This window comes from Vicia villosa, linkage group LG4, assembly GCF_029867415.1.
Source record: "Vicia villosa cultivar HV-30 ecotype Madison, WI linkage group LG4, Vvil1.0, whole genome shotgun sequence".
In the NCBI taxonomy this organism is placed as follows: domain Eukaryota; kingdom Viridiplantae; phylum Streptophyta; class Magnoliopsida; order Fabales; family Fabaceae; genus Vicia; species Vicia villosa.
The window spans coordinates 161,313,794-161,385,882 of NC_081183.1; the positions used below are offsets into that span (position 1 = coordinate 161,313,794).

Here is a 72,089-nt window from a genome sequence, read left to right on the forward strand (position 1 = left end):
TTTGATCTCACCATGAATGTTCTCATAATACCGACACTAAACACTTAATTCAATCGTGTATTGCACAAGTTACACAAGGATACAACCAGCCTGCTATACAGAGTTGGATTAACATCTTATTCATCCTCATTCTTCGACAACAAAACTATTTGTCTTAAATATTGTAAAGTTTCATACAATAGTCATTCAACACTTCCATTTTATATTCAATTTCTTTTGTTTCTCTATAATTATTTTCTACAACAAATACACCAAAAGGGATTTCCATCTATAATAATGACAAAAGGAGTAAATTGCAAGAAAGTGGCTTCCATATGTAATGGGTGTAAATCTGAGGAAAGTGGTTTTCATCTGTTCTGGTGAACCATATTTCGGTGAATATGTAATGTTGTTCCGGTGAACCATACTCACCTTTTGCCTTCACTGTCATCATCACCACAATAACTGTAAGGAAAAACATGAGAATATGGTCCCGTTTAGTACCCATTTTTTAATCTTTATCCAACAAAAAAACACACATAGAAGAAGTTATAAGGAGAGAAAAAAAAGAATGAGAGGTTTGTTTTGTTATGGAGATTTATATTTGTCATAGTCGGAATTACGACTTTCGTCATAGTTGATGGTTGAGATAACACATAGTCATCATTTCATTTATTTGCTCGCTTTTTTATTTAGGGATTTGGGTCTTTAATAGGGTTGTTCATGGTAACTGAACAGAACCGAATCAAATCATAGTAAAAATTCACTCAAACTGAACTGCTTCAATTTACTAAGAATCGAACTGAAGCAAAATAATTGATTTGGTATGCCATTTCAAAATTCCGAACCGTACCGAATCATTAGAAGACAATTTTCCCCAAACCGAACCGTTTAATAAAGAACCGAACCGTTAAGCTATTTTTCAATTTTTTTTCTAAAAAAAATTAACTTGTTAAAAGAACTTTTCATTTTTAAGTTTTGGTTCGGTTCGTGTTGAGTTTCAATTCGGTTCGGTTTCAGTTACAGCTCGGTTCTAGAACTGTCTGTGCATAATGGTTTGGTTCACTAACCAAACATAAGGGTTCGATTATTTTAACGTCAATTCGGTTTGGTTCGATTGTTCGGTACAATTTTAGGATTTTTTTAACAACCCTAGTATTCAACTTATTTTTCATTTAATAAATTTTCTATCATTTGATTGATCTAATGGCTAAGATTTAGTGAAGGAGAGAAATAGAGAAGATTTCTAAAGGAGACGATCCGTGTCCAACACTTTACACTCATTTAATTTGATCAAGAATGAGTTATTTTGAATCTTTGTGACTTTGATAACTTCTCTCTATTTAAATATAAATTAATCAAGCGAAATGCTCTTTTCACCCTCATATGAGTATATCACATCCTTAAAACTCTAAATTTATCTTTCATGATTTCGAAGATGCATCGTCAAACGCATCTAAAATTACATCAACAAAAACGTTGCAAGTAAGACACTCTTTATTTTGCCCGAAAAAAATATTCAAAGATGCGTCTTGTAAAGTGCCACCATATCTAATCTATGCTAGCGAGTATTTACAAATTTAAGGTTTTCATCTACCTCATTACCGGTCGGTGGCTCAATCACACCAAGAGCATTCATCTGCCGCTTCACTTCAATAAGAACCTCAATTTTTCGCATCAAACACATTGTAAAATAATCATCCATGCTACAACTGTATCCAAAACTTAGACATCACTTAAAAAAACTACCATCTCTAAATAATAAGACTGGTGTAGATTCAAGTAGGATATGAAAAAAAAAAATCTGACTAAAAGGAATTATGGTTAGAACATGCATAAGTTGAAAAAAACATCATCAAGTAAAGATTTTTACTCTTAAAATATAAAAAAAATCTATAAAATAGGCAAAATCGAAGTTCATAACAATTACCTCATTTAATAAATATTTTTTTTACCAAAAGCCATTTTAAGAATTACCAATAGCAAAACCCTCAATGAAAATTCCTTTGAAACAAACAAATCATCAACAAGGAAATTTCAAAAACTAGATCCATAAACAAAGTAAGCTCCATTTGAACTAAGAAATCAAAAACTCAATAATTAGATAGGAACAATTCAATGAGGTAGATGATGACCTTGAATTTGAATATACTATTGAGACTCATTAAAACACATCATCAGCAACTAATTCAATTTTTACTTCAATGGTTAAACTCTAAAGATCCATATTAAATCTCACAACTTTACTTTATATATTAATATTTTATTTTTATTTAAAATAAAAATTTAAATTATTTAAATTTAAATTAATATAAATAAGTAAAATTAAACATAAAATTTAAAACAATAATTAAATTAAATTAAATTTATTTAAATTTCATCCAAAACGCTCTCAAATATACTCAACTAGATCTCTTTGAAGTGTGAGAAAAAATTTGTGTGTAAAATTTTTGAGAATTTCTCAATGCACCCCATGATTCTCTCAGCCACCTGACAAATTTTCATTTATGCCCCCTACTTTCGTAGATGTACATCCGGAAGCATCTTTTTTTAAAAGAAATTTGATTTTTTCCGTAGATTCATCTACGGAAGCGTAAAAAATCATAGTAAACAGTGGAAAAATACAATGAATTTCAGTTCAGCAATTCTTCTGTAGGTACATCTACGGAACGTGTTCAAAAAGAGTATTCCGTAGTTGTACCTACGGAAGAATTACTGATATATTTTAAAAACTTTTTATAGAATCGTGTTCGTGGTGAAATTTCGCTTCTAATGGTGTATTCATTTGCTTGAAACAGTTAAGAATCATGATTTTTTTCATAGTATATCATAGTAGTGTAATGTAAATGTAATGGAATATATAGTACACGAAAAGAAAACATCTTTTAAATCTTACAAATAGTGTCAAATATAATAAAAATGAAATTACATCAATCTAATAAAAATACAGACGTCAAAAGTGTCTCAAACTAAGACCGATGAGACTAGTAGTTATAATCCATATTCAAACAAAATAAGGTCCCAAAAAAACCTAGCTAACATCAATAGTATAACATAACGTCGTTGACATTATCCAAGATAATTGAACTCTCCCGGAGCATAGTCGACCAACACATTATCATGTTTTGTATGATGAAAATAGATTCACTGCAGAACAGCTACAAAGTTTTATTTGTTTTAAATTACGTTTAGTATATGTTATTAGTAAAACTTTGTAGCTGATTTGCACTGGATCTAATTTCATCATACAATACATGGTAATGTTGGTCGACTATGCTTCGGGAGAGTTCAGTTATCTTGGATAACGTTAAAGAAGTTATGTTTTACTGTTGATGTTGGCTAGGCTTTTTTGGGGTCTTATTTTGTTTGAATATGGAACTTATGTTTTGCTTTTGATGTTGATGCATGCTCTGCAATCCTCCTGGTCGGCCATAATGTCTGCGAAATACAAATAAAGTCGAATTAGATACAATTAAATTAGAAAAACAAAAAAGAATAATTTTTCTATATTCCATTGATACGGCTACAGAATGACCTAATGTTCATCTCTTCCGTAGATGCACCTACGGAAGTTTATAAAACCTCCAAAACCCAATAATGGCGTCGGTTCACTGTTGCAAAGGGTTAAAAATCCCATTTTGGTGGCTTGAATGTCATGTTAACACATCAAACATCACATTCATTGTCTCTAAACTATATTTTTAAAACAAATCGAATTCTAACTCTATTGCAAATACTCTTAAATAACTTGAAAAGTCAAAAACTTACCGATTAAATTGAGTTTTGAATTTGATAGAATGTGTTGATTGTTGATGTGAACGTTATCGGTCGAACGCGAGAGAAAGAAAACAAGCTTTTGGGAAGTTTGATTTTTGAGGCTGAGAGAGTATGAGAGTTGAAGAAGAGAAGAGTGAAGAATGGAGAGGAGAAGAGTGTGGTGTGAATTATAACATCAAATTCTTTCGTAGATGCATCTACGAAGGCATTCATATGTGAATCTACGGGACAAAACAATGTTAAATAAAAAACACTTCCGAAAATACATCTACAGAAGTACGAGGACAATTTTGTTAATTTACAGATGCGTGAGAGATCAATGGGGTCTAGTTAAAAAATTTCAAATTTTTCTAATAGATTTATTTATAATCTACTAAAGTGTTAAAAAATATATATAGCCCTTGTTAAACAGCTCAATTAATTTAAAACAATAAAAAGGGAATTGGTATCATGCAATGGTGGGTGATATTATTATTTTATTTCAAAGGGCAGTTGCACTGCATTGCAACGGTTGGCCACGCTGGCCAACTCCAACGGATGAAAAATGAAACATCATACGGGTGAAAAAAACACCCATTGAAGACACTTTAAGTGGCATGCATCAGATATGGGTGACATTAGGGATGGCAAACGGGCATGCCCGCCCCGTTTAGACTCGTCCCACAAAAGTCCGCAAAAAATGGGACGAGACGGACATAGTTAAGGGTGCGGGCCTAAAACCTTATCCCGCCCCACAAAAAAGTGAGGGGGGCGGACTATGCCCGCGGGCACTACACCTTTTAAGTCTAATTATGTTAATTTACATGCCCGCAAAAGCCCGCATAAAAAACAGGGCGGGACAATTATATTAAAGGGTGAGGGCCTAAAACATTGACCAGCTGCGCACTAAAGTGCGGGCAAAACGGACATGCCCAATGGGCCGAACCCGTTTTGCCAGCCCTATGTGACACTTTATGAAAATACATTTCTAGAATCTTTTGAAAATGAGACCTAGACATTTTTTCGTGCCAAATAAATGGTGTCTCACTTACAATATATTTATTGTTGTAATTTTAGATGTATTCGGAGATTTTTAAAAACATTTGAGACTTTTCACAATGGTATAGGATAACATATAAAGGTGAAAATAACATTTCCCATTAATCAAAAACCATAAAATCAGATGAATAGTTAAGAGTTGAGCTTGCCCATCCAACTTTTTTTTTAAGACATATCATTTTTCAGATAAATATTTTAAATAGTATAGATTACTTAGTAAAAAAAATTAAAACTCCTACAAAACTCTTTCGAAATAATCCTTTTTGATAATTCATTTTTTCATGTTCTAAACTTTTTAGAAGAGTCCCTCTCAAAAAAAAAAAAAATTATATATATATATATATATATATATATATATATATATATATATATATATATATATATATATATATATATATATATATATATATATATATATATATATATATATATATATATATATATATATATATATATATATATATATAGAAGAGTCATTCTGAAAACTTTAGATTATAAAGAATAAACTACCCAAAAATTTCTTCGGATTCAAAATTTTAGAACTGCTCTAGTTAAAATGATATATTGTACCCAAAAAAAAATGCAAAATACTGTATTGATTTTCTGTAACCCGAGTGAACTTCAAAATTCAATTCATCCGATCTTTTAATTTTTTTTATAAATAATCAATGCAAAACTGTAAATTTGGCTATTACATAACAGTTACTGAAATAATCAATTCAATCCATTTTTTTTTGGTATTGGTTTTGAAAAATCTTAGGCTGATTCAATACCCATTTCTAAGATTCGACTATTTTTCGAGCTTACCACATCGGACACCTAATCATCATTCTAGTTTACCTATCAGACATCAGCCCAACTTTGTTCTCCATCAATGATAATAATACCAATCAATCATGGTTCAGTACAAAATTTTATTATTTGCAGCAAAGAGCAAACAAAATACGAATACATAACCTAGCCATTTATAACTAGTCTCGGCGTGAAACCTTAGTTTTACATGTTTCTTAACTAGTTCGCATGATGCACAAGAATCTGTGGCACAAACATATCTTATAACCATAAATCAAACCATGAAATTGAATAAGTAAAGATCATGCAACTGCAGCAATCGAGTCTTGACGGCTAGATTTGTTTTTTCGGCCCCAAACAGGAGTGGTCTCAATAAGCTGGTGTGGCACAAGTCGACTCTCCCTCTTAGTGAGCTTCTTAAAGTTGTGGACCTTCAGCCTAGCAATATCTGCCTCTTCTTCAGGGGTTATCTCTCTAACTACAACAGTTAGCCTGGATTCTGGTCTGTGCATGACTCCAGATCTTCCTTTGCCATGGTAGGAAATTCTCCTCTTAAAATCTCCCTTTCCAACAAATGCTTCGGCTATAAGAAACATGAATGCCACATCATCAGTAAAGAGAAAAACAATGTGACAAAACAACTTCACCGCTAACAGTTTATAGCAAATAAAATTACCAACAATGAGGCGTTCTGGATCCAACCCATGATTGTGAGATGCGTTTGCTCGGGCTGAATGAATAACCTGCAATTTGTATTAAACTTGATTTCAATTTTTCTTTTTCCTATAAAGAGAAATAGAAGAACCTTTTTCAAAAGAAATTGAAATGACCTCGAATGAAATCTAACAATAAAATGTATATATTTCAATTCCTTCAAACTAAGTGTCAAGAGATAGCCCCAGCTCAAAATCAAAAAGAAAAGCGCTAAGAGTGGAAAAAGGATAAATAAAATCTGATGCATGCCCAATAGGAACTTAGAAACCAATTTTAATACATAGTTTTTACAGTCTTATCAAATTAAGTGACAGAACAACAATTAATGTTCACTACCTGATATACAGTTTTTGAAGCTCGCTTTACTGTCACTTGCAACTGCAGCAACGCATCTTTAACAAGCATACCACGTACCAAAGCAGCAACCAAATTGAGCTTCTTTGGACTCTAAAATACAGTTTTAAAAATGAACATAAATTAAACCTTGAATAATAAAACCATAAATTATGACAATTTCCAGAGCAACTGGGACCTATAGGGGAGGCATTTCAATGGCAAGAAAATTAGATGACAACTGCAAAAAAGTGTTGCAAACCGAACTAATTAAAGTAGCAGTTTCTAAACAAGTAGATGTGATTTTGATGCGTTCAAATGAGAAGAGAAGGGACGATGTAAAGCTTAGAGCAAAGAGGGCAGAGGGAACTGCCGATGAGGGATCCGCTATGATGGTATCAGGTTGAAATGGTTGGAGACAGATTTAAAGAACAGGACAAGTTTGCAATTTCCACAAAACATGGATTTAACCTCTCTAACAAGTCACAAGTGACGAATCACCGCCATCTATTAGACATATATTATATTTAATGGCACTGTGTTATGCTCCACAGATTACCATACTTGAAATGATGTTAAGCTCTGAACTAAAACAATTGCATCTTTACAACATTCACATCATTACAAAGATGAATAGATTACTGGTGAAGCTTCTGTGTCCACTTTAACAAGCATACTAGAGAAGTGATTAGCGCTTTATATTTTACCAGATAGCTAACCAGTGATAACACGAAAACGCATGACATTTTAAAACCTAGTGTAATGTTGAATACAAAATTACTAACATTTGCTTCCAAATCATGCAATATAAGAAACAAAATGCTCAACAATAAACAATATCAATTTTAAGCAGTTGCATCAAAATTGACCATAAAATAATCTATCCTGGAGTTAACAAAAAAATTGACATTTCAGAAATTCATAGAAGAAAGAATCACAGGCAATTACACCCGAATGGAATACGATCATTAAAACAGTGAAGTAAAGTACTTCAAAACAAGTCTATTTGATGATTTAAGGATGAATGCAAAATATTCATCATCATGTCACGTCCTAGAACAGTGACAGGGCTCTGCTTATAAATTAATATGCAGTATGTTTATCTACACTCTGATTTTCCAGTTTCTATCAGAATATTTATCACTAAAACTCAAAAATAAAATTGTTTGTAAAATAAGCTGAATAAATTCAGTACACAGGCTCAAAAGAATGAATAAAGCAGAAACTATTTCTCAATCAAATAATATTAAATGATGATAATTTCCTTACTTCCTTCATATCAATTCTGTGAAATTGTCTTCCTTTAATGCATATTTTAGCGCTTCAAGTTAAAATCTTTTCATGCAAAGTACATTCCATTTTAAATGTCCAGGACTAAAATATAAATATTAATTTTTTAAGATCTATCCAATAAGCCCATAGTGCAAAAGGGAAAATAAAACACTTATATCAACATCATGCATATAAGAAAACCAAAAGCAATCCATCAAGAGCATAAACAGATAAGGCATCTCAAACCTGCTTTATTTGCTTTAGTACTGCTTGAACTTTTTCTGCCTTAGTAATAGCTTTCTGATTCTGTTCTTCACCTTTTGAACTACCTAATGATGAAACTGGAACTAAAGGCGATGAAACAGGAGCATCATCAGATGAATTTTTGAGCAACTGGGTAGAACTAGAAATTCCCTGAAATTTAATTACACCAAAAATAAAATACAAAACATGAAATTAAGAAGAGCATGTCTTCGATAGCAAAACAAATCTTTAGAGATATAATACTATAACACAGGCTCAGTGTGCCCCAAAGAATGTGATTTGGTTAGTTGGAAGATAAATTTGAACAAACTTGTCTATCTAATTCTGAAAAAACAAGTATGATCATGAAGTCCATTAAAACTGGTCCAACACGGTTAAGAAAGCAGTGCGAACCTTAGAGTAATTTATATAATAAGATGATAAGGATGTAGACTAGAGATATACAAATGTTGGAGATTATGATATCCTTCGCAAAAAAAAACAAATGGAAGCGAAAAACACAAAGAATCAGAAAAACATAACTAAAAATAACAGTCTACAATGGAAATCAGATCTAAGCAAATTCAAAATGGCAACTCTCTTAGAAGTCAATATGCCATGCACTTAAGATAGACCAGCAACTTTAAGCTTTCAGGAACAAATTCTACAAACATCAAAACATTTTGAAAATCCATGCATCACTCTCCTAGACTCCAACCTGATGCAACACAAATAAAGAACAGTTCCAAATAATCTTAACCTATTTTTCTTGTTCAAACCAGACCCTTTAATCCCTATGCCAAGAAGTCTCTAGAGAGTAGAGACAAACCCTATACTCTCCACAGACATAAAACTACCTGTTCTACCAAAATTAGTAATAAGATATGTAATAAATGTATAACCACTTCAGTGTTCCTCATGCACACTACACAAATATCAACAAAAGTGACAGTTTAAGGTATCCGATTCTGCAACAAATAACTGATACTTATCCTATTCGGCTCCACAATCCAGGTAAAAAAAATTTCCATAGACAAATTTTAGGTTTCTTAGTAAAATTACCAAGAGAATGAGTTTAAAACAATCTGTTTACTAAAGAAACCACTCCGAGGAGTAAAATTCTCCAACCTGTACACGTGAAAGTTCAACATTTTCTAGGAGTGGTTGTAAGTCTTAGTTTTCTTATGCCACACCGACAGAGTACTCTTGTCTTGATATGGGAAAATATTACTATTTACTACTAAATTGCTTAACCATTGGCAAAGCACAAAATTCACAATTTAATAATAAAAATGAAATAGAAAAGGAAAACTCAATCAGTGGGTACGAACAAAGACACTTCCACTTTATGTAATAATATCCATGAAAATCTCACTAAGTTTATGACCACAGTTACTTTGAGAAAATGTTTTTCATTGTCAGTTTTCACTTTTAATAACAAAATACTATCACCTTGTTTTCAATTTGTATCCTGTTTTCAAAGATTTATACAGGAAACACTAACAGCAAACAGAATACAATTTCTTAAAGTAAACAGGCCTTGGTGAATAGTTAGTAAACACAGGTTAAAATTGATTGGAAAACTATTACCAGATAAAGCACAGATGGAATCAAACATGGTAACATCAAATCAATTTTGGACTTTTGGTATTGCCCTCCCTCACCCGCAACTAAACAAACCCCAAACTTCTGAACCAATCAGTGCTGCCAATTTTAGCTCAATATTCACTCCGCTAGAGTGTTATATTGCCGATATTTGACAACACTTTGTACTAAATCGTGTATCGCAAAAAAAAGAGGATTTGTTCAAATTCTGCTACTCTATAGGCGCTATTTGACAACACTAGAACCAAACCAATACAACAATGATGATGATGCAATCAAAACACAATTTTACCTGATATTGAAAACGTTGGTAAAAAGGCCTTGCGATACTTGGAAAACTTGTTGACGATTGCCTCTGTAACTGACCTACAATACCAAACAGATGTTTTTCCTAATAAACTCTCACAAACTTGAGTATCTCCTGACTAGAAAACTAAAAAAGATATTAAAATGGGAACAGAAGCTTTTTTAACCTTGTGTAAGTGAAGAGCCAAACCGATAAACTACAAGGTTTGTAGCCGAGTGATTGGCATGCTCCACTCCCTTATGAAAACGACGAAGAATTGGGAAAAGATGCCTCTGCCACTGCACCATAATTGTATTCTATCTTCTGTAAAAGAGAATAGGAATAGTTAGTTACACATTCAAATTACAGACCTAGAAAACACACTCGTTCAATACTAAGCACGTCATAAATCGCAAAAAACAAATTCAAATAACCCTAAGAAATTTTAGACATGCACGAGATCAGAGAGGTTTTAGTGTGTGATGCAACGGGCATTGTCACTTAGCTTACACAGGATTAAATGGGTGAGTTCAATGAAACATTTCATCGAACACGTAGTGTGTGTGTGAGTGGAGATACGTGAAATCAACTCAGAGGAAAAGAAAAAGAGAAATATAAAAATGATGAATCTAACCTAACCTCGCGTGGGTTTGGAGGTGTTTACGTGATCTCTGATTTAGAGGTACTCTGTTTACGAAGGATTTGCTTCTTCTTTTTTTCCACGGCTATTCAGAGCTATTCTCGCAGTCAAGAGGCAAAACCTCTACCCCTTCATTTTTTTTTTCATTTTTATAATAACATCTCCTTAATATAAATTTAAGGTTGTGATGACAACCTTAAAGACAATCCTAACCCTAATGTTGACATGTCACCTTATAGTAATTAAATGCTGACATGTCATCTTCATAGTTATTTTGGACAAAAACTCTAGTATGTTAATTATCAAGTTTAATTATAAATTAAAAACAAAATAAAATTAAAAATTAAAAATAAAACTCTTCATTTTTTTTATTTTAATTAAAAAAAACTCTAATATGTTAATATCAATTTCAATTATAAATTAAAAACAAAATAAAACTCATTCCTAATCCAATTCACTTATAAATTAAGGGAAAATAAAAAATAAAACTCTTCATTCTTTTTATTTTAATTCAAAAAATAAATATTATTTAATAAAATCCATTTTATAATCACTTTAATTATGACTAATATACTATAATTATGATAATATAAAAGTAAAAAACAAAAAAAATATATTAATAATTACTACCCAACCAAAATTTAAAGAAATCACGTAAGAATAAAACTATTTAAAACTTTATTCATATTTTTATATAAGTTGTTAATTAGTGACTACATCATATATATAAATTGTTAATTATTGACTACATCATATATTTAATTTTATATAACTCAAAATTAAATGATGAAATATAATTTTATAAAATTCATTTATATAAATTAGAACAATAAATTTTAAAATTTAAATTAACAAATTTATTTTTAATTTTAAAACTTTTTTTGAAAAATAATTTATCAAATGACTTTTTTTTAATATTTCTCTAATTTTAATAGTAATATTATATTTTGGTGTAAATTATTATAAAAATTGAATTTGTCTCAATTTTATTCTGGGGCTAAATCATATATTTAATTTTATATAATTCAAATTTTAATCATGGTATTCAATAAAATATATTTTTTATTTATATAAGTTAGTACGATAATTTTTAAAGCTCAAATTACTAATTTTTTAAAACTTTTAAACTGTTTTTGAAAATTAGTTTATCAAATAATTTTTTTTATATATCATAAGAAATATTAAAAAATATTAATAAATATCTTTTAATATTATTACTATTATCGTTATTATTATTTTTCTATTTATATCCCAATTCCAATTATAAATTGAAATATTAAGCCTTATAAAAATATTTACATTCATATTTCAATTATTAATGATATCTAATAAAATATAATAACAGTTATGAAGATATTATTATTTAAAACTCGGTTACATTTTACCATTGTTATAATAAAATTTAATTTTAATTGATGCATTCACTGTTTAATTTCAAAATATAAATTTATATTAAAAAAATTATTATTATATTTTATTCATATTCTTATATTTTAACTTTTTTTTTTAATATTCCTATATTCTAATAGTAATAATATATTTTGGTATAAATTATTATAAATATATATATATATATATATATATATATATATATATATATATATATATATATATCTTTTCTATTTCATAACCACCTACAACTTTTTAATTTTTAGTTTTTTTTCATCTCTTCAACTATTCATTAAAGGTGCCATAAATTACTATTTTAATGCAATATTTTATTTTTGTTTTTTTCAGTTACTATTTTTTATTAATGGGTAAAACATCCAACGTGATATTTCTTCTTCCAACTTCAACGATAATTTTTTATTTGGTGCATCCTTCTCCTTCTACAGCGGTTACAAAATAGTTTATCTTCCATATGCAAAAAAAACGGTTCTACAACCGTTACATACATATCCCATAAATAACTGTAAATCTAATAACTTCATTTGCAGATCTACATAGACTTTTTTCTTCTTTTCACTCCCACCTATATATTTAGATTCAAATCTGTGTGCTTATCAACTTCATCAGATCTCTTCAACTTCAACAAGAGAAAAAAAGTGCAAATAGGGTTTCCAAATCACTTTGCTAGGGTTTCCACCAAAACTCATATTCTCACCATCATCTTTCTTTTATTCTTCCGCTATCTTTTTCATGCTCTTTTCTTAACAAGTTTGGGTTATTTAGTGGTGCTGGAAACTAATGTACCTGAATTTTGTTACGGGTTGATCCCAAGTCTATATTATGTGAATTTTTTAAATTGGGTCAATGTGTTAAGGGCTTCAAATGCAAATTTTTACTCGGAAGATAGGAGAATATATAAATTATACAGTGATAAGTGATGATGATATATGGTTCATTGATGTTGTTTGTTTGTTATTGTTTTTGTTTTGATGAATTTTCATTTTCAAATGCAAATTTTTATCTGATTTGAATGCTCGGAAGATAGGAGAATATATAAATTATAAAGTGATAAGTGATGATGATATGTGGTTCATTGATGTTGTTTGTTTCATTTTCATTTTTTTTGGCGAGGAATGACAGCTGGAGCCACATTGGAGAGAGGGAGAGACTGGAGGAGTCGAACCAAGAATAATCAGAACAATTGCACACAATTGGGATTTGCAAGCATGTTGTGCAATTGATTTGTCCTATTATTTTCAATATAGTAAAGTTGATTGTCCTTTTATTTTCAATATAGTAAAGTTGATTGTCCTTTTATTTTCAATATAGTAAAATTTGCCTTTTATTATTCTAATTAATTGGTATTCGAAATGTGATAATAATGATAATAAATAAAATATTTATTTAATAAAAGTTATATGATCAAATTAATATAATAAAATTAAAAATAGTGCTAATAAATAAAATATTTATTTAATTATGATCTATTTAATAAAATAAAATCAATAATTGCATATTCAACCATTTGTGTATTATATAGATTTATTACATGTAAATGTTTTATATATAGAATAACGTGATTTACTAGAACGTATTTTCATAATTGTGCTTTTGAAATTTTAATAGCTACATATTTTTCACTACAGTAGTGAAAATTATTTTTTTCTCAAATTTGATATTTTTAGTATATTAACTATAAATATGTGATTGTTGTTGACATAAATACATTTATTTTAATTCTAATTTTTTTTATTTCTATGATATTACGATTATTACAATTATATTCATTTGTACTAAAATTAATATAAATTATAAATTAAATGTTAAACTTATTATAGTTCAAGTAGTAATATTTTTATACTCTTAATGTTTTAATATATAAATGCAACCATAATAGATATTATTTTTTCTAATTAAAAAATTAAAAGTATAATTTCAAACATAAGCTAAATGGACTATAAACTAATTTTATATGCAAATATAAAAATCTAATATGAATTATCATAAAATAATGTAATTTTATTTCTAATATATCCGTGCGGAGCACGGGTGGACGATCTAGTTAAAAAAAACCTTTGTATAAAATCAAAACTAACCCTATCTCCATTTTTTACACATATTGTTTTTTTATATAACTTTTATATTATGGTTTTTAATTTATTTTGTATGCTGACTAACAAATAACTTTCATTAATTATTTTGAAGAGTTTATCAGAAAGAGTGGACTTATAGTCTGATGCGTTGTTTCGAGGTTTCTTATCCTCTAATATGGTGGAGAGCATGTTTACTTGCAATGTTAGCACTTTAATGTTTAAGTCAATAACAGAGTGAAAAGAGAAGTTTGAATAGAAATAGATTTGAATATTTGTGAGGTGACGCGCTTTCCTCTTTAAATATAGAAGGTGATTGATAATTGCACGCATGTGGAGAGAGGTTAGCCATTAGATTGATTTAGGCGATTGGCATGGTATTCTTGTGAGGAGTTATCATCAACGCAAAGAAAAATGAGTCTATGTCTTTTGGGCTTTAATAACTTGCTGATGTGTAATTGAGCCTTCGTTTTTTGGACTTTAAGGACGGCCTAGAACAATGTCCCCCAAGTCTTTGTCACAGCTTTTTAAGGTGAGAGTTTGTGACACACCTCAATGCTCGACCATGAGATTCGTGGACACGGAAGTTTTGGATGAGACATTGCCTTTCTCGGGAATAGGCGCATTAAATGTCTCTCTTGGAAGTCGTAACATAACGATAAGGAATGACTGACACACCTTTGTTTGCTAGATAACAATGATGTTGCGATGCAGAGTAGATCGTACGGTCATTAGTGCCTAAATAAAGTTTAAAGGATTTTTGAGGCGTTATTGTACCGTTTTCGTTGTTAGTGGCATGCGAATAGACTGTTTTTGTTTCCTTTATCATTCTCCCCTGAGAGAATTTTGTTTTGGTGTTGAACCAAGACAAATTTGTTTGTTGACATTGGTTTTGCACGTTGGATTACCCTTCTTTTGAGTCTCAAAGTCCATGTCCTCTCTTTGATTTTGCTCCCCTTCTTTAGGATTTCCCAAGTAGTGATCGCTCGAGTTTGCCTACTTAATTGTACCTACATTAGTTCTTTTTATAACACATTTTACCATGGTGATAATATCAATTTCAACCAAGAAGTTTTATAAGGATATTCCAAGAGACTAGTTGGATCCAGGTATATTGAGGATGTTTTCGCTTTTGTTCTCAAAGTTGCTTTTGACCAAGCTTTGATAGATGTGGGTCTCACAACTGATTGAGGGTTTATTTTCCCTAGATGAAGATAAGAGGATTTGTAACAGATGTGACAAATGTGTTATCCCTTTTTACAAATGTATGTTCTCCATCATAAGATATTATCTTCCTTTTAACGAATTTGAAGTCATCATATTAATTCAATTGTTGATCACCCCTTCATAGTTGCATTCAGCGAGTAAGGCATTCGTTAAAGTCTTCCAACAATGGTGCAAGTATAAATGAGCTAAGTCAATGGTGACACTATTCTTCCATCCTTTCAAGGTTTAAAACAACTTCAATTATGAAAATAGTTTTGGTTTGCTTTCCATTAGGCAACATATATGGTAATTTGAAGTGTATTCCGAAATCATGAAGGATTTCGATGATGGTTTTTATCTAGTTACTTCTTTGACCGAGGAAGCACGTGCAACTCTGACCGAGGAAGCACGTGCAACTCTGACCGATGAAGCACATGCAAAGATCTTCCACTTGAAACCTGTTCCCACATTTATTTATTCAGGCATATTTCATAAGTATTGGACTCATAACCACTACTTTAAGGAAGTTAAGTCGTATACTTACAATGAATGAGACATCTCCATGGAGGGATTATACATGAAGAATCAGGTGTTGGAATTCTGTAAAGAGTTTGGTAACGCTGGGGATGCCTCAAGAAATTGTATAAAGAAGTGCATTTAGCCAATTAGATGGTTGATGCCAAATCAAAAGAGGAAAGAAAGAGAATCTTTGGTGAGCGCAACCATGGCCTTATTTTCCTTGGTACATTTTCTTGAACCTTTATGATGCCTCTTTTCTTAATTGTGTAGAAGTGATGAAGAACGAGTATGCCATGTTGCGATTGAGGAGGAGATTCGGGTGGATGTTGATTTGGTTGTAATTTTGTACCCCTTCTGTTAGGGGGGACTTCTTCTTCAGGAACATATGTTGGAACGCCTTTTTATCCGATTATCGGGTAGATTTTTCAGATAGTTCTTCCTTAAGTTTAAGTTGAAATCTAGGATTCCCCCGCTCGAGTCATGATGGATGAAGTCTTATTATCTCTATAGTCGATAGGCAAAGAAATTTTGGCATCCATCATAGAGTTAGAAGAGATTTAGGTTGAGAGTCATCTTTATAATCTTCCTCGATTTAGAAGTGTAGAAGGGAAAACCTCTACACAAATGGAGTCAAGTCTAATGTTGCTAGCTCGTTCTGGCCCGAGAACGAATAGAGAGTTTTAGTCTTCAACTTCTCATGAAGATTATAATTATTTCTCAAGAATATATATGAGAAATCTAGGCAAATGGAATTGGTCAAATTGGTTTTTCATACTTGTCGCGTGTTGCCTATCTTGGTGTTTGGAGCTGCTGGTTGAGGGGAAGTTTTCTTAATCGATTGTCTTCGACGGGAGAGGGAAAAACTCAAGGAATGGGTCGATTGTCTTACACTTGAATGGAATCGGTATTTGGAAGAAATATGAGGTACTTTCGTGGAAAAGGTACAACTAATTTCCCGAGAAGTAGCAGAAAGAATGAGGTTTTTCCTTTTGTTCAGTCATCTTTGTCTAAGGTAGAAGTTGCTCTGAAAGAAGCAAATTGGTCCTCAGATCCTACTCGAAAACGGTTAGAAGAATTGGAGAATTCTTTAAAAGAGTCTTAGGAAATTTAGAAGAATGACTGTGACGATCTTCATATGATGCACCAAGAGAACCTTGATCGTTTTAAGAAACCTTTGAAGTAAGGGGAGTACTTTTATCCCGATGTTCGTGTCTCCCAGGACCGAGTTTTTCTCAATCAAGCTATTAAGGATGCTAAAGTGGTCTCCCTGATGGATTATTTCTTCCCCCTCGCTTTTGTTGTTTGACCATAATGTTTGCACCTGGCATATGTGTAGATTTGACGTTTTTGTCTTGCAATGTATATATACACTTTAGTTTAATATTCATTCATATTTTACCTGATTTGTGATGTTGTTTCTGGTCTCGGGTTCATTCTTTGGGACTCATCTTTCTCGCCAAAATTTGCTCTAAGTTTATTGGACGTCTCGGGGACAATATCCGACCAAAGGTCGGTACCCTTTCTCATGACCCTAGGTGAAAAGCTAGTTCAAGGTAGACATATTATCGGACCCACCACAACTTCTGGAATGGCTAGCAACCAAGAGATGAGTGAGTAAGTTATTTTCCATTTTAAAGCTTGTTTTGTGTGTGTGTGCGCTTTGGAATTATAGGGTTTTAATTGCTTCAGTCATGTGTTTGTGGTGTTTCTGATAACACCCTGAGTCTTTGTGATGAGACTTTGATCTTTTTAGTTGTACTCCGAACTCATCGATACCTTTCATAATCACAGAGGAATTAGATAATTTTGCAAAATTTCGTGCTTTCTTCAATTAAACTATTGTAATACATTTTGATCATTTTGCTTTACAAAGGAGACCTGAATTTAAAATAACCAAGTTGTTATTGCATTGCTTATTAGCCGCCAATGTTCTCGACTTTGTCCAGGTCAACCACTTCTACTCTTCTGTCTAAGATGACATGTTTTCCTGATATACTACTATAAAAAAGATTTTTCACCACGGTTGAAAAAGTGATATCATCACGAGTGATAAACCATGGTCACGTACGGTATGGTTGCATCTGTACACTAAGTTACCATCTTAAAAACCCAATAGCTCATTACATATCACTACGGTTGTAGAAAGAAAATGTATTAAAATGTGGAGGTTTGGGGTTCGATAACCAGCGCCTGCATTTTGAGATATTTTTCAACATTTCACCATGACTAAAAGTTACAATCATAGTGTAGAGACATAGCGTATAATATTTCACCCATGTTATAACTACCAATCATTGGGATATGTTTACTTGAGTTTATTTTAACTTATGTGGATGCTTATTTCACCATCTTGTCAATAAACATATCACCTTTCAATCTGATTTAGAAATTAATAATATGATAAATTGTGTTATATTAGAAGAACAACTTCCACTCATTTATGTTTTTTGGGCTTTCTACAATCTATTATATGTATCCCACTCTTTGACGGTTAGAATTTGGTTTAATGTTTGTAGTTCTTCAATCAACACTTTCTTTTTTACTAGTTCATTCTGCAAAGTTAATACTTTACATAATGAATTAGCAAAAAAAAAAGAAGAAAGTTTTGATTGAAGAACTACAAGCAATAAATCAAATTCTAATAGTCAAAGAGTGAGATACGAGTAACGGGCTGAAGAAAGATAGTAAAACATTGATTAATGTAAGTTATTTTTTAACATAACTTAATTTTTTATATTATTATTTTCTAATTCAATTTGAAAGGCTATATATTAAATGAGAGGTTGATAAAACACTCAAACCATATACGATATAATAAACTCATCTTTTAGGACATGTTGGTTGAATGAAATGATAGATGCAATGTACAAGTAATAATATTATCAATATCATAAATTTTATATACCTATACAAACACTTCATACAATAACACAAAAATCAACATTTTTCAAACATACTTTAACAACAACATTTATCAGCATACCTAATAAAAACATCAACTTACTTCAACAAAAAAAATATGTAAACTAAATCATAAATTTATGAACAAAATAAAATCATTTTTAAACAACGTCACTAACAACATTTATGAACAAAATCATAAACTAACCTTAACACAAACAACAACTTGCTTTTAAAAAAAATAACCACATACCTCAACAATAACTTAAATAGTTTACTTATCTCAATAGTTTAAACCTATAATCTCATATTAATAATAATAAAAGAATAAATCTTATGTTGAACGAAGACAAATGTTTGACGTAGCTTTTGATCAATAAAAACAAGATAAATAAGACTACTATTTTGAACAACAATAGCATGATATCATAATTCATAAAATGATTCATGTACATACCTTTACTTGAAAAGATTTATGGAAAATGAAAACAAAGATATGAGCTAGATACTTGTGTCGTGACACCTTCCCTTGATTCATACTAGTTTGAGAAGTTATGTTGGATTTTTGTAAGGTTAGGATGGAGTTTTGAGATATTGGGACGAGGCGAGAGAAATTAGGATTTCGCACTTACAGTGCAGTCTGTTATGAAGTGAATTAAATTAATTTATATAGGTAACATATTTCACAACGATAGTTAAAAACAATTGTGGTGATTTGTCTTGATATTTCACCACGATTGTTAATATGGACCGTGGTGACAACTTTTTTATTTTTATTTAAAATTAGAAATTAAAATAACACACTTTTATTAACGAAAAATACAAAAATTATAGATATTGGGTTTCAAAGCGTGTCACTCTTAACATATCACTGCGGTTGTTAATTGCGGTCGTGATTATATGTCATTTACAAATTAAAAAATGAAAGGTGTCTAATGAACATATACTACCTCGGTTAGTTATGTGACCATAATAAAAAAATGGTTACGGAATGTGCTTTTTGTAGTAGTGATAATCATGTCTTTTAGTTGTCCGATCAATGCAATCACTTTGATTTTTATAACTTTACCCCCGCCTTCCTTCTGGTTATGTTGGAGGGCTTTGTAAATTCTTTTTTCTACATAAAGATCGATGCTTATCGTAGGCTTGTAATGCACGTTATTGTACTTCAACTTGAGATAATAGAGGAAGCCATTGCGTCCAATGTTGCGGCAAAGAGTCGACCTAAGATGTAATTGTAGACACTCTTGCCAGGGACTACTAAAAATTGAGAGTCAATAGTCCTAGTGTCTCTCAATTTTCCTAAGATTATCATTAGCTCAATGTGTTTCTAAAGATGATTATAATGTTGTTAAAGGCCTATAGGTTGGACCCTTAGTAGGGATACAATTTTTCCTTATTCAGCCTCATCTGTTTAATAGTTACAATGTCTAATTCTTTCACACAAAAAATGTCTTCTATTGCTTAGAGTACACGTCTATTATATCAGCTTAAGTTTTTAAATGGGTCACACTCATTTTTTACAATATATTACATTTTTTAGTTATTTAAACAACACAACAATATTTTTCAAATATCTATATAAATCATAAAAAACACTAAAATTAGTCTCACCAAACCCCACACAATAACTCATTTTTCATTCAACTATTAATTTGTTTCCAACGAAGTGTTTTAGAAAACTGTATACAGAAACATCAAAATCCTATTTATGCTCTTATGTTGTTTACTTTTAACTAATAAGATAAATTTCATTATAGTATGTTTCTTTTAGGGATGGCAACGGGTGCCCGCGGGCGCGGGTTTTATACTACCCAAACCCGCACCCGACATTACCACCCGAACCCGAACTCAAACCCAAAAGCTATTCGGGTGACAAAATAACACCTACGCCCACACCCGTTGAGTTCAGATTTTTTCATCCAAACCCAAACCCGAAATAAAATACATAAAATATATTTTTCCTACAATTTTCTTGCAACTTTCCATAATATATATATATATATATATATATATATATATATATATATAGAGGAGGGATCAAATTACACCCGAAGAGTTACACCACGAGTTACACTCGTTCAATAACTACATCTCGAATTAATATTTTTTAAATTCAACCGTTGGATTGAAACATAATATCATATAGATCATACCTATAAAGTTTGAGCTTAATCTATAATGATTTACCATGTCATTGAATCACATCAAAATTAACGTTATATGAAAGCTCATTTTAACGTTAATCTTTGGATATCTTGATGATATAGTAAATCATTATAGATTAAGCTCAAACTTTATAGGTATGATCTATATGATATTATGTTTCAATCCAACGGTTGAATTTAAAAAATATTAATTCGAGATGTAGTTTTTGAACGAGTGTAACTCGTGGTGTAACTCTTCGGGTGTAATTTGATCCCTCCTCATATATATATATATATATATATATATATATATATATATATATATATATATATATATATATATATAATATATATATATATATATATATATATATATATATATATATATATATATATATATATATATAATATAATATATATATATATATATATATATATATATATATATATATATATATAATATATATATTATATATGAGGAGGGATCAAATTACACCCGAAGAGTTACACCACGAGTTACACTCGTTCAATAACTACATCTCGAATTAATATTTTTTAAATTCAACCGTTGGATTGAAATGTAATATCATATAGATCATACCTATAAAGTTTGAGCTTAATCTATAATGATTTACTATAACATCAAGATATCCAAAGATTAACGTCAAAATGAGCTTTCGTATAACGTTAATTTTGATGTAATTCAATGACATAGTAAATCATTATAGATTAAGCTCAAACTTTATAGGTATGATCTATATGATATTATGTTTCAATCCAACGGTTGAATTTAAAAAATATTAATTCGAGATGTAGTTATTGAACGAGTGTAACTCGTGGTGTAACTCTTCGGGTGTAATTTGATCCCTCCTCATTATTTATAATATATATATATATATATATATATATATATATATATATATATATATATATATATATATATATATATATATATATATATATATATATATATATATATATATATATATATATATATATATATATATATATATATATATATATATATATATATATATATATATATATATATATATATATTCGGGTGTGATTTCGGGTTTCGGACGTGGGTTTCACACTACCCAAAGCCGCACCCGAAATATCGGGTGGCACCCGAACCCAAACCCAGTCAACTCGGGTTTTCACCCGTTGACTCGGGTTCGGGTGCGGGTGGACCCCGCGGATTTGGGTCTGTTTGTCATCCCTAGTTTCTTTAATCAATCAAATTTATTGTTCATTTGTTAACATTTAACATAACAATAATGACATGTATTTGCTAATTTTTTTTTATAAATTATTTTTTACATCAAAAGAAACTACAAGATACAAAAGATTAGATGAAAACGAGTAGATGAACAAAAATAGCAATTATTAGTCAATGGAAATTATGCTAATTGCGGTATTAATAAATTATTCATATAACACATAACAGATTTAGTTACTAATTTTAAACTCTTTTTAACAATTTTTGCATTTTGATCCGCGTATATTTGATTTAAAAAAATTAGTTTCATAGTTTTTTAAATTAAACTCAACCTTTTAAATGACACTGATTTAGAATAAATGCCAAACTAAAAAACATATATCAGTCACTAAAAGGTAGTTCTCTAATTGCAAATTTGCAACATTCTCTTTATTTTGGATTTCCTGAACAGTATTTGTTATTTGTTTTTTCATGGTTAAACTTTGACTGGTCTACACAAAACCTCCAAAAACTCAAAACAGCTCTGATTTTCCACTTAGTTGAGTAAACTATTTCAAACATCTCCTTAATAGAGGGGAGAAACAGAGAAATAAATAAAGAAAAAAGAGACTGCTTGCAATAAAGACTCCAGATTTCTATTTCTACTTCCACACATATATTTATAAATAAATATTGGGTCTCATACAACAATCAAATTCAAAGGAATAAGCGACTTGTTTTCAAGTCACAACATAAATGTGATTTAATGAAATTACAGATTACTCATGAGACTCTGAAACATGACAAAATTAAGATGTTTGCCATATGCTCCAGACAATTCATTTGCCACTTCAACATACAATCATATATAGTATGAATAATCACGTTTAAGGGAAGAAAGAAAATAAAGTAAAAAACTCGCCGAGCCGCAGAACTTCCTTCGTTAAAGAACTAATATAGTAAGACAATTGTTTCAGAAATCAGCAAACACACCAAAAATATCACCATTGACGTAATCATTGTCCACCAAACTGACCAAGAAGTAGCTGCTTCCCACCTGCGACACGATTAGAAAGAATCAAATAGGTTCTATAGTATTTTTAAGAAGGTTATGTGAAAGCTTTAAAGGATTCGGTTGTCGAAAAACTAACCTCTTCAACTAATTTCCTGGATGGGTCGGCCTCAGGGTACAAGCTAGCCCATCCTCTATACCAACTTTCAAATGCCTCATCCTTCCATGCGCTGAAGCTGACAGGATCTACAACGGTTGGTTGGGATATTTCCTTAGCTGAGAAGACTCCCCATGTCACAGCATTCACATCGGCTTGGCCGACATTAGATTTCCAAACTCCTTCTTTGTTCACAGCCATATAAGTTAGGAATGGGCGTTCCTTGCACTTCTCAATAAGTGCGTCCAGTTTTTCCTTAGAGCAAAAGAACTCTAAGTATGCCTTCTGATAAACATACCCACCAGGTCCACCCCAGCCTGGGCAATATGTCGAAACAAAAAGTTAGTGCATCAACATATGGATGATATCAATACGCTCAAATTTCAATCATAATTTCATTGGACATTCTCACCCGGAAATTATCGCAATTTCATATCTAACTTGTATAAGAAAATTTGTCATATATAATTTGCACAAACTAGAATGCTCTGATCCAGTATTCAGAAATAAACCATTCATGGGTACAAAACAACATCCCACCTACCTACAGTAGGAGAATCTGACTTTTCCCCATTGACTGCTGGCTGGCTATTAATGGTAAGGAAGCCCTTCGTGTTAATCTTCTCCAGGTGCTCGTTTATGATCTTTGTCTCTGGTTGAAGACCATCAAGTTCTGACCAAGGATTGGTTCTCAACTTTCCCAGGCAAAACATTCTGAATCTCTGATATGTAACAATAAACAAAAATTTAGTTGATCCTGCACGGTGGTTAAGATTGCTACATAACAACATTCCAAGTTCCAACTACAGTAATTCTACCTCATAAATATCTTCAATGCTTTTCAAGGGAACTGCCCATTCTTCAATAAGCTTCTTGTCCTTTGCACGTGGCCGCAAGAACTGCACATTATAAAGATGTTAATATCAACAGTAAACAAAAAAAAGGTGTCGATAAGGCCTAGCTCAACTGGAAAACACTAATATTTTTAGGCTGGAGACGTTGTCCCAGGTTTGAACCCAGGACTTCAGAGTTGTGTGCATGGGTTTCTGGTTGTTATTGTCAAATAAAAACTAAAGTGTAACATCAACATATTAAAGTCACTAAATCAACATATTAAAATCACTAAGTTGTCATCTGTACCTGATAGTCAGTTAATGCACCATATGAAGGGTTACCGGCATCACCCCAACGCCCATGTGGGTATTGATCCCATCCTATGGTCCTGGATATGTAGCTTTTTGGACGATTTGCCCTACAATAGTTGGTTTAGAAAGTGAGAAATGCTTTAAACCAATACAAACTCATTTACTCGGGATCAACACAATAGCTGCAACCATAAAATACCAAAAGATTGGGCGGACATCTTCTTTAATACGGAAAACATTTGTAGGGCGTCTCCAAGGTAAGGATCTAGAAATTTTGGATTCTTCAATTAAGCCAAGGCCCTGCAAGCAATAAACCAATATCAACTTTAGTAAAGTCTTGCCAAGATAACGTGAAAAAAATGTTAGTTATACAATTATTCATTCACATACTTTCACACCCAAAACTCGAGGTTTTGAGATATAATAGTATATTAGAATCTCTATAACCAAGTGGGATAAAGTTTGATCCTTATTGCATACATTCTTCCAATAAAAAATTGCCTTTCTCCACAAAGTTGACGTGTGCATTACCACACTCTAAGTCTGAAGGACTTTGCGGGAAGGTGGCCTTTTAGATTTAAAATCAGTCATGTGTTCACTAAACAGTTCAATCTTTCAGGATAGTTTGTTAACGACAAATTGACAATATACATATCACAAGCTAGAATGTTGTATGAAAATAGAATAACCATTAGTATCGCCAATGCCGATTTCTCCATATTTAGCGTGTAAAGATGCACTGTCTTAATTCCATGAGCCATAATTTTTTTGCACATTTCAATTCCCAGGTGTATTCCATAAGCCTTGACAGCTTCTTCATTGTCCTTGATTGGCTCTAAAGCAGCCATTATCTCAGCTGGTATCTAGATTCATTAAAAATGAAACAATATATCACAACTCATGACATTGACTAACAATTCAAATCTGTAAAAAGCTAACATATAACAAGCCTTCTTAACAATTAAGTGTTTATCATGCCTTCTTTGTGGAACCCAGGGTCCTTGAGATTATATAATATTTAGAAAATTTAATGCTTGAAGGTCTATAAAACGAATTGTGCTTACCTTTGTTTTACAAAAACCAGTCATGCGGATAAAGCCCTTGTAATTGTTAATGGGCATAATACCAGGCACAATAGGACAAGTTATTCCAATTTGGCGACAATCGTTCACAAATTTGAGGAATATATCAGTGTCATAAAATAACTGGGTGACAATCAAATCGGCTCCAGCATCAACCTATAAAAGGATCATAAGCTCAGAATACGAGATCAAAAGTAAGACAGCAAGATGAACAAAAATTCCCTGCAATGCCGCCTTGGCAGCAGCTCACCCCGGCCTCTTTAGTTTTGCAATTTCATTTTCTATTTAAAAGGGAAAAAAATAACTTTGCATGCATCTTTTATGATTTATCTTTTTCTTTTCCTACATGTTTAAGCATGCTAGTCACTGATTTAAACAATTACCAAAAATTGCATTCTCCAACGGATAATAAATAAAACTTTTGAGTAAAAAGTGTGGATTCTGATTTAGAGACAAGACCTTGCTCTTCAAGTAAGCAAGATCATTTTGATAACCTTCCAGTGGAGCCAACCCATCATTTCCAATAACATCTGGATGTGCCTCTGAAGAGAAAGACAACATATTATGATGGTGAGAAGAGCATAAAAACATAGTTGAACGTGATAATAATGTTGAAAAAATAATATCATAAGCAAGAAACCTGGATAACCAGCAATTGTAATGCCAAAGTAGTCGCCGTATTTGCTTTTGATATGTTTTACCTGCAAAATCAGCAACCACAAAATCAAGACTCAAGACCAGACATCTATGTCAAATTTTATGAAACTAAGCTTTAGGTTTTATCATCAATAGGAATGGAATATAATGTTCCATAACTTATTGGAAACTGATGTTTATACATTCGAAAGCATGGTTTGTAAAAGGTGTACTTCTTTGCAGTTGCAGGTTTTGATTATTTTTCTATGTTGAGAGCAGTAATAATTTGAAAATATCCCCAATACATTAAGAGTATCCCGAGTATGAGAAGAATTAGTATCATCTTTTCATATGTCATCTGGCAAGATGAATTAGGCAGTGTCATGTATCTGTTTACAACGGAAGAGCGTTACCTATTGAAGGGTTTAATGAAAATATTTTCTGAGAAGTAGCTCGAACAGAAATCAATTTACCAAAATAAATGGAGCCCAAGAATTTAAAACTTATTGAGAGGTAAATGGAGTATGACTTAAGGCCAATGATGTCAGATAACGGTACCAGCCACTCACAAATAGAAATGTTAAGATAGCAACTGATGAACAAATTATTCCAAGAAACAGAAAACTGCTAGAGAAAGAATATGTTGGAACTAGGAATGATTCTTAACACGGCGCCTAATGCACAATCAATCTAAACTTTCAAGCACATTGTGTGCATATTCAAGTGAGGGTTTCACAAACCTGATTTAGAATGAATTTTATTTAGTTAAAAGACTAATATTTGGATATTTTTCATTCTGAAAACAAGTTTGATCTAAAACTTGCAACTTTTTCAACCAAACTAAAAGTTACTTTTGTTAATTTCATCTAATCAAATCAAGGGCTGAAGGCAAAATCGATATAGATATAAAGCATCCAAGCATACTAAAATCATAATAAAATAAAAAAACTTTTCACATCTCACTCAACCATGTATCTAATAGAAAACCATAACAATAACAAAAAAGACCAAAAAAACATTAAAACAATGCTAATAGTAATACCATTTCAACATATTATCTTGAAACCCCAATAAATCAACACTAGTCCTATCAACAAGAATTAATCTAGAGTTAAAAAACAACCATACCAAATCGCGCGCGCAAGCAAATCCACCTTCAGTCTGAACAAACTTCTCCTGACCATGAGGCGGATCTCCCCTCAGAGCAAGCACATTCTGGATCCCATTACCCTTAATAGTCTCCAGAGCATGATCAATCTTATCCACAGGCATATTAGTGCAAGTAAGATGCATCATAGTCTCAACACATATAATATTCTGCATCTTGTTCGCAATCTCCAACGTCAGATCAGCAGTTGTTCCTCCAGCACCCCAAGTAATATCACAAAATGAAGGATTGTGAGCAACCATTCTGTCCATCCTCTCAAACAAATTATCAACTCCATCTTCGGTTTTCGGCGGAAAAAACTCGAATGAAAAAACTACTCTGTTTGGATCCGCCGCAGATCCTCGAATTTTGTCTATCACCTTCATTTTTATTGTTTATCTATAAATTTCTCCTGAAGCAAGTAACAGACAAAACTAAAATCAATAATTAACTAATTAAATCCTATGAAGCACAGATCCCCGAACCGACGCTAGTAATAATTTGAAAAAATGAATAAATTAATGTAATCAGATGCATCAGTATCGATTTCAAATATCGATACTGACACGACACTGACGCATAGACACTCCGACCTTTTTGGAGGTGTCGGTGCTAGAGAGATTAAATTAATAATTAGATCAGGTAGATCCAGCAATTAACTAAGCAATTTCATTAGCAAAAATAGAGGTTTCTGAAATGGTAATTACTTTTTTTTTCTTACAGATCTAAGTAGAAAAAACGGTTAAAAGCGAATTGAGCGTGAATTTGGAGAGTTATTGAAAAGAGTAGAAAGATTAAGGAGAATGATAATTGAATAGTAATGAATGATGAAAGAAAGAGGAGGTGTTGAAACGTACCGTATGGTTAGGAGTGAAGAATGTGAGGTTAGGAGGGAGAATGTGAGAGCGAAGCGCGGAATGTGAGGAAGTGTATTGTTGTTATTTATAGGTGAATGATTTAGATCTGTGTGACTGAGAGAAATGGTGGTTGGTGGCACTGGGTTACCGGCTATACTAACCTCGTTAATCTGAGATATGTATTCAAATTTTGTGTCATATACTATCGACAAAAATCTCTTATTTAATTTCTGATATAGAAGTTTAATTCTTCTTTTTTTACTTCTTTCAATTTTATTTTTATTTTCTAAAATAACTAACTATGTTTTTTTTATATTAAAATGATTTAAAACACACATAAGTATTTTTAGAAAATCCATTAAAAACTCTGTATTTTCATTGAACTAAAGAATAAAAGATTATAACATTATTTTAAATTAAATTAAAACACTGAAAGAATAATTGTATTCATAACCATTAATCGATATTTGAGTTAAGTGGTATATATTTGGAAACCGAAATGAAAATGCGTTTTGGGTGTTTGTGATATTCGCTTGGTAAATTTAGCTACGTTAGGTTAGGTAAGTGGAGGTGGAGGTTGATTTCGAGTGAATTTGATCTCACTACTAACACATTTAACCACAGTTAAGGTCCGTGGTGAAGTAACATGTGGTTGTAAGTGGGCTACTTACAAACACGGTCTATTGGTGGTGGTAATAAGCTGACAAGCTATTTACCATGAAATTTAGTAAACAACTGTTAGTCTTCTAAATAATAATGATTTGGTTGCTTGTATGATCGACTAGATTGATTCTTTAACATATGTGCCTATGTTGCTAAATCTTGTCGTAGTTTATGTTTAAAGGTGAAGATTTTGATATGAGATCAAATTCTTCAAAGTAATGTAGAAATGGTTTGTAAAATGAAAAGGAATGTAAAGGAATTCGACAAAACAGTAAAGTGCATGAAAATAACTCAATGTAATTAACTTTGCATTGAATAAAAAAATGATATTTCATATGTACGTTTCACTCAGTGACTCTTTTCTCAACACGCCAGATACTTTGAGTAACGTGAGTTTGTATACATTTGAACACCCGGAATCTTTACCCTAGAACCCCTATTTATACTCAATCAAAATAACTATCTCAAATAGTCTTTCCTTCAGAAATCAACATGTTTTCAATCTGCATGTATCATGTCTTTAATTCGCTTTCACATGTCTTTAGCCAATAGATAAGGCCAAAAAACAGTTATTTAGCCTAATTTTGAATTCTCATTCTTCCAGTCGAAATCATCCTTAATCCACCTGATATTTCACTAAGTCCCTTAATATGACTGTGTCTATAGGAACTTTGATTAGCCTTTTGTAGTACAATATGTAAAAATACATTTTCATCACATATCTTGTCGAACTAAATATCAAAAGATCAAATAAGGCATTCCAAATCTATTCAAATTTCTTCAATTATTGTTCAATATATGTTAGACGATGACAACTTATCTAGAGGAGGGTGAATAGATCTCCAACTTACAAAAAAATAGATATTAAAGGTTATGAAAATGTTTAGACTATGGCAAGCGGAAGTATCGTGTTTAGATTGAAAGTCGTCTAAACTGAACCGATTATTGAAACCTCAAATATGTGTGCAACCCTTTGTATGGAATAACAATGATACAATCAATTAACAATTAAATTCTCACTTAACAATTTTAATGTGACCATTAAGCAACCAATTTCCAATCAATTTAAATACAAAAATTAAAAGAGTCAAATTATCGAACACTTGGTATGCGATTGATTTTTCATAATTTTCCTTTAAGTTTGTTTATATCAAAATCCTTTTACAATCTAATCGATTGTAAGTCAATCAACAATGTTCAAAACAATTACCGGAAAATCGTTACAAATCAATCGCTCAATCAATGTGTTTAACAATTTAATAATGGAAATTTAAACTCAAGATATAAAGAGATGGGGAGAGAGTCAGAGAGAGGGAGAGAGAGGGAGAGAGAGAGATAGAGAGATAGAAAGAGAGAGAAGACACGAGGAGTTGTTTAGGCAGTTCACCGATCGTTTATGTTATGGCTACGTTTGCCCCCAATTTCAATTTTGGAATTGAGATATCAATCTTACTATGCAAGAAATTATTTACAAGAGATGTCAAGCAATCCAACCCTAAAAACCTTATGTTTGATTTTGATCCTTGCACTTCTCTTTCCTTGATCTGAGTTTGATCAAGTCACCCAACAAACACCAATTAATTCACCGTCTCACGCTACTCTTTTGCAAGAAACTGTCGTTCTTCAAAGCCTTCACTCGGTCGAATCAAAATTGCGAGTTGTTATCACCTAAGATTACCAATTAATTCACCTTATCACGTTACTCATTTCCCAGAACCATTCGTTCTTCAAAGATCTTCACTCAATCAAATCTAATTGTGTGACTCTAGTCGAAAACCCCCAAATCGAATCGGTTTTCGCTGACACTTTGAGGTTATTTTAATTTCCAATAAAAATCTACTTTCTTTCAATTATTCTCTTTGATATTTGTTTGCTTAATTCGATTTATTTTAGGATTGGTTGATTTATTTCGATGATTGCATGTATCTATACTTTAATCGTGTTTGCTTAATCCGCGTATGTTTATCTTGTTTTCTTAATTCACGATTGATATATCTAATTCATTTGCATAATTCAGAAATTTGGAGCATACATCATATAATATCAATTGCGCTTGTATGATTGTTATTATAATCGAAAAGGGAATAGAAAATCCATTTAGGAATTGGGAATTATTTGGGTCGATGATAAGTTGGGAAACTTAAACAGTATAAATCATTTGAGCTTATTTTGACAATCAATTATTTGCACTATTTTTCTTAATCGAACAATCCCCTCTAATCGTTTTCAGTTGGTTAAAACTTGTACAAGAATCCTTGTGATATGATACTCAAGTTGTCGCTACCATAAACTATATTTCAAGAAAATACTCATTATTTATCTGTGTGCGGCAGGGATCACCAACCTTAGGTTATAACCAACCTATATTGAATGTTATCAACCAAGTCTAGATGGCACCCAAACAACGAATGATTATGTATTCTTTATTTGTGTGTATGCATAAAGGTTGAAGATGATGATCAATCTTAGTATGTGTTTATAGTTTCACCCTTTCAAAAATATTCATGTATGATGTATTTATAATGGTGCAGGTTGGAGGCAAAAAGGAATGCTTAGAAGTTGAAAAGATATGCAATTTTTCAGAAAATTAGTTGCATGTGTCGACACATGTAAGTCATGTGTCAACTCATATTATAGCATGTGTCGACACATATCAGGTCATGTGTCGACCTGAGTGTTAAAAGAAGCTACATGCTTTAAAAATGCAGCACATGTGTCTACCTGAAATACGTATGTGTCGACACATAATGATAATTTTAAGAGTGTGTTTCGACCTAAAAACGTGTGTGTGTCGACACATTCAAACAGAAGCTACATGCTTCATTATTGCAGTATGTGTATCGACCTGAAGCATGTATGTGTCGATACATGCACTTGTATTTTGAGTGAAAATTGACTTTTGAAGCATGTAACTGATTTTTAAAGCCTTGTAATTGGTTTTTGGTGCATGATACTTTTTCGAACATGTTCTAAGTGTATTCTAAGTAGGATGGAAATAGACCATACCGATAACAGGGGCCTACAAGCTAACCTACATAGGCGCAGGCTAGGCCACACTTTTTCTTTTAAATAGAAAAGGCCCAGGGACGAAGCTATTTGATTCAAAGAGTGGCCCCATGCTGTTGGAACAAGAATTGTTCTGATCAATATTCTGTGTTTTGATGATAACATTATGTATGAATTTTGTATAAGACAATGTGGTACTCTAATCCTTTGCATTTTCCATTTCAGGAAATTTATAAAGAGTACGCATAAATCAGCGCTCAGAAGCAACTGACTCAGAAAGTTCTAGATGGCTTCATCAGAACATGCTCTGGCAAGACATCAGAAGATGGTCATGCAGAATCAGAACATGAATTGGAAAGCATCAGAAGAATGAAAGTCAGAAGAACAAGCTCTGAAGTTCTGATGGTATCACGCTCAAGCTCTTCAAAGTCAGAAGACAGAAGATGCTCTGCACCAAGCTGGTTGACTCTGATATTCAAACGTTGTTATCTACAAAATCTGAGTCCAGAAGAAAGTACAAGATGATAGGCTGAAACGTCTAATCTCTGGCTGACAAAAGGAACGTTAGAAGCTACAAAAGGCAAAGTCAGTAAAAGTAGCAAAAGTAAGGCTCGAGGTAGTTGACAAAAGTGTGAAACATTAAATGCCGCATTGTACTATTCACGCAAAGCATTAAATGCTCCCAACAGTCATTTCCTCTCAGCGCCTATAAATAGAAGTTCTGATCAGAAGCAATATACAAAACTTGCGCAAATATACAGAATTGCTGTCAAATTCAAAAGCTTACGAACTTCATCTTCAACCTCACAAACTCTTGTAATATTTAATGAGTGTTAAGCATAGAACTTAAGAGAAATATCACGGTTGTGATTACAACTTTATTAGAAGCACTTAAACTCTTGTAAACTTTATTTTACATTGATTGTAAAAGGATTCCTAGAGTGATTAGGTTGTGATCAGGATACTCTAGAAGATTTATAGTGTTTCTAAGTGGATAACCATTGTAATCAGTTGGATTAGTGGATTAAATCCTCAGTTGAGGTAAATCACTATAAGGGGGTGGACTGGAGTAGTTTGGTTAACAACGAACCAGGATAAAAATCATTGTGTTGATTTTTTTTATCTTCTAAATTTTTGAGATACACTTATTCAATCCTCCCCCCCCCCCTTTCTAAGTGTTTTTCTATCTTTCACATGCCCCCACCAAAATTGCCACATTTTTAGTAGTAATAATATTAATGACATATTCTAATATTAAATATGTTAAGAAGAAGTTTTCATAATAGCCCCACTTATTCAAGGAGGATTGAATAATGTAATTTCTCACACTATCATTCTATTATAATTACTCGTATTTTTAATTTTCTATTTTAAATAATTAATTTTATATAATCAATAAAATAAATGTTTTTTTCACTATCATCCTATTATAATTACTCGTATTAATTTTCTTTTGATTTTTTTAAGCACAAATAAACCATTTTTATATTTATGTTTTTATCAATACAAAGTGCTTCCTTATTGATCTCTTAAAAAGTAAATGATATATCTTTTTTATTTTAAAAAAATCTTTTAAAAGGTAAAACTTTAATTTTTATTTTTATTTTTTATAATTTTTTTATTGTTGTAATAAGAGTAAAAAATATAATATTGCCATATTGAGCTTCACATTGTGTTAATGGTAGAAAATTATTATTATAGTTTTCTAGTTCTCGTTCAAAAATCGTATCCCTGAAAAGGGCTAGGATTTTTTATAACCTCATTTAGTTAAAAAGGCTAGGCCTCAGGCCCAAAAAAAAAACATTTAAAGTCTACTAGGCCGGTCTATTTAAACAAATATGAATAATTTTTTATTATCATTATGTTATATTTTGTACTTTGAATTAAAATATATAAATAAAAATTGGTTCTCTTGAAGAACTTGTGAAAATAAGATAAAAAAACCTGATGAACATTGTTTTCATAAGTTATGTTAAACAAATAGTCTCACAGAACTTATGCTAATAGGTAAGTTAAAATAAGTCAATGCAAACAAATTTTTAGTCTCTTGATTTTTAGTTAGTTAGTTAGTCTATTTAAACATTATTTTAATTACTTATTTAAATATGTCTAAAACAAATAGGATAACAGGCTAACCAGGCCTTCAAAAGGCTAGGCTCAGCCCTAAAAATAAGCCTACGATAGGCTACAGGCCAGGCTAAGGCTTCAGTTTTTTTGACAGATCAGGCTTAGACTTTTGGGAAAGCCAAGCTCGGCCCAACCTATTTCCACCCCTAATTCTAAGATTCCTAATGCGAAGGTGCACATACCAACTCTGAGATACCGTTCAATGTACATAAATGCTAAAGTTTTTCCTAAATTTTGGCATCATGCAAAACATATAATTGGCAAGTGAACTCACAACATAAACCATGTCAAAAATATCCAGCTAACAAATCCCCCCCCCAATGTTGATTTCGATCAATGGGAGAAAGAGATATTTTTTAACATTTCAATGCTTATGTTTCTTTCACTATTCTAACGTCATGGTCGTCATGGCTACTTTTTTCAAACGTCTTTTCAAGACGTGTAATCCATTTGAAATGTAATGATGATTCCCACTCCCTAGGAAAACACAGGCCACCACAAAATCAATCGTCAGATCATTTTTTAGAAATTAAATTATTTCTTTATTATACTATAAATTCTTCCTCCCTCACTTTTTACTTTTTCTTTCTCTCACCTCCATACTTTCCCTGTATCTTCTTTCTTAAAACCCAAAAAAACAACTCAAGTTCACCTTCACTATTGTCATTTCTTCAACCATGGTGGCATCAAAATATAAGAACAACAAGGATGCAAAAATCTCCAAAGCAGCTCTGCCACTTGCTCACAAGATTTTAGGCCCTCTACTCATGGGAAACCAAGAGTATGTTCCTGAACCTCCTCTGTTAGAGGAGAAACTTCACATTTATAAGTTCCAGGTAATCATTCTTTTCACTATTTTTAGGGAAACCCATGCGTATATGGGTCATATTCCTGACCCCAATATTAGCGCTGAAAAACTGAAGGAATTCTTTTTCGCTTATTACTAAACTAAGTTGATTACTGGTTTGAAGAAATCAGCGACTAAAAATGATGATCCTAAGGCTAAATTCATCGATGAGATGAAGAAGCCTAGGAATAAACCCCCAGCTGACGTCATAACATCAAAAGACACAAATGTTATCGAGGTAGACAACCCCATAAATGTAACACCCTTCTAAACCCCGCGGAAAATTAACATTAAAATCAGAGTAAAACATGAAGAAGGGTATTACAACGCCAACAAAATAAACAAATATTCATGTCATGCCATAAAGGACGATAAACCAAAAATTATTCAGGTAGCATGTTAACACAGCGGAATATTCTTAACAACTGAATAATTAAACATCTGGAGTCGAAGACTCATAATTCAACTGTAAACCATAAACAAAACAGAAGTCTATCAGCCAATTCTAAAATAACATTCTCGGTGTTACACGACCAGAGCATGACACAGACCCAACTGACTCTAACGAACTACTTGAGGAGCTAATCCTCACCAAGTACACAAGCTACTCCTCAATCTGAAAAATAACAACAGTAAGGGTGAGTTTCATTCGCATTAACAAATGTAACAATACAACTTCATCCATACATTATTCACCCAAATCAATTATATTTAGATAATATAGCAACATTCGTCAATTACAGTCATTCATACCAAAATACACACAAATTATAACATTGGACAACTTCCATTCATGTTACAATTATACACAACAACCTAATGCAATGCAACTAAATGCATGTGGTACCAAACATGGGATAACCCATCTCACCGATCCACCACCATAAAGATTCGGCTACTTCTCTCACCAATTCCACACAATGGGAATTAGCTACCGTTGTCCCACCACCATAAGGGATACAGCCCACAATATGATTATGAAATGCATGCATCACATACCGCATGCTAATCATCAACACCAAACAACTAAACAATCATAATCATCAACCGATGCAATAACAATATAAGCCACCACAACCAATTAAATCAAGTGTTTTAAATTAAATTCGAGTCACAACTCAAAACACTATTTTATTGCATAAATCGCTTAATTAGCTTCACTGTGCTCGAAACGGCACATCAAACGGACTAACAGTTAAAAAGTTATACATCGTTAAACTTAAAAAAAAATCCCAAACAGCAACAGCACGCGGCACCAAGCTTGGTTCGCGGCGCGAACTGAGCGTTCCAAAAATCCTTGGCTCTCTGCCAAGCTGTTCGCGGCGCAAACACCTGTACGCAACGCGAAATGAGAAAAAATTACGCCTTCGCGGCGCCAACACAGGTACGCGGCGCGACCTGTGCGTATCACAACATCCTGGCATTCTGTCCACCTGTTCGCGGCGCCAACCCTGTGCACACGGCGCGAACCGGCGATTTCAGAAACCCCAACCTGCAGAAAACAACATTCTATACCTCCCAAATGCTCTCAAATCTAACCAGTACGAATTTCAGAAAAATAAACCACACATACGACATAAATTGCACGTTTACACATACTTCTAATCATGTTTAACATCATTATTCATCACCAATCATCATTCACAACCTAAATTGAATCAAAGTTCTATAAACCCCAAAACCCCAAACCCGACATACAATCCAATTCGGAATCCTAACATACAAATTCTATTGAATCATTCATACAACCCATAATAGAGGTTAATGAGAAGAATCCCCCCTTACCTCGATGTCGAATTCTTGGATGCCCTTGCTCTTCACACTTGCTCTTCTCCCAATTTCACGTTCAACTCTTTTCTTCTCCTTTTTGGTTCTCCTTTCACAAAATCCTCCTCTTTTCTATTTTATGAAAAATATAACCTTGTTTTAGTAAAAGGCTTTGCAATTGACACACCCCCCAATTGCTACTTGCGACACTGGCCCATTAGCCTCATCAATCCATATTTCTCAAATAATTCAATTAATTCTATTATTTAATAAAAAAATTAATTAAATTAAATAAAGAAATTTATGGGGTGTTACAACCCTCCCCCATTAGAAAAGTTTTCGTCCTCGAAAACATACCTTAGGCAAAGAGTTCCGGGTAGGAGTCCTTCATCTGGCTCTCCAATTCCCATGTAACATTTCCATCGGCTGGTCCTCCCCAAGCTACTCTGACCAACGCTATCTCCTTGCCACGCAATTGTTTCACCTTCCGATCTTCAATCCTCATAGGCAAAACTTCAACTGTCAGATTATCCTTTACCTGTACATCATCCACTTGGATCACATGCGACGGATCAGCAATGTATTTCCTCAACTGCGACACATGGAATACATCATGCAGATTTGCAAGCGTCGGTGGCAACGCAATGCGATACGCCACATCTCCTACTCTTTTTGAAATCTGAAACGGACCAATAAAACGCAGAGTCAACTTTCTTGACTTTTGAGCTCGTCCGATACCAGTAGGGCTGGCAATGAACCAAGCTAACTCGAAAATAGTTTGAAACTCGATTCGAAAATTAAATCGTTGAACTAGGTTCATGAACCAAATGAGCTGAGTATGAGCTAAAAACTAAGTTCGTTAACTAAATGAGATGAACTTGAACTATACACAGTTCGACTCGTTTGGTTCATGAGTCAACTCGGTTATATATGTGATAGATTATATTGTCTTTAAGAGTAGGTTTGAAGATTTGCTATAAATCTTAGTATCAATTTTATTTTAATCTAACGGTTATAATTGATCATTGATATTCTCAAGTGAGAAAAATATTTCTACAAATAATTATACAAATAAAATTAATATCGTATAAATTTCAATCTTATAACTTTTATTTTATTTCTATATTTTTTATTTAAAAAATATTAATTTAAATTGTCAAATATATATATATATATATATATATATATATATATATATATATATATATATATAAGTAGACTTTAAAAAATTACTTTTAAGTCCGTGAAATAAGCGAATTGAACTTAACAAAAGTAATCTAACGAGTTGAACCGATATGTTCGTGAACTTCTAATAAGTCGAGTTTGAGCTGAAAAAAGTTCGTGATAAACTCGAACTCGAACTCAAACTCGGCTAATTCCTAACGAGTCGAGTTTGAGCTGAAAAAAAAGTTCGTCTTAAACTCAAACTCGAACTCGAATTCGGCCAATTCTTAACGAGTCGAACTGAGCTGAGGCGAGTTTGACTCGACTCGACTCATTTCCAGCCCTAGATACCAGTCATAGGAGTAACTCTCATAAACACGTGATCCCCTTCTTGAAACTCAAGTGTTCTCCGCCTCTTGTCATGATAACTCTTCTGACGACTTTGAGAGGCCTTCATCTTCTCCTGAATCATCTTAATCTTTTCCGTCGTTTCTTGAACAATCTCTGGTCCAATCACCGCACTTTCGCCTGATTCGTACCAACATAAAGGCATCCTACACCTCCGACCATACAAAGCTTCAAACGGAGCCATACCAATACTCGAGTGAAAATTATTATTGTAAGTAAATTCGATCAAGGGTAGATAACTATCCCAAGTACCACCTTTTTCTAACACACAAGCACGCAACAAATCTTCTAGCGATTGAATAGTTCTTTCTGTCTGTCCATCCGTCTGCGGATGATAAGCAGAACTCAATCTCAGCTTAGTACCCAGAGCCTTCTGCAAACCTTCCCAAAATCTGGATGTAAACCGTAGATCTCTATCTGACACGATACTCGAAGGAATACCATGTAGGCTGACTATCTTCTCAATATATAATTGAGCAAGCTTCTCCATCGGGTAATCCATCCTCATTGGTATAAAATGAGCAGACTTTGTCAACCTATCCACAATAACCCAAATGGCTTCATCGTTCTTCACCGTCTTCGGCAAACCAGAAACAAAATCCATAGATATACTATCCCACTTCCATTCTGGAATAAATAACGGTTGCATAGCTCCATATGGTTTCTGATGCTCAATCTTCGACTTCTGACAAGTCAAACAGGCATAGACAAATTCAGCTATTTCCTTTTTCATTCCAGGCCACCAAAACAGCTTCTTTAAATCATGATACATCTTGGTAGCACCAGGATGAATACTCAATCCACTACGATGTCCTTCTTCGAGAATACTCTTCCTCAATTCGGCAACATCAGGAACACAAACACGACTACCAAACCTTATAATACCATTTTCGTCAATTCTAAATTCACCTCCCATGCCTTGGTTAATCAGAGTCAACTTATCCACCAACTCTACATCAGCTTTCTGACCCTCTCGAATCTCTTCCAAAATACCACTAGTCAGCTTCAGCATTCCCAACTTAACACTGACAGGAGTGTCTTCGCATACTAAACTCAAATCTCTGAATTGTTCAATTAAATCCAATTCTCTTACCATCAACATAGACATATGCAAGGACTTCCTACTCAAAGCATCGGCAACCACGTTTGCTTTACCCGGATGGTAATTCAGCCCAAAATCATAATCCTTAAGGAACTCTAACCACCTTCTTTGCCTCATATTCAGCTCTTTTTGATCAAAGAGATACTTCATACTCTTGTGATCGCTAAACACTTCAAACCTCAAACCATACAGATAATGTCTCCACAACTTCAATACAAATACCACTGCTGCCAATTCTAAGTCATGAGTCGGATAGTTTCTCTCATGCACTTTGAGTTGTCTCGACGCATAAGCGACTACCTATTGATTCTGCATTAGTACACCTCCTAATCCCAACAACGAAGCATCACAATATAAAACAAAAGATTCCTCCGGATTCGGCAAAATCAAGATCGGCGCACTAGTCAACCTCTTCTTTAACTCTTGGAATATATTAGAATATCATCGATAAATACCACCACAAACTGATCCATGTAAGGATGGAAGATCCTATTCATATACTCCATGAAAACTCCCGGCGCATTAGTTACTCCAAATGGCATCACTGTATATTCGTAATGGCCATACCTTGTTCTAAATGCCGTTTTCTGAATATCGTCCGTCTTCACCCGAATCTGATGATATCCCGACCTCAAGTCAATTTTGCTGAACACACTCGCACCAACCAATTGATCCATCAAATCATCAATCCTCGGTAATGGATACCGATTCTTGATAGTAACTTTATTCAGCTGTCTATAATCCACACACAATCTCATAGAACCTTCTTTCTTCTTTACCAACAACACCGGCGCACCCCACAGCGACACACTAGGACGAATGAATTCTTTTTCCAGCAACTCTTCTAGCTGACTCTTCAACTCTGCTAGTTCAGATGCCGACATACGATACGGCGCCATCGACACCGGACTAGTTCCAGGAACTAACTCAATAGCAAATTCTACCTCCCTCTCTGGCGGTAACTCTCTTACATCTTCTGGAAAGACTTCTGGAAATTCACATACTACCGGTAAGTCACTACTCACCACTTTCTTCTTCACTTCCATGGATGCAATCAACATAAACACGGCAGCCCCGTCCTTCATTGCTTCATCCACTTGTCTAGCAGTCACTGCTACACTCTCAACACCGACATCTTCCGGAAAAATAACCGTCTTCGTGAAACAGTTGATATGAATTCGATTAAATTGCAACCAATTCATACCCAGGATGACATCAAGTCGTTCCAACGGAAGGCACACTAAGTCCATTCCGAACTCTCTACCAAAAATATCAATTGGACAGTTCAAACAGGCAAACGAAGTAGTCACTGAACCCGACGCAGGAGTGCCAATGATCATACTTCCATGAATATCAGATATTTCCAAGTTCAGACGTTTAGCACAATCCAACGAAATAAACGAGTGATTTGCTCCAGTATCTATTATTGCAATTAAAGGAGTGTCATGGATAAAACATGTACCTTTAATCAATCGATCCTCTGGAGTAGTCTCTGAACCTGATAAAGCGAAAACTTTACCCCCAGCTTGATTCTTCTTTGGCTTAGGACACTGTGGACTAATATGACCTTCTTCACCACAGTTATAGCAAGTCACAGTCCTTCCCTTGCAGTCAACAACAATGTGGCCTGCTTTACCACACCTGTAGCACTTCTTCTCTTCGCTCTTGCACTCGTGAACACGATGTCCAGGTTCCCCACACTTAAAGCACTTAACAGGAGCACTAGAGTCTCCCCCACTAGGCTTCTTCCAACTCCCAGCTTTATAATTACCTCTACCATATGGTTTACCACGGTCCATAGGCTTCTTCCCTTTCTTGTCGACTAACTCGCGAGAGTGAGATGACTTCAGCTTGAGGTTATCCTCTTCATAGATCCTACTACAATCCACCAAATCTGTAAACCGACGAATCCTTTGGTACCTGATTCCCTGCTTAATTTCATCGCGGAGACCATTCTCGAACTTAACACATTTCGAAAATTCGCTCGCTTCATCATTGTTATAGTGGACATAGTACTTGGTCAGCTCAACAAACTTTGAAGCATACTCCGGCACCGTCATGTTACCTTGTGTCAGCTCCAAAAACTCAACTTCTTTCCTGCCCCGAACATCCTCAGGTAAGTACCTCCTCAGGAATTCTCGCCTGAATACAGCCCAAGTGATCGCTACACCTGCAGATTCAAGTTCATCTCGACTAGCCATCCACCAATCATCAGCTTCTTCAGACAGCATGTGAGTCCCATACCTCACCTTCAGATTTTCAGCACAATCGATCACTCTGAAGATCCTTTCGATTTCCTTCAGCCACCTCTGAGCGCCTTCGGGATCGTGCGTGCCTTTGAATAACGGAGGATTGTTCCTCTGAAAACTATTAAGCTGCCTGTCAGCGCCAATACCAGCTCCATTGGCATTCCCTCCTAATACACCAGCAATCACGCCCAGAGCCTCAGCAATCGCGTCGTCATTTCTTCCTCCTCTCCCAGTCATTGTTCTGCTAAATATCAGACAATATTCATTAGAACAAGAAGTATCGACAGTGTCAACTTTACACTAATCGTATACGAAGGATTAACCAATGCTAAGACTCTGACTCAACGATCAACTATGCTCTGATACCACTATTGTAACACCCTTCTAAACCCCGCGGAAAATTAACATTAAAATCAGAGTAAAACATGAAGAAGGGTATTACAACGCCAACAAAATAAACAAATATTCATGTCATGCCATAAAGGAATGATAAACCAAAAATTATTCAGGTAGCATGTTAACACAGCGGAATATTCTTAACAACTGAATAATTAAACATCTGGAGTCGAAGACTCATAATTCAACTGTAAACCATAAACAAAACAGAAGTCTATCAGCCAATTCTAAAATAACGTTCCCGATGTTACACGACCAGAGCATGACACAGACCCAACTGACTCTAACGAACTACTTGACGAGCTAATCCTCACCAAGTACACAAGCTACTCCTCAATCTGAAAAATAACAACAGTAAGGGTGAGTTTCATTCGCATTAACAAATGTTATAGGAATATAAACAATACAACTTCATCCATACATTATTCATCCAAATCAATTATATTCAGATAATATAACAACATTCGTCAATTACAGTCATTCATACCAAAATACACACAAATTATAACATTGGACAACTTCCATTCATGTTACAATTATACACAACAACCTAATGCAATGCAACTAAATGCATGTGGTACCAAACATGGGATAACCCATCTCACCGATCCACCACCATAAAGATTCGGCTACTTCTCTCACCAATTCCACACAATGGGAATTAGCTACCGTTGTCCCACCACCATAAGGGATACAACCCACAATATGATTATGAAATGCATGCATCACATACCGCATGCTAATCATCAACACCAAACAACTGAACAATCATAATCATCAACCGATGCAATAACAATATAAGCCACCACAACCAATTAAATCAAGTGTTTTAAATTAAATTCGAGTCACAACTCAAAACACTATTTTATTGCATAAATCGCTTAATTAGCTTCACTGTGCTCGAAACGGCACATCAAACGGACTAACAGTTAAAAAGTTATACATCGTTAAACTTTAAAAAAAATCCCAAACAGCAACAGCACGCGGCGCCAAGCTTGGTTCGCGGCGCGAACTGAGCGTTCCAAAAATCCTTGGCTCTCTGCCAAGCTGTTCGCGGCGCAAACACCTGTACGCAACGCGAAATAAGAAAAAATTACGCCTTCGCGGCGCCAACACAGGTACGCGGCGCGACCTGTGCGTATCACAACATCCTGGCATTCTGTCCACCTGTTCACGGCGCCAACCCTGTGCACGCGGCGCCAACCGGCGATTTCAGAAACCCCAACCTGCAGAAAACAACATTCTATACCTCCCAAATGCTCTCAAATCATACCAGTACGAATTTCAGAAAAATAAACCACACATACGACATAAATTGCACGTTTACACATACTTCTAATCATGTTTAACATCATTATTCATCACCAATCATCATTCACAACCTAAATTGAATCAAAGTTCTATAAACCCCAAAACCCCAAACCCGACATACAATCCAATTCGAAATCCTAACATACAAATTCTATTGAATCATTCATACAACCCATAATAGAGGTTAATGAGAAGAATCCCCCCTTACCTCGATGTCGAATTCTTGGATGCCCTTGCTCTTCACACTTGCTCTTCTCCCAATTTCACGTTCAGCTCTTTTCTTCTCCTTTTTGGTTCTCCTTTCACAAAATCCTCCTCTTTTCTATTTTATGAAAAATATAAGGCTTAAATACACTTTTCGTCCCTGTAAGTTAGCGTGTTTTTGATTTTCGTCCCTGTAAGTTATTTTTTTGGGTTTTAGTCCCTATATCTTACTTTTTGCTTGAGGTTTAGTCCCTAAAGCCAAAATCCGTAGGAAAATCTGCAGGTTACCTGCGGATTTTCTTGTGAAATTTCCTACTGATTTTGATTTTAGGGACTACAACTAACGCAAAACTGAAATATAAGGACTAAAACCCAAAAAAATAACTTACAGGGACGAAAATCAAAAACACGCTAACTTACAGGGACGAAAAGTGTATTTAAGCCAAAATATAACCTTGTTTTAGTAAAAGGCTTTGCAATTGACACACCCCCCAATTGCTACTTGCGACACTGGCCCATTAGCCTCATCAATCCATATTTCTCAAATAATTCTATTAATTCTATTATTTAATAAAAAAATTAATTAAATTAAATAAAGAAATTTATGGGGTGTTACAATAAACTTTAATTACATGACTAACACTCTTTGAGTGTTTCACTCTTGTCCTTTGTTTAAAGACCCTGAGAATTATTTATATTGGTTGGAGAAAGTTAAAAATAAGAAATCCCAAACCTGGAAGGACATGGGAATATTTGACCTGATTCAGTTGTCGAAGATGGGTCTAGCATATTACCAGAATATGTTGGTGGCCTCCTTGTATTTCTAGGAAAGTTCGACCAATACCTTTCAACTTTATTGTGGTATGATTACCGAAACCCTCTTTGACGTCACAACCATCACGAGTATTTGACCCACTGGAGTAGATTTTGAACCCAACATCAGAAACGAAGATACCATCAACTTCAGAAATGACCGGAAGAGTTTTCGACATTGCATGGACGAACATCATAACAAGTTTTGGACATTACAAGTTTTGGACATCACAAGTTTTGCACCTCATTTTGTAGGTTTGTGTGCAATGGAGGAGCTTTGGTCTTAAAAAGGAAAAGAAACTGCTTCAGCATGCATTTTTGGAACAATGGCAAAAAGCTGCAGATGAGGCTAAGCCCTAAATTTCGCGCTTAGCGCCATTGTAGCACAACAAGTCAGAGGCATCTGTGCTTAGCTCCAAACTTTGTGCTTAGCCACATTTATAGAAGTTTAAGTCTTTTGTGTGCTAGTTGGGCTTAGCGCCAAAATCTGGGGCTTAGCGCGATCTACTTTTTTAGCTTTGTGTAAATAGCCTTGCACTTCAGATTTTTAGAGACATGCACCATTTTAGAGATAGAGAGAAACTTAAAAAACGACAAGAGACAATGCTTCTTGAAGATAAAAAGTTGGGTTCACATCAATTGTTGGGAAATCACGATTGATGCATGTTCATGTTCATTATTCTCTTTGTATCAAGCTACCATGAGTAGCTAAATCCCTTTCTTGTTGGAATTGGATGTAGTTCATCGTAACAGTATATATTTTTATTGATTATATGCAATATATTTACTAATTGATTTCGATGTTATCTTTGTTTCACTGTTTAACTTTATAGATTTAAATTAATATTGAGAAATACAGTTTGAATCTTGATACAAGATGAACATCTGTTACATTCTAAATTCTAGACATAGATTTAGTTTAGCAATCACAAAAAGTATTGATTTTTAATGCTACTATATTATTTAATAGGCTGAGAGATCGTCGATTAAATAATAAGGTTGAAACCTCATCATAAGTTTAGACATAAACTCTGTTGTGAGCGATATAAAATGGTATTGATGAATGTTTAGATTGTGTATAACTGATTAGTAAATTACATACTCTATCGGGGGTTGAAATCCAATCCTGGCAAGCCCTCATCTCTCTGAAACTTTATTTATCATTAATCTGTTTTACATTCTGTAACTTTCCATAATCAAACATCTTGCAAATTTCCGGTTAAAATCATAGTATTTATTGAACGACATTGATATTGCACCAGTCCATGTAGATACGATAAAACAAATACTTATTTTTGATTTCTCAACATCGAAATGACATCGTTCTTTGGGAATGGTGTTTAGATATTAAAGTATAGCAATAGTTTCTATCATTTTAAGCTTGTGAATTTATTAGTATTGTATATATATTTCTAGTTATCATGTTGCTAACTTGTGATTGCTAGATTTGTGATTTCATTTGGGCGAGGTAAAATACCAGAAGAACAGTTGCTTGTGGATCCAAAAATCGAAATAAATGCCTGAAGGAACAAAAGCAAAACCAAAAAGCGCAAACAACTAACCAAGCAAAAGAAGCAACAAGAGGGAGCGTCTACTTGAAAAAGAATTCGAGCTAACGACGTTAAACAAGCGCTTGTTGTGAGGCAACACAACTTTTAAAGTATTTAATAGATTTATATTTAGGTATAGGTATTGAGTGGTGAAATGGGTCAAATTTATGGCATGTTTTAAAAACATAACAGACTTGCACGCGCTGAGTGCGGTAGGAGGGTGCTAAGCATGCCCTAGACCTTTTAGAAAAAAATAGCAGATTTGCATACGCTAAGCGCTACAGGATGGCGCTAAGCATGCCCTGTTATACCAATAAAAATTATTTTTTACATAGCTCACTTATTCACTTTCACCTAGGCCTATTTACCCAGTAGTGATGATTTCGAGTATTAATGTATAAACACGAAATGTTGTGGTAATGATAAAGGCTTGAAAAAATGATACAATGTCAAGGTACATGTTTATTGTTTTCTAGAATATATCATGAATATGAAACTATTAATTTGTGCAAACATCGTGTCAGTCATTCTGTTGCACAACATGTTCATAGTTGAATCACTTTAGATCAAAGAATAATTATGAGGAGACTTTTCATTATTTAATATATGCATAGAAGACAAACAATTCTTGTTTTAACTCAGTTTTCTTATGTTTAATCTTGTATTTGTGTTGAATTGTATGAAAGCATGAAAATGATCAAGGTATTTGTTTATTTTGAGCATAACCACTTGACCAAAAGTAACCTACCTTGTGACTTGAGAGTGAGCTAGAATTTGTTAGCCCCTTTCAGCCTTATTATCAAGATCCATTTCAATTTTTAATTGTGAAAATTGCTCTTAAAGAATTAGTTCATCATTGATTTTTGAATGGATTCTGAATCTGTTTCTTGAAATTGTAATTTTATCCCTTGCCTTAGAAATTTTAAGAGCATTCAAGTTACAATGATTGTTTGTATTCAAGTTAGGGAGAAATATCTGGTTGCTAAGATTTTGAAAAATAAAGAAAAAGTGAAAAAGAAAAGAAAAATGTGAAAAAGAATATAAAAGAAAAAGAAAATAAAAAGAGCTTGAAATAAAAAATGGTAAACATTTTCTGCTAATAATTGTGATCAAGTGTATATCATTTAAGAAAAGAGAGTGGTAAATGAAGTTGTGAATGATAAAGAATTTGATAAGTGAATGTTCTCTTAGGTTTTGGAAATTTTGTTTCAATTATGTTGAGATACGACCCTTCTTTGTTAACCAAGCCACATTACGACCCTTGAAATTCCTTTGTGATTCATGCTTTTATGCTTTTAATATCAGTTACTTGGATGAATGCATAAGTTAATCAAGATGTTAGAAAGATTGTTGAGTGTGAGTCAAGTCCCTCACTTTTTGTTCTTTATCCATTGATGAAGATGTGTGTTAGGTGTGATTCATAATTGACCATGTGTTGTCTTGGAAGTTTTAACTTGAGTTTTGTGTTTAGAATTTGTTTCATAATCATGGTTTGGTTGTAGTATAGTGGTAAGCATGGCCTTACTTGTGCTTTTGAAAATTTGAACCTTGCATTTGTCTTCTTTTCTCAAAAATTATTTATCCTGAAATCTCTTGGAAGTTACTTTTGTTTCTTTAGGTTTGAAAGACTATTGTTAAATGACAAACAAAGTTCTAAATTGGATAGAGTTGATAAGTGCAAATTTATGTTGATTATTTCTATGAATTAATGGCACTTATTAACTTACTTCATAGGATTCACTAGTCAAAACCTCAACTCTTGTGTAAATATTATGTAGATTGATCTTTTATACCTAATTTTGTAGGTTTGTGTGCATTGGATGGGCTTTGGTGATAAAAGGCAAAGAAATGGCTTCAACACACATATTTGGAACAATGGCAAAAAGATGCACATGCCAAATTCTGCGCTTAGCGCCATTGTAGCAAAACAAGTTAGAGGCATCCGGGCTTAGCACCAAATTTAGGGCTTAGCCCCATTTATGGCAGTTTAAGTCTTTTGTTTGCTACCCGCGCTTAATGCCAAATTCAGGGCTTAGCGCGGTCTGCTTTTTCAAATTTGTATAAATAACTTTGTACTTTTGATTTTTAGAGACACACACCATTTTGAAGAGAGGGAAACTTAGAAAACAACGGAGTGGGTGCTTCTTGAAGATCAAAAGTTGGGATCACATCAATCTTCAAGAAATCACAATTGATGCATGTTCATTTTCATTCTTCTCTTTGCATCAAGCTACCATGAGTAGCTAAATCCCTTTCTTGTAGGGATAGGATGTAGTTCACTGTAAGAGTATATATTTTATTGATCATGGTGTTATATGCAATCTATTTACTAATTGATATCGATGTTATCTTTGTTTCAGTGTTTAACTTTATAGATTTGAATTGATATTGAGAAATAAGGTTCGAATCTTGATCTAAGATGAACATCTGTTAGATTCTAAATTCTAGACATTGATTTAGTTTAACAATCACAAAAATTATCAATTCTTAATGCTACCGTATTGTTTAATAGGCTGAGAGATCGCCGATGAAACAATAAATTTGAAACCTCATCAGAAGTATAGACATAAATTCCGTTGTGAGCAATATGTGATGATATTGATGAATGTTTATATTGCGTATAACTGATTGGTAAATTACATATTCTATCGGTGGATAAAATTCAATCCCGGCAAGCTCTCATTTTTCTGAAACTTTATTTATCATTCATTTGTTTTACATTCTGTAACTTTCCATAATCAAACATCTTGTAAATTTCCGCTTAAAACCATAGTAACTATTGAACGACATTGATATTGCACCAGTCTATGTGGATACTATAAAACAAATACTTATTTTTGATTGCTCAACATCACTTTCTTAGATACATCCACTTGCTTAGCAGATACAAGCAAATCCTTCACCTCCACGAATTCTAGAAATTGCATTATCTTATCAAAACAATTATTATGGACATGGTTGAACTCCAACCAGATCATACGAAGGACAACATCGAGTTTTCTCAACGGTAGATAGACTAGATTCATCCCAAGATTCTTACCAAAGATAGTCAACGAACAATTCAACCAAACCCACGACGTCATTACTAGACCTAGAGTTGCAGTATCAACAATCATACTCCTATTCATAAAAGTCAATTTGAGGCTCAACCTCTTAGCACAATCCATATAAATGAACGAATGTGTTGACTCATGTCAATAATAACAATCAAGGGTATATTATTCCTTCCCTTTCTTCTCGCTAAGACTCTTGCAGTAAATAGACCGGGCTCTATTATCCCCCATCAAAAAATTACACTTATTCACCAGTATTAGGAATTGGAGAATCTCTTGGTATCCAATACCCTGCTTAATCTTTAGACGTAAACAGTTCTCAAACTTGATGCACTTAGACTCTTCAGGTGTCGCACTATTATATAGGGGTGTTTATGGTGCGGTTTGGGCGGTTTTGACGTGAAAAATCATCCGGGCCGCAAGAGAAAAAAATGTGCGGTTCAGTTGACTTTTAGAAATAAAACCGAACCAAACCAAACCAATGCGGTTTGGATTGGTTCGTTTTTTTTTACAAAAATTTATTGAGCCATACATACACATATTGATGACAATATAACTTTGTATTTAGTCATTTATGCGTTATCAAATAACAACAAAATTTATCATATTTGGATAACAACTTTCCATTTAATATACAAAAATAATATTAAATAAAAGTGGAATAAAAGCTATAAAATAATATCAAAAACATTATAATGAAATAGAAAAAAGAGGAATAAAATATTAGAGAAAATGAAAAAGAAATAGCAGAAGAGATGCGATTAGATAAGAAGGAACATTAAAAACGTAATTGGAAGAGAGAACAGTAGAATAAAAATAATAAGATGAAAAAGAAAGATTTTAAGAGATGAAAGACTAGAAAAGAATATGTGATATGTATTCGGAAAAGAAGATGAGAAGAATGTGCAATACCGCTAGGAAAGATTTCAGAAGACTTAAACTGAAACCTTAAGTGTGAGGAAGAGAAAATTATTTGTAATCGTAAGGCTAAGGCATAATAGGTTTGAGTTTGGGTTGGATATAAGTTAATTGAAGTTTGGGGGATTGTAACATAATGCAGTTTGGTTCGGTTTGTAAAATACAAACAGCAAACTGCACGGTTTGTTAAAAATGGCCCAAATACATCCGAATCAAATGTGATTTTTTGCGGTTTCAGTTTGGTTTGGTTCGATTTTGCAGTTTTCTACTGGACCGGTTTTGTTTTGAACACCCCTACTATTATAGTGTGAAAAAAATTTCACCATTTCTTTAAATCTAGCAGCATACTCTGCAATAGTCATATTTCCTTGCTTTAATTCAAGGAACTCGATAAGCATCTTCTTCTTGAAAGTACTTCTCTATAAAAAATAAGTCTTAATAAGCATGCCGCACACATCTCTTTCTTCAACTAGGGTATCACTGTAGTGGAATTATATAAAAAACACATGTTTCAAAATCATATAAGTCTCAAGATTTTTTTTTATTAAAACCCAAACATATACGATAAAATTCTCCTTAAAACAACAAAATCATCACAACAATGAGATAATAACATCAAATTCTCTAAATAACACAAACGAAATTAAAACCATCGTTCGTATCGCCCAATGTTACAGCTTAGAGTACATAATTCTAGTAACGTGAAAACAGAAGGAAATAAAAACAACCTCACATTATCCTTCTGTTCTAAGCATTCACTTAGTTACGTGCTTATCTGTACTTCAAAGAGGAGCACATACCACAACAACAAAGAGGTGATTAATTACATTAATAAAGTAAGCGGTACATACTGCAAGGTAGAGTATAAAACACATACATATTCTACAGATAATTACATACAACATTGTACAACACTTTCTCTCACCAACTCAACAATCACACACAATTAGACATTATGCATAATCATATAACTCATTTGTATAATACAACTCAACTATGAACTCAATGCATATGTATGTGGTACTAACTTAATATTTACTTTTATCAGGAATCGAGTCCCCTCTATGAGCTTGGGACAAGCCAGTAATCCCCTATTTGAACTAGCAAACATGCCTCTTGACACAACTCAAATGATTCATGAATCATACATATCAAAATCAATGCATTAAGACTTCCCTCTAACCTTAACATAATGCACTGACAACTCTCATAACCCCCTATTCGGGTTACCACACAACCACAAACAGTTATCATCCATGCCATAACAGCACAAAATCACAATTCACATAATCAAATACCACAACATCGTCATAACTCATAACTCATACTCAACACAACATCAAAACTCGCATCAACAAACATTTACTCGATTAAATAATTTTAATTGAATTAAATTCCCCCATCTCAGTCACAACAATACTCAACAATCACTAAAAAGTCAAATAATTAAATTCGGCACTTTTATACTCTCAAACAAGATTACTGCGTAAACTGCAGAGCCATGACGTCTTGGTCGTCACCCAATGATACCTGTCACTGACCACGTCACTTCCAACACGTTACGCTGTGACGACAGACTTGGAAAACCAAGCCTGGAGACCATGGTGACCTCCACGTCAGGTCAACGACAACCGTCATTGGTTTAAAGCACATGACGGTCTACCTGTCACGCTAGTGACAGTCATCACCTTCAAGCTCTAATTTTTGGATCCCAATCCCACAAATTTTGATTACAAACATAATATATAGATCAAAACAAATAACCACACATACATATACATCTATAACAATAATTTAATTAAATATTCATGAATCAAATCGTACAATTTCACATTCATCATTCCAATTCAACAACACATATACACAATATAGCTTCATGGTAAATGGTACATGAATTTCATCAATAAAAACATAATATAACATCAATGGATTGCCAATTTTTAGATTCATATAACAAACACGACAAACATACACATTCACACCAAAACTATTGAACGTTAAGGATTCCTCTACCATACACCTCATGCATATACCCCTTATTAAGGTTATTCTCCCCCTTACCTTAATTTCTAGCAAGAAATTTGATTCATTGACTTGGTTGATGTTCTTCTCCTTCAGGCTTCAACCTTCTACTCCTAGTCTTTGCCTTTTTTTTCTCTAAACCAAGTTATTCACATTCATGTGAAAAATTCTCCCGATTATAAGTTTATCTCATAATTTTATACTTATGTTAAATCTTCCAAAATTACACACTTAGCCCAAACTTACATACTTCTTAATCATTCTTCCCAAAAACATTCCCTAATTCTCACATTTGGCTCAAGTGTTCCATTTCTCTTATTTTTTAAAATACTAAAAAATTATTTTAATTAATAAAATAAATCTAAATTATTCTATCCTCCTATCTCTCCATGCACCTAACTCAAGGATACTTACCCCTTAAACATTCAATAATTAAATAAATAATCAAATAGACATAAATAAATTAAATAAAATAATCTATACGAGAAACGGGGTGTTACACTCACTTATACCTCCCCTTGTCCCAAGGTGAGCGCCACTTGTTGTAAAATTGAAATGTTCAATCACACCAATAAATTTAATGTGCGAGGACAAAGAATATGTCAACCAAAATAAATGGTTTTTCACAAAAATAATTCTCTATGCAATAAGACATCAATTTATCTTGTCTAAAGAAGATAAAGTAAATACAATAGCTTGTTTACTCAGCTGAATCAAATGATATACTCTTTGAGAGATATCAACTCCCCTATTCATTATTTTCTAAGAGTTATTACAAAAGAGCTACAAAAAAATAGTCACTTAAGTTCCCTATAACAAATCCTAGATTCTACCAAAGTGTTTCTCAATCTCTTCAACTCTATCTATAAATGAATCAAATAAGTCCAAGATGTTTTGAAGTCTTTCACAATCCCCTTTAAATATTTTTAAGAGTTTCTCAAATTCCAAAAACACACTCTTAGAAATTTATCATTGCCTCTATAATATTACCACTAGAAGTTCCAAATATTTTTCTCAATCTCTAGGTCTAAAGTTCCGAGGTTGTCAAGATAAGAATCAAAGAGATACATATTTATAATCGCCGAAATTCAATAAATTCATAATATGATCAAAACACAATCCATTAATGAACGAATCCACCGACGGAAACAAAAAATCCCAAAGCTAGTCAAGAAAACCAGATAGAATGATCGAATACTCCAACTGTTGGCCAGCCTCTCGTCGAAGCTCTACCACACCACCGATTTCTGAAGGCTGTCTGCTACAGCCTCCAACCACCTCCATTGAACCACATACTTACAGTTCCGACGCATTCTGTCTTACTCTTATGGTTGTTACAATTTTTCAATTTCTAAAACCTCAAAATATTTTTTTCTTCTCTAGCTTCGTCACTTACTTTAAGTATATTCAACAAAATGTTATGTTGTGACTAACGTTAAATACGAATCTACCTTCAAGTTTTATTTACTTTCCAATAAATATAAGTATAGTACTTATAACTTGCCATAGGGTGTACTACCTCAAAAATGTAGTATGAGATATATATCACAATTCACAACTGACCCATCTATGTAATTTGTTTTAAAACTACACTAGTTTCATGAAAAAAACTTCTAAAACTATACTTTTCTCAAAAAATCACGATATTACCTTAAGATTTAAATACATGGCATCATTAATTGAATTACAAAATGATTTAAAAGAATAGATAGTCATATTAAATAAAATTGGTTGGTAGCTTTGGGTTGGTAGGGCCTTAGTGCTGGTCCATTTACTTGCGTGCCATGGTTGGTGGCTTAAGTGGACAGAAGTTGGTGATCGTGTATTTGAAAAGTGTTTTTCGATTTTGCTCCGTAACTTCATTGTTTTTTTAAGAAAAAGTAACTGGCATATGTTAATAATATCACATATATTTACACCTCTTTTACTTTTTATATGAACTCGATTAAGAAAATGTGAGTTTATTATTCAGTAAAATTTATAAGTTTTTTAATGATGAAATATATAATAATGCTCTTGCAAAAAATAGTAATAATGTTAAGATTTTCCTTTATAGTTTGATGTTAATAGTGAAATTGAAAATAGACGAAGATTAATAACATAGTGCTTTGCACACACCTTTTATTTTAAGGGTAGGTGAGAACTGAGAAGACGTAGAGTATCATTTCTTTCATCCCCGCACAAGACAGCGTCATATTCATTATAGATAACAGATTCACTTCACATCTTGTAAGACAAATTTTTAAGGTAAAGTTAGAATTCCGGCTAATTCGGTCCAGCCCAACCCGCCCGTCCATCTTCGAATTTAATGGAGAAAACTCAATTTAGTTGAGGGCAGATGTGGAAAAAATTCTATTTTTAATTACGGTTGCGAATGTGGAGATAGGGTGCTAGTACCGTTTGCATCCACCCTGCCACCACATCTATTAAATTTAATTTATTATTTTTATTATTTATTTACACTTTTTTAATGTTAAATTATTATGATTATTTAGGAATGGCAAACGGGCATGCCCATTCCATTTAGGTATGCTCCGTAAAAGTTCGGGAAAAAACAGGACGAGACATATTTGAGAGTATGTGTCTAAAACTTTGGTCTGCCCTGCAAAAAAAGTGAGGGCGAGGCGGGAAAGGCGGAAATTGAACTTTTTAGACTTAAAAATAGTAAAATCGTATGAAAAAATTCATGCCCGCAAAAAAACGGACAGGACTGGGCGGGGCGGGGCAGACACATTAAAGAGAACGGCCCTAAAATCTTGCCCCGCCGCTCAAAAAAGTGCAGACAAAACGACCTTTCCCCACCGGCTGAATCCATTTTACTACCCCTATGTTTATTAGAATTATTGTTTAATATTTTGAAAATATAAATATAATATAAATGAACAACTATTAGATTATTTTTAAAATAATTGATTATTTCATTTAATTATTAACTTTTATTGATTTTGAAAAAAAATTATGGTTTATGCGGGTGGGGCGGGGCGGGCGGGCGGGGCGGAAAAACCCATTTGTTGTTGGATACGGAGGTGGGAGATAAATGATTATCTCCAATTGAATATGGAGGCGGAAGTGGGACTGAATCTGGAGGACGGAGGCAGGGCTGGATATGCAACATATCTCAAATATGATTAATTTCAATGATAAAAAGAAGAAGAAAAAACTGATGGGTTTGATTCTCACAGTGCGTCGATAAAAATCTACTAATTAGTAAAGTTATATATATATATATATATATATATATATATATATATATATATATATATATATATATATATATATATATATATATATATATATATATATATGTATCAACATAGTGTTATTGATAGGGATGTCAATTTGACCATACTCTATGGATACCCGCAAAAAACGCTCATAATAAGTAGGGTAAAAATTTGTAAATTAGACACGGGTAATGACCCATTAAAATAAGCAGTCCAACGTGTCGTCTCAAGATGTTTGGAAGACCCATTCTAATGTTAAAGTCGAAACTTAATAAAAAAAAATTAAAACAATAAATTTAATTTGCATTTAAATTATATAAATACAAACTTATAAATACCATCAATAATATGTTTTTACATATATAATTTTATAAATAACATAATAAATACAAGTCTAAGCTTATTCAATATCTTAAAATCCTAACATTTAGGTATAATCATAACATTAGGCTAGTTGATCATTTTAGGCTAGTTTTCCTTCTTTTCCTTTTCAACTTTTAAAACACTTAAAAAAGGGACGACGCGAATCATGCTAATACTCTTTTATTTAGTGGAAAAGAAATGATTGGGGCGTAGGCCCCGATGTATGTTCTTTTCTACTTAGTGGGAGAAATGATTGAGGCGTAGGCCTCGATGTATGTTCTTACCCGCTAATTAGAGAAATGATTGAGGCGTAAGCTTTAATGTATTTCTCTAATTTCTAAACACTTAAATTTTTAAGGCATGATTCAAGTCACAAATTAATTTCCCTTAAAAGGCATCCAACCAAAAACACTTCAAAGAATCTAATAAAGGCTCAGACTTAAACAAAGTAAGGAAGTGATGCGAAGCCTTGTAGTGGGTTTTCGACCATCATGGAATTGCACCTAAAAAACACAAACCAATCATCTCTCTTCTTTCTCTTGCCTTCAGGGCATTCTTTCCCTTAATCGGACATGTTACTTCCTTTCGATCGCGGACTGGTAACGCATAAGACTCCACTCAACGAGCTGCTATCCTAACGCTAGATTGCGAATGTAACTCCGTCCACTAAAAAACACAAAAACAAACAAAAACTAAGGAGCCGAACTACGACGCTCTGATTCCTGAAAAGGATACGTAGGCATTAGGTCGCGGGGCCTAAGCGAGCACAACTATTTAAAAACCTCATTTTCCCCGTGTTTCTTTTTCATTCATTTGCATGCACTCCCTTAGCATTAAGCTTTAGATTTATAGTACACACCCTTTAGATAGCAACAAACATAGGTGGATACCATCGAGTATGATGGGCGTGAGGGGTGCTAGTACCTTCCCCTTGCGTAACCGACTTCCGTACCCTACTTCTGGTCTAAAGACCTCGTTCTTATTCGTTCTAGGTTTTCTGATACTCCTTTCCCTCTTTGGGATAAATATATTGGTGGCGACTCTGTTCACATTTTCGCGAGCGTGCGACAGTCACAACTCCTGTTTTTTCATCAAACATTACATGACCCATCCAACTAGTGTCGAATAAGAAAAATGGGAACAAAGCAACCAAATTTATAGCGGTCACTAATATCAACATTCACATTGATTTTTCGTAGTCCACATAATGCACCTTGCCCCTCTTCATAACAAGAAATTCGTGATTTAATAGTTGGAGTGATAATTTTATCATGAGTTCAACTTCAAACAAAGACAACAAATAACCAAATATTGACTATTTAAAAACTTGTGATCCTGAATGTGACTCAAATGATGTAAACAAGATGTCTTCTAGATTAAGTAGATCATAAATTGAAAGTATAACCAATAGGAATATTGCTAAAAATAATCATGTTCTTAGGTTGGTGTATAATAACTCGCAAGTTATGGTTTTTGTGAAAGGAAACATTTTGTACATGTTCTGGGATGAGCTGATATAATAACCTAAAACACTGGTGACGACCAAGAAGAAAGAGAATAAAATGTTACCTATTCTCATTTGACAGTGATCACCAACGACACGTTCATCAACGAAGGCCCGACATTGTTACTAAAGAAAAGTATTAACGATATGAAGCAACTAAAAACCAAAAACAAAGATAACCATTACACAAGTCTTGTTTCTTTGTTGAGCTCATCGCCATACGAGTGATCGAGATCAACAACATAACCAATAAGAATGGTGGTAATTGCAATAACTATGTAGCCAAAGAAGATAAAAGGGTGGAAAAGACCAAAACATGAATGTTTGTGGTCATTATAGTATCAAGAAGTTGTTGAATGATCATGCCATAAATTGGGCCGCACAAGAAATTGAACATCATATGCAATGGATGCAACCACCTTCACAGTATAAAGAAGGACGTGCCTTTGAATTGAAGCATATAAACATATGTTAATGTTATTGTTTGTGTGGTGGTGGAAGAATTATTCATTGGCTAACTCATTTTAAAAATAAGTTCTACTATATTTAATTTTTTATAAAATGATATGTGTGTGCACGTGTGCGTGCACATGAAATTTTGTCAAGCTCACAATTTAGTGTCCATATCTTATAACATAATAATTTATACATAAGCATATTTTTTAGTAGCTAATATGGACAAACCTTCATTATCCCTCACTTGGAAATGTCGAGCCCCATCAATTATCCCAAAGATAAATTAAAAAAATTATGAAGTATTAAAAGAGGAAAAAATATACTATTTTTAAGAATTTTAATTCATTTTGTTTAAAATTTTATGTTTTGGAGGGTTTAGATTACAAAATTGATTAACTATAAGAGTATGTTGTTTTACCTTGTTTGATCCTGGATGCACTAGAGTAAATAGACGATAAAAGAAAGGAAACATCAAAGTTTATCTGCATGGGTATTTATAAAAGTATATTAACATTAATGATGTGTGAAATTATAAAAACATAATATCATTAAGGGAAATAATAATAATTTAAATAAATATTATAGTGCACGAGGGATGCCAAGGACTGCAAAGAAAAAGAATGCATTAGCCTTAACACAAATAGAGGGTATCACGTCTTGCAAATATGTTGTTCATGGATGGTAGCTTTGGTTATTAAAATTGCCATTATTAGAATAATTGAACGTGTGATGTTTACAGTCCGCTAAAGCCTGTTTGAACCACGTAATATTCTCCCTTACAGTTCCCTTGCCAGAGACTTTAAATCAATCCCCATTAATTTAATGATGAGTCTCAATGCTCCCCTTTCTACTCTAATCATGTATGCCACATCTCCTATTTTCCACCATACACTTCCTGAACCATCCAATCAGTGTCGAGTAAGAAAAATGGGAACCAACCAAGTTTATAGAGGTCACTAATATCAGCATCCACATTGATTTTCATAGAACATTAAATGGAACTAGCCACTCTCCATAACAAGAAACACATGATTCGATAGTTGAAGTGATAATTATATCATGAGTTTAACTCCAAACAAAGACAACATATATAGTAATAATGACTACTAAAAAACTCACGATCTTGAGTGTGACTCGGATGATTCAAACATGATGTCTTCTACATTAAGTAGAGCGTAAATTGAAAGTATAACCAATATGAATATTGCTAAAAATAAATATGCTTTTAAGTTGGTGCATGATAACTTGCAAGTAATGATGTTTGTGAAAGGAAACATTGTGTACTGTTAGACGCTGGCCTTAGGATCTAGAGGGGGGGTGAATAGATCGTTCACAGTTTTACGGATTTAAACGACTTTTCAGCGGAAGTGATTCTGAATCGACTCGCGTCTATTCCGAACCACTATTGAAACGATTATATATGTGTTTAAAAAACCAGTCAAAGACTTGAGTTGAATGATAAGAGTATATGTTGCAGAATCAAAGCGTTTCTCTTATTGAAAATCAGATTAAATTTTTGTATGATGGACAATGTTTGCAATGCAGTAAGAGTGATAGAAACAAATATACAAACACTTGGTGATGATGATCAAATTGAAGGTAATTCAATGTGTGGTGGATTGTGATGTTTATGTAAGTACTTAATTCACAATCTTAACACTCGAATCGTTGATCAATTTGCTATTATAACCAAATATGAACAGATTGTAAATGAAAAGGTAAAAGCGACAAGAACACGATATTTGTTTAGGCAGTTCGTCGATCGTCCTCGCTACGACTACGTCTGCCCCCAATTCCAAATTGAAATTGGGTAATCTTTCATTAATGTTGAAAGTAGTATATACAAAGAAGATAACAAAGCGATAAACGATAAACCAATTATGTCGATCCTTTGAATCTTCTTCCCCCTTAATCTTGAGAAAGATCAAGGTTATCCAAGAGCTTCACTTTGATTCCCTTCTGCAGTGTCTTGATTCCTTGAACTCCCCGTTCCTCAATCGTTACACTCAGCCGAATCCTCAATGAACGCCTCTTGATAAAAACCCCCAAGAACCACCCGTCGTGGAGGACAAAACCCACAGATTTTATTCACCAACAAACCCCACAAACCTTCACCCACTAGGAATCTTCAATTCCGTTCCATGGACGTTATCGAACTCATCACTAACCCGCAACGCAAGAATGATTATGTGTAATTGTGTTGGAGATGATGAAGAACGAAGATGAGAAGCGTTTGTGTATCTTTCAGTCGTTGGTGTTGCTTTGAATAATTAACCTTTGCACAATATATATGATTGCATAACAGTTGGAACCAAGAATAACTGAATTTTGGACTTTCTTGATCAGTTAGGTCGATCTCTTGTAGAGGTTAGGTCGACCTAGCAGTGCTTGCTGAAGTTTGCTCCCAGTTAGGTCGACCTGTTGAAGGAGTAGGTCGACCAGAATCCTCTTCTGATGCGTTCTGGGAACATTTTCTTAGATTAGGTCGACCTAGTTGTTATGTAGGTCGACCTAGCAGCAGTATATGTATTTTTCTTCATTTTAGGTCGACCTGGGTTGACAGTAGGTCGACCTAACTGCTGATTTTCTGCATTTTCCTTGTTCAGCTTGTGTTGAGTCGACCTATATGCATAGTAGATCATCCTGTGCTTTGTTTGGATGCTCATTTGAGTTTGCCATAAATCAAAAACATCTTTGAGTGTAATCTTGTATTCACATACTCCCCCTTTTTGATGATGGCAAACCAATAGTCAAAAGCTTTGGTAGTAAGTGACACAGACTCAACAAGGCTCCCCCGTACATCCAGCATCTATTTCTCAACCAAGCAATCTCTCCACAAAGCTCCCCCGTACACTCAGCATCTATTGTATCTATCTCCCCCTTTGACCACATCAAAAAGAGAAAAACAAAGAAAACAAAGTAGGAGAGTAACAAGAGAAATAAGGAATACCGGTAGTCATAGAGATAGATAACATGTAAATGGTGAAATCATAAGAACTAAACATGTTTTAAAGAAAACCAACAACATACATAATAGTTCAAGAGATTAATAAAAGAAAACAGAGAGTACTACATCATATAATGTTTTTAACAAAAAAAAAGCTTAATGACATGAAATGCAATGAAATGATGATATGATAAACAATATGTCCTAACGCCTGCCCCTTCTTCCTCTTCCTCTTTGAAATGTATGAGGTCGATCTTCTTCAACCTGTTCCAACAAATCCAGCACAGACATGTTAAGAGTGTTGAAGCTTTGGCTTATGTTAGCATGGCGATGCAATGCCGTTTCCTCAAACTGATTCTGCCTCAATACGGAGTTGGATGCAAACGTCTCAAAATCGTTCTTTTGTTCCTGAACCAAGCCGTACAACGATTGATATTGACGTTGTTGTTCCTCATATCTATCTTGTTGAAGCTGCTGCATTGTTTGAAATTGAAGCTGTTGAGTTTCAAAGTTCTGCTGTTGTTGAAGTTGCATAGCTTCAAGCATAGATATTATGTTGGATTGATCAGGAGGAGGTGGAGCTGTGTATCCCCAAGGGATATCTTCTTGTTGTGGCGGAACATATCTCCAATTTGCATCCGTGTCATGAGCTGCGTCTTCCATGGTATGATCCTCATCATTTGCTATTTCTTGATCATTTCCTTCTTCTTCATTTTCTGCAGTGTGACCAAATTCTGTAGGATCATCATAGTTGTAGATGATTTTTCCGGTCCCCTTTTGAATGAGATAATAGGTTCCCCTATTTGGATCCCAATGATATCCCATGAGGGTTAAGGTTGTTTGGGAAAAGTCCTGGTTCTATTTCATGTTAATGTATGATAATCCATCGAGCTTCATGCCGAAATGGTTCACAATTGTTTGTATGATCGAGCCATAGCAAAGAGCAGTAGTCTTCTGCTTTACTTCCTCAAACTTAGCAGTTAGAAAGTGTGGCCAGTGCACACGTGTTCTGTTTTGGATCAAGTACATCAACACAATTTCATTCCTTTCAATTCTGGAAAATCCGCCTGCTCGTGGTCGAATGACTCTTGAGATGACCCAATTTAGAAGCCTAGGATCTCTCTTCAGGTGACCGGCTGTTATTGTTTCATTAGGTTTGTCAAAGACGGAAGGATCTTTGAGGATAGACTTCATGTAGGCCACATGATCATAGATTCCCGGTACGTCCCCGTCTTCTATACGTAATTCATCGCCTACAATGTTGAGACCAAAGATACTAATCCAAGCACGTTTGTCAACGATATGAGATCTTGACCCCATCTTAAACCTAAAATTACAGCCTGCCTCTCTTGTGAACCCTGCATAGAATGCCCTAACAGTGTTCTCACAGTATGGTGTGGCACATTCCAAAAGGGGATGAACATTTTGATGCTCAATAAGACTCACAACTTCAGGAATATGCATATTTTTAGCAACATGTTGATTGAAGATATACTGCTTCACTACCTTCCTTTTCATTTGCCATTTTTCAAAATTATCTCTACAATCAGGGTGAACAAGGGCTACAGCACTTACCGGTTGTGAGGATGATCCAGATGCAACTTCCTTTCCCTTTCTTGATTTTGGAGGCATAGTTGGAGATGCTTTGTGTGAGAGGGATGATTTTTGGACAATTTTGAGTTTGAGGAATTAGGGTTAGCCGTACCAAATGTGATGAGAATGAGAGGGAATGCAAGAATGGAATGATTTGAATGAATGAGAATGGGTCAGGTCGACCTAACAGACCCAAATCTGGAAAAATGATAGCAGTAGGTCGACCTAAAGTGAGGCTGGGTCGACCTATCAGAAGTAACAAAACAAATGACCAATTTAGGTCGACCTAAATTGTGAGTAGGTCGACGCAACTGGACCTTTTTAGTTTCTGTAAAGAAGCTTCTTATGTAGGTCGACTCAAATACAGAGTAGGTCGACCTAAGTTTCCTTAAATGATGAAAATGACTTAGAAATGTTTCTATATGATGTATTTTTGTTTTGTCATTTGCTTGAATGCACAAACATTGTATGTTATGAATGAAAATGATGAACACATATACATAAGTATTTGAGAAGAGTAGATAAGAGCACATGAAGTCACTATAAGCATGTTAATTGATAGCATATTATAGCATCAATAAATTTTTTGGAAGTGAACAATAAACATGTTACCGCTTTCTCAATATGTAGGTGTTTTGTCATCATTGTGTGGAGTCTTCTTGTCAGTGTGCCATACTCCTAGATTTGATGATGAATTGTTTTGATGGAATGTTTCACAGGTTGATTTTTGCGAAAAACTCATCTAGTATCGATTACTTGATGTTCTCCCGGATGCGGGACATAGTCCCAAACAATATTCTGCTAAGAATAGGTTTAAAATCTCTCTGCAATGCAACTTGCCAATTTGCACATCAAGTAATGCGTCTGTAATACGGTGAACTGACTTTTTATCGATCGAAAATGTCGCGGTAAGCAAGAGTCGCCACCGACTTTTATTTTATCCAATTGGAAAGGCAAAAAGAACAGGAAAGACCTTTTGAAAAGATTTTGAGTTCGGGGGGTAAGTTATACAAAGGGAAGGTGTAAGGCACCCTTTGCATCCATGGTTATCCATGGGCTCTTAATTGCTTAGCTCACTTTGTTTGTTTGAATTGATTTGTTTGAAAAGTAGTGTATGAATAGAAATTTTGAATAAGAACTTTAGCTTGTAAATAAGCGTAGTCTTTTTGAATTTGATTTGAAAAGAGTGGGAAAAGAGTTTTGACTTTTAGAGCAAGCAATTAGTACCAACTACCCTAAGTTTTAAAAATCTGTTCTTTTAGCTTTTCGAGGCGAAAGGATCTATCCATGCCATAAAGGGCAGGAAGTCTTTCAATTGGATGTTTAAGGGTCATCGAGTAATCGTTCGCCATAAGACTGTCCCATGCCATAAAGAGGGTAGGTAGTCTAAGGGAATGATATAATAGTCATTAATCTTTTTAGGCATCATGCGAGGATACCTTAGCAATTGGGACAATCATCATATAAGGCAACATCGTGGGACAAAATTGATGATGATAATGAACTTAGGGCAACATTTGTTTTGCTTAGGTATCCTCGGAATCGAGGGACTTTGACTATTTAGTACACTTAATAGCAACAAGGCAACAGGCAACAAAGGCAACCAAAGGGATTACCCTAAAGGTGTGTGGGTGCAACAATCACGTGGTTAACTTCGATTACATTTATCTTGTAATTAGGTGATCTATGTTCAGTTCATGGTTTGCACTCCCTAAATTACTAACCACGCAGTAATATAATATCACAATTTAAGTGCCTTCAAGGCCAAACAATACAACCAGTAAACAGTTACATAATAATAAGGGAAAGGGACAATGAAACCAGCGGATCCCTTAATAGGGTCTGACATAAGTAATAATAGAGACAAACAGGGTTTTAGGGTTACCAACATTCGTAGCCTTGGCAACTTGACAAACCTTTAGCTTCGATTGGCGAAGGTCGATGGGCAGAGGTTTGCCTTGAGCATGAAGCATTGACCCTGACCATTAAAGTTTTGACAAAAGAAAAAGAAAGCAGTGAGTGTATGGCTAGTTCAAGGCAAACCCTATTTCGGGCGAAAAGGTAACAAATAAAAGTAAAATAATATTTAAATAAGAAAAGAATTAAAAACTTAGCTTTCGATTGATGGGGCGCGTAGGAGAGAGGAATCATATTGCTAATCCTGAGAAGAGAGAACAAAGAAAAATCTTTTAGTGTATGACTGGTCAAACGACAAACCCTGATTCGGGCACAAACGAGTTATAGTTAATAGAATAAACCAGATCAATTTAATTAATTATTGGTTTTTCAACCTAATTAATTAAATCGGATAAAGAAAATAAAATCAGGCAAAAGACATTTTTTATGAGTTTTTGGCATTTAAATAAAATAAATGTGAATTTTAAAAGTATTCTGATAATTAAATTAAATTAAATAACTATTATTATAAATAATATATATTAAATATAATTAAATTAGATAAATATGATTAAAAATAAAAGAAATATTAAAAATAAATAAATAAGAAAATAAGATAAATAAATAAAATAAGTATAATATAAATTTAATAAATAATTGAAATAATAGAAGAGTAAAGAAATATAAAAGAAACATTTATAATCAAATAAAAATAAAATAAAGAAAAAAAAGAAAAAGAGAGACTTAGCTTAATTATCCAGTGTAGCGGTTCCTGAGTTCATAGGGTGGTTCTGCACTCCTTGGTATGTTAGATCTGAAACAGAGATGATCTGACGGGTGTGATATGAGGGTGTACCATGCGGATGACGAGGATGCACACGCTGGATTTATCTGCAAGACCATACAAAGAAATATTCCAAAAGAGAATGCAAGAGGCAGGAATCGAACCCCTGCCCTTGCGCATCAAGATCTTAGGACGCATTCATTCTCCGCTGGGCCATTTTTCCACGTTGTAAACAAAACAGACAACATATAATATATTTAAAAATTAACCAAAATGGCAGATTCAAAATGGGATTCGCGCTCAGGCCATCGTCGTCATCTTCAAGCTTTTATTTTTTACCAGAACTGTAGCTACGGACTGAAACTGTTGCCACAGCCTATAGCTACACTTTTTCTCCGTCACTATATCTCTGCAATATGTTAAAAATACGAATATGAAGCCAAAATTCCAACTGAGACCATGGCTAGGTTCGGTTCGTCCTTAAGAATTCAGACATGGCCTCAATTTGTCCCAATTTCACCTGTAATGTAAAATCCTAAAAACGAAACCCTAAAACTCGTTAATGGCAAACCATGAGATAAACAAGCAACAAGCCAATTAACAGCCCAGAATCGTTATAAACATCATAATAACGGATAATATGCAATTTAAATTCGATTATGATGCGCGAAATCATGTAATCGAGACCAAGAAGAACTGTTCAAACCGTGAAGTATCCGTACACGTTCTTGAGGCTCCGAAGCTTGAAAGTGATGGTAGATCGTTCAGTGATCCTTCATGAACATGTTGGCGTCTTCCAATCGTCCTGAATCAAGCTGCAATTCCAAAAGTGATTTTGATTTTTTTTCTTCCTTTATAGGCACCGAGCTTGTGTTTTTAGAACCTGCCAATCCTCCTTCTTCCATGCTGAACGTGTTTTGCTATATATGAGGACCAAATTAGGGTTCTTTGTGGGCTTGGATATTGAGTCATTGGAAAGAGAAAAGATTAGGTTAAAAAAATCATTCAAAATCTTTCTAAATTGACATCACCTCTTTCACATAGTACCCTTCACGAAATTTGGACCTTTGCTTGGTTTTGTTTGGGCCTTTAGATAATTAAAACCAAAACCATGCATTTGAATTTAATTATTTTGGTATTTTATTTAGTTTATTTAACTTTTAATTGAATAAAATCCAAATAAATGTAAATAAAATTCTCAAAAATATGAAGATGAGTTTAGGGATCCTTGTTAGGCTTATGGTAGTGTTTTGAAGTTCACTTGAGGTATCAGAAGTTGATTTTACTTTGAGAAAATCAAAACCCTAGTTTGAGGATTGTTGTTTAGGAGAGTGTGTATTGGAGCTTCATGTATTGATTGATTTTGTATAAGAGAAATAGTATGGGCAAATTTTGGGGTATGACAGCGTCCTATGTGTTTTTTCGGGTTAACTGTATTTGTGATGAATCTTATACATTTGTGATGGCCAGGTCACCTACATTCCTCTCCCTAGTATGGTTCTTCAATCTGTCTTTATAGATGACACACCAAGAGAGGTATGTCTTTCTTTATGTGTCTTGAGCACCAGCTGTCAAGGAACCACCACCTTTCGGCGATGTCAAGACACTTTTCCTGCGAAATTTAAATTAGAGTGGAAGGTCCCCAATCTTCATTGGGTCCTGGATGGTGAGTACACAATTTGTTGCACTTAGGCAACCATTGAAATACTCCTTTAGGAACTAAAATTCTCCTAAATTTGCATTTTTCAATGGTATGTCCCTTTTTGCAACAATAATGACAGGTAATATGATGAGAATATGGAGTTTTGCTAGTTGATACTTTTGGTACAAAAGTGTATTTACTATATAAAGGAGTATACGATCTTTTGAACTTGTTTGGATCAACCGCAAAAGTCACTTTTGGTTGTAGAGCCTTGTCTAACTTGGCTTTTAGATCTCTTACTTCTTTTTGCCAAATGTGACATGTCTCACAACCAAACCATGATGTAGGATCTATTTCAACTTTGTCCTTTTGAATGTCTAGCATAGATTGTTTTAAAGCTTCCATATCCTTTTCGGTTTTCTCAACTTTTGATTCAAGATATGAAAATATTTTCTTATTTGAGGCCAAAAGTTTGAAAGCTTTAATTGCATCTCTATGTAATTCTTCAAAAGCAAGTTTTAGTTGAGAATGAGATACCTTATCTACGAGTTCAGGTTTAAGATGACTTACAACTTTCTTTTTCTTGTTTTGATGAGCCATGAAACATAGGTTTGCTGATTCTTCTTCATCGCTTGATGAGCTTTCACTAGATGAATCACTTTCCCATGCTATGTAAGCTCTTTTAGATTTGTTATGACCTTTGCTTTGGTTCTTCTCCTTTTCTTTCTTAAGGTATGGACAATCCGGTTTGTAGTGACCGGCTTTCCCACAATTGAAGCAAAGACCTTTGATCTTTCCTTTGTTGTCGTCATCTTGTTTGAACATGTTTGATTGCTTTCTATAGTTGATCAAGCCTTTGTCGGAATGTTTTGCTCCATTTTTCTTTAGATATTTGTTGTATCTTCGCACAAACAGTCCCATTTCCTCATCATCGGAGTCTTCGTCATCACTTGTGTCACTATCCTTTGGCTCTCGTTTTGAGGTCTTGGAGCTCGAAGCTTTTAGAGCTATTGACTTCTTCTCTACCTCTTTCTCCATGTTCTTTTCTTTCTTTGCCCTTTTCTCATGCATGTCAAGGCATTTAAGATGCTGTTCATGTTCCTCTAGTTTACCAAAAAGAGTGGTAATGTCTAAAGTGTTGAGATCATTTGCTTCCTTAATTGCTGTAACTTTGGGTTGCCATTCCCTGTTCAAACACCTTAAGATTTTGTTAGTAGCAACTGCATTGGAAACAGGTCTATCAAGAGAATTTAACCGATTTTTCAAATGAACGAATCTCTTCTGCATGTTTTCGATGGATTCACCATCTTCCATGTGAAAGAGTTCGAACTCTTGAGTTAACGTATTGATCCTAGCTAGTTTGACATCATCCGTTCCCTCGTGGGCAACTTGCAATGTGTCCCACATAGCTTTAGCTGATCTACAATGGGAAACGCGATAGTATTCATCAACTCCTAGAGCTGAGATTAGAATGTTTCTCGCTTTCCAATCGTATGCATATCTCTTTTCATCTTCAGCATTCCAAGTATCTTCTGGTTTTGGAACAACTGCACCAGCTGCATTTGTCATGGTGATCTGAAATGGACCATTGACAATAGCTGTCCAGATGTTCCTATCAATTGCATTGATATGGACACACATACAATCCTTCCAATAGCCATAGTTTTCATCGTTGAAAACTGGAGCTCTATTATGAGCCCCTTTAGGTCCGGAAGCCATCTTTCCAATAAGTGTTTCACGTAGCACGGAATAAACCAGAGCTCTTGATGCCACTTGTTAGACGCTGGCCTTAGGATCTAGAGGGGGGGTGAATAGATCGTTCACAGTTTTACGGATTTAAACGACTTTTCAGCGGAAGTGATTCTGAATCGACTCGCGTCTATTCCGAACCACTATTGAAACGATTATATATGTGTTTAAAAAACCAGTCAAAGACTTGAGTTGAATGATAAGAGTATATGTTGCAGAATCAAAGCGTTTCTCTTATTGAAAATCAGATTAACTTTTTGTATGATGGACAATGTTTGCAATGCAGTAAGAGTGATAGAAACAAATATACAAACACTTGGTGATAATGATCAAATTGAAGGTAATTCAATGTGTGGTGGATTGTGATGTTTATGTAAGTACTTAATTCACAATCTTAACACTCGAATCGTTGATCAATTTGCTATTATAACCAAATATGAACAAATTGTAAATGAAAAGGTAAAAGCGACAAGAACACGATATTTGTTTAGGCAGTCCGTCGATCGTCCTCGCTACGACTACGTCTGCCCCCAATTCCAAATTGAAATTGGGTAATCTTTCATTAATGTTGAAAGTAGTATATACAAAGAAGATAACAAAGCGATAAACGATAAACCAATTATGTCGATCCTTTGAATCTTCTTCCCCCTTAATCTTGAGCAAGATCAAGGTTATCCAAGAGCTTCACTTTGATTCCCTTCTGCAGTGTCTTGATTCCTTGAACTCCCCGTTCCTCAATCGTTACACTCAGCCGAATCCTCAATGAACGCCTCTTGATAAAAACCCCCAAGAACCACCCGTCGTGGAGGAAAAAACCCGCAGATTTTATTCACCAACAAACCCCACAAACCTTCACCCACTAGGAATCTTCAATTCCGTTCCATGGACGTTATCGAACTCATCACTAACCCGCAACGCAAGAATGATTATGTGTAATTGTGTTGGAGATGATGAAGAACGAAGATGAGAAGCGTTTGTGTATCTTTCAGTCGTTGGTGTTGCTTTGAATAATTAACCTTTGCACAATATATATGATTGCATAACAGTTGGAACCAAGAATAACTGAATTTTGGACTTTCTTGATCAGTTAGGTCGACCTCTTGTAGAGGTTAGGTCGACCTAGCAGTGCTTGCTGAAGTTTGCTCCCAGTTAGGTCGACCTGTTGAAGGAGTAGGTCGACCAGAATCCTCTTCTGATGCGTTCTGGGAACATTTTCTTAGATTAGGTCGACCTAGTTGTTATGTAGGTCGACCTAGCAGCAGTATATGTATTTTTCTTCATTTTAGGTCGACCTGGGTTGACAGTAGGTCGACCTAACTGCTGATTTTCTGCATTTTCCTTGTTCAGCTTGTGTTGAGTCGACCTATATGCATAGTAGATCATCCTGTGCTTTGTTTGGATGCTCATTTGAGTTTGCCATAAATCAAAAACATCTTTGAGTGTAATCTTGTATTCACATACTCCCCCTTTTTGATGATGGCAAACCAATAGTCAAAAGCTTTGGTAGTAAGTGACACAGACTCAACAAGGCTCCCCCGTACATCCAGCATCTATTTCTCAACCAAGCAATCTCTCCACAAAGCTCCCCCGTACACTCAGCATCTATTGTATCCATCTCCCCCTTTGACAACATCAAAAAGAGAAAAACAAAGAAAACAAAGTAGGAGAGTAACAAGAGAAATAAGGAATACCGGTAGTCATAGAGATAGATAACATGTAAATGGTGAAATCATAAGAACTAAACATGTTTTAAAGAAAACCAACAACATACATAATAGTTCAAGAGATTAATAAAAGAAAACAGAGAGTACTACATCATATAATGTTTTTAACAAAAAAAAAAGCTTAATGACATGAAATGCAATGAAATGATGATATGATAAACAATATGTCCTAACGCCTGCCCCTTCTTCCTCTTCCTCTTTGAAATGTATGAGGTCGATCTTCTTCAACCTGTTCCAACAAATCCAGCACAGACATGTTAAGAGTGTTGAAGCTTTGGCTTATGTTAGCATGGCGATGCAATGCCGTTTCCTCAAACTGATTCTGCCTCAATACGGAGTTGGATGCAAACGTCTCAAAATCGTTCTTTTGTTCCTGAACCAAGCCGTACAACGATTGATATTGACGTTGTTGTTCCTCATATCTATCTTGTTGAAGCTGCTGCATTGTTTGAAATTGAAGCTGTTGAGTTTCAAAGTTCTGCTGTTGTTGAAGTTGCATAGCTTCAAGCATAGATATTATGTTGGATTGATCAGGAGGAGGTGGAGCTGTGTATCCCCAAGGGATATCTTCTTGTTGTGGCGGAACATATCTCCAATTTGCATCCGTGTCATGAGCTGCGTCTTCCATGGTATGATCCTCATCATTTGCTATTTCTTGATCATTTCCTTCTTCTTCATTTTCTGCAGTGTGACCAAATTCTGTAGGATCATCATAGTTGTAGATGATTTTTCCGGTCCCCTTTTGAATGAGATAATAGGTTCCCCTATTTGGATCCCAATGATATCCCATGAGGGTTAAGGTTGTTTGGGAAAAGTCCTGGTTCTGTTTCATGTTAATGTATGATAATCCATCGAGCTTCATGCCGAAATGGTTCACAATTGTTTGTATGATCGAGCCATAGCAAAGAGCAGTAGTCTTCTGCTTTACTTCCTCAAACTTAGCAGTTAGAAAGTGTGGCCAGTGCACACGTGTTCTGTTTTGGATCAAGTACATCAACACAATTTCATTCCTTTCAATTCTGGAAAATCCGCCTGCTCGTGGTCGAATGACTCTTGAGATGACCCAATTTAGAAGCCTAGGATCTCTCTTCAGGTGACCGGCTGTTATTGTTTCATTAGGTTTGTCAAAGACGGAAGGATCTTTGAGGATAGACTTCATGTAGGCCACATGATCATAGATTCCCGGTACGTCCCCGTCTTCTATACGTAATTCATCGCCTACAATGTTGAGACCAAAGATACTAATCCAAGCACGTTTGTCAACGATATGAGATCTTAACCCCATCTTAAACCTAAAATTACAGCCTGCCTCTCTTGTGAACCAAAAACAACGTCAAGCAACCAAAAACCAAAAACAACGATAACAACTACACGGGGTCTTGTTTCTTTGTTGAGCTCATCACCAAATGAATGATTGAGATCAACAACATAACAAATAAAATTGGCGGCAATTGCAATAGCTAATGTAGCCAAAGAATATAAAAGGGCAGCAACAACCAAAACATGAAAGATTGTGGTCATTATAGTATCCATCAATTTGTTGAATTATCATGGCATAACTGACCCGCAAAACAAATTGGACATTAGATGCAATGGATGTTACCACCATCACAATATGAAGAGGGATGGGCCTTTGACTTGAAGGATATAAACATATGGTAATGTTATTTTTGTGTGGTGGTGGAATAATTATCCATTTTCCAACTCATTTTAAAGATAAGTTCTAATATATTTAATTTTATAGAAAAAAAATATGTGAATGCACGTGTGTGCGCGCGTGCATGAAATTTTGTAAAGCCCACAATTTAGTATCCATCCCTTATAACATTAGAACTTAAACATTTTTATATTTTTTTAGTATTTGATATGCATACAAATTAATTATCTGTTACATGGAATTGTCGAGCCTGATCAATTATCCCAAAGAAAAATTTTAAAAAATTTAAGTATTAAAAGAGTTAAAATATACTATTATTTAGATTTTTAATTCAATTTGTTTAATATTTTAATTTGTAGGGATTAAATTATAAATTGATTAACTATAAGAATGTGTTTTTCCCTTGTTTGATCCTTGATGCATTGGAGAAAATAGACGCTAAAAGAAAAAGAACACTAAAGTTTATCTGCACATGTATATATAAAAGTATATTAATATTAACGATGTGTAAAATTATAAAAACATAATATCAATAAGGGAAATACTAATAATTTTAATAAATATTATAACAAACTTGGGATTCCAAGGACTGCAAAGAAAGATAATGCAGCAGCCTTAACACCAGTAGAGGGCGTCATGTCCTGTCAAATATGTTGTTCATGGCTTGTAGCTTTGATTATTAGTATTGTCATTATTAAGATAATTGAATGTCTGTTTCCAATCCCCCATAGCCTCTTTTACACCACCAAATATTCATCCCAACAATTCCATTGCCAAAGACT

At 33.9% G+C, this 72,089-nt stretch overlaps 2 protein-coding genes across 4 annotated transcripts; both read right to left on the reverse strand.

The window, feature by feature from the left end:
* Positions 1 to 5,691: 5,691 nt before the first annotated feature.
* LOC131595751 (large ribosomal subunit protein uL22m-like) lies at positions 5,692 to 10,832 on the reverse strand. Of its 3 annotated transcripts, none has more exons than XM_058868217.1 (7): positions 10,679 to 10,832; positions 10,227 to 10,363; positions 10,046 to 10,119; positions 8,152 to 8,319; positions 6,637 to 6,747; positions 6,263 to 6,329; positions 5,692 to 6,169 (listed from the first exon to the last, which is right to left on the reverse strand). In XM_058868217.1, the coding sequence occupies exons 2-7, from the start codon at positions 10,345 to 10,347 to the stop codon at positions 5,889 to 5,891; spliced, it is 822 nt and encodes a 273-aa protein (XP_058724200.1). In that variant the 5' UTR covers positions 10,348 to 10,363; positions 10,679 to 10,832; the 3' UTR covers positions 5,692 to 5,888. The 3 variants fall into 3 exon arrangements, with proteins under 3 accessions (XP_058724200.1, XP_058724198.1, XP_058724201.1); XM_058868215.1 differs by having other exon boundaries at positions 10,674 to 10,830; XM_058868218.1 differs by lacking the exon at positions 10,679 to 10,832 and adding an exon at positions 10,550 to 10,638.
* Positions 10,833 to 22,785: 11,953 nt separating this feature from the next.
* Positions 22,786 to 28,344, reverse strand: LOC131595752 (methylenetetrahydrofolate reductase (NADH) 2-like). Its single transcript, XM_058868219.1, has 12 exons — positions 28,169 to 28,344; positions 27,293 to 27,723; positions 26,169 to 26,229; positions 25,988 to 26,070; positions 25,511 to 25,684; positions 25,136 to 25,309; positions 24,646 to 24,746; positions 24,442 to 24,553; positions 24,120 to 24,200; positions 23,846 to 24,023; positions 23,284 to 23,618; positions 22,786 to 23,189 (listed from the first exon to the last, which is right to left on the reverse strand). Exons 2-12 carry the CDS (start codon positions 27,695 to 27,697, stop codon positions 23,106 to 23,108), a joined length of 1,788 nt encoding a protein of 595 aa, XP_058724202.1. The 5' UTR covers positions 27,698 to 27,723; positions 28,169 to 28,344; the 3' UTR covers positions 22,786 to 23,105.
* Between the last annotated feature and the right edge of the window lie 43,745 nt (positions 28,345 to 72,089).

Coding starts and splice junctions, on each gene's coding strand:
- LOC131595752 (XM_058868219.1), bottom strand. CDS start 27,697: ATGAAGGTGATAGACAAAATTCGAGGATCTGCGGCGGATCCAAACAGA. Junction 25,685..25,987: donor TTGCTTACTTGAAGAGCAAG/GTCTTGTCTCTA, acceptor ATCCTTTTATAG/GTTGATGCTGGAGCCGATTT. Junction 24,201..24,441: donor GTGCATTAACTGACTATCAG/GTACAGATGACA, acceptor TATAATGTGCAG/TTCTTGCGGCCACGTGCAAA.
- LOC131595751 (XM_058868217.1), bottom strand. CDS start 10,347: ATGGTGCAGTGGCAGAGGCATCTTTTCCCAATTCTTCGTCGTTTTCAT. Junction 10,120..10,226: donor TGGCTCTTCACTTACACAAG/GTTAAAAAAGCT, acceptor TTGGTATTGTAG/GTCAGTTACAGAGGCAATCG. Junction 6,170..6,262: donor TCCAGAACGCCTCATTGTTG/GTAATTTTATTT, acceptor TGTTTCTTATAG/CCGAAGCATTTGTTGGAAAG.